General features: G+C 40.6%; 5 protein-coding genes and 1 long non-coding RNA gene across 7 annotated transcripts; 2 read left to right on the forward strand and 4 right to left on the reverse strand.

Moving 5' to 3' along the window:
• Positions 1 to 16,938: 16,938 nt before the first annotated feature.
• On the forward strand, positions 16,939 to 19,469 carry LOC133741790 (uncharacterized). The gene is made up of 3 exons (XM_062169511.1): positions 16,939 to 18,420; positions 18,514 to 18,667; positions 18,742 to 19,469. The coding sequence occupies exons 1-3, from the start codon at positions 17,854 to 17,856 to the stop codon at positions 19,398 to 19,400; spliced, it is 1,380 nt and encodes a 459-aa protein (XP_062025495.1). The 5' UTR covers positions 16,939 to 17,853; the 3' UTR covers positions 19,401 to 19,469.
• Positions 19,470 to 31,000: 11,531 nt separating this feature from the next.
• LOC133743644 (uncharacterized) lies at positions 31,001 to 33,286 on the forward strand. The gene is made up of 2 exons (XR_009863164.1): positions 31,001 to 31,361; positions 33,042 to 33,286. It is a non-coding gene; the product is annotated as an uncharacterized LOC133743644 (long non-coding RNA).
• A 1,998-nt stretch (positions 33,287 to 35,284) lies between these two features.
• LOC133743643 (uncharacterized) lies at positions 35,285 to 36,506 on the reverse strand. Its single transcript, XM_062171637.1, has 3 exons — positions 36,309 to 36,506; positions 36,018 to 36,201; positions 35,285 to 35,504 (listed from the first exon to the last, which is right to left on the reverse strand). Exons 1-3 carry the CDS (start codon positions 36,458 to 36,460, stop codon positions 35,415 to 35,417), a joined length of 426 nt encoding a protein of 141 aa, XP_062027621.1. The 5' UTR covers positions 36,461 to 36,506; the 3' UTR covers positions 35,285 to 35,414.
• Positions 36,507 to 36,802: 296 nt separating this feature from the next.
• Positions 36,803 to 43,111, reverse strand: LOC133743641 (uncharacterized). 2 transcript variants are annotated; one of them, XM_062171636.1, is made up of 4 exons: positions 42,791 to 43,111; positions 38,168 to 42,664; positions 37,267 to 37,941; positions 36,803 to 37,084 (listed from the first exon to the last, which is right to left on the reverse strand). In XM_062171636.1, the coding sequence occupies exons 1-2, from the start codon at positions 43,017 to 43,019 to the stop codon at positions 38,427 to 38,429; spliced, it is 4,467 nt and encodes a 1,488-aa protein (XP_062027620.1). In that variant the 5' UTR covers positions 43,020 to 43,111; the 3' UTR covers positions 36,803 to 37,084; positions 37,267 to 37,941; positions 38,168 to 38,426. The 2 variants fall into 2 exon arrangements, with proteins under 2 accessions (XP_062027620.1, XP_062027619.1); XM_062171635.1 differs by having other exon boundaries at positions 38,168 to 43,111.
• A 2,422-nt stretch (positions 43,112 to 45,533) lies between these two features.
• On the reverse strand, positions 45,534 to 47,572 carry LOC133744000 (mitochondrial uncoupling protein 3-like). Its single transcript, XM_062172100.1, has 2 exons — positions 47,122 to 47,572; positions 45,534 to 46,458 (listed from the first exon to the last, which is right to left on the reverse strand). Exons 1-2 carry the CDS (start codon positions 47,497 to 47,499, stop codon positions 45,916 to 45,918), a joined length of 921 nt encoding a protein of 306 aa, XP_062028084.1. The 5' UTR covers positions 47,500 to 47,572; the 3' UTR covers positions 45,534 to 45,915.
• Positions 47,573 to 48,973: 1,401 nt separating this feature from the next.
• On the reverse strand, positions 48,974 to 52,480 carry LOC133744136 (lysine-specific demethylase JMJ26-like). The gene has a single exon (XM_062172278.1). It carries the CDS (start codon positions 52,118 to 52,120, stop codon positions 49,211 to 49,213), a length of 2,910 nt encoding a protein of 969 aa, XP_062028262.1. The 5' UTR covers positions 52,121 to 52,480; the 3' UTR covers positions 48,974 to 49,210.
• Between the last annotated feature and the right edge of the window lie 19,440 nt (positions 52,481 to 71,920).

The raw sequence follows: 71,920 nt of genomic DNA on the forward strand, positions 1-71,920 counted from the left end.
GCCTTGCTCGACGGTAGATTTGTAGGTCGGGATCAAACCCTAACTTCGCTGCCATACTCGACATAAAATTTGCAGATCGGGAGCAATCTCTAGCTTCACCGCCTTACTCAACGGTAGATTTGTAGGTTTGACAAACCCTAACTTCGCTGCCTTACTTGACGGAAAATTTACGGATCGAGAGCAATTTCTAGTTTCGCCGCCTTGCACAACGATGGATTTGTATGCCGGGACCAAACCCTAGCTTCGCTACTTTGCTTCAATGCTAACTTCGCCTTCTTGCTTTGCTGCCTAGTTTCGCCGAAATGGAAGAGAGGCTTTTGATTTGGGAGAAATAGATTTGACGAGTTTGATTTCGGGAGAAATTTGAAGTGAAGGTTGTGGCAATTGTTGTAATTAATTAGAACTTGAAGAGCCCTTTCATTTTTTGCAAACCGGCCGTTACTCTTAAAGTTGACTGCATGGGCTGCAAGTTATGAATCTTGCGCATGTGAAGAAACATTAGCCCATTGTAGCTAGTGGTAATTTCCTCAAAATTTTATAGGGTTTTTCTAAATGTACCCAACAAATATCTATTTAGACCCAACATATTATTTACACCCAGCAAAACATATATTTCTAGTTGCACCCAGCAACTTTTCCAATACCCTTACTTTTAATTAAACTCGGCAAAACTCACACACAGCAAAACCCCGATTATCTCCCTTGGTTGAGTGCATCCAGAATCCCAGATTCCAAGCGTTCTTCTGGAGAGTGGCTTGAAGGTCAAGGAATACAAATTGCTCTGAAAGAACTTCAGTGATACTGGTTGGTTTGGCTTTGGTATCCAGGAGCACATCGATCTGGGAATCAAGTACGAGGCCTTCTACTGGTGTTTATAGAATGGATTTCTATGTTGTTTGGAGTGCCTGGGTTATCGTGTGGGTCGTCGTTGTGATTCAAGTCTTGTGTTGTGATCCAACACAAGGTAATGAAGGAGGATATAATCCTTAACAAGTCCTATTAAATTTCTTAAGACTATTAGGAATATTGCATAATAGTATGATTAGTCTTCATGTGACTTGAGTTCCTCAATTTTTTACAGTCCCGTCAAAGCTTGAATCAATGTGTGGTGAACCATAGTCTCTTAATTTGTGTCGGCATGTACTTCTTTAAGGTTTTCATAGTTACTATGTATGATTGGTTTACTGTTCTGGAATTTTGATTTGCTTGGTACATGTAATTTGTTTGGGTGGGTATTTCTGGAATATTTACTGGGTTCAATTAAATATTTTGAGTATAAATAAATTGCTGGGTATACATAGAAATTTGCTAGGTACATTTAGAAAGACTCATTTTATACCATGTGAGGCTTCTAACTAGAGACTTACTGTTTGACTCTGTAACCTCTAGTTGCCTTAGGGAGATAAGGACTTCCATATTCAATTTAAGTCTTTAGAAAATTACACATAAGTGTTATTTTGAAACATTAATTAGCTATAAGGTCACCTGCTTTTTCTTATACACATAAGGCCACTTGCATCTATAAATTATTTCATCCTGACAATTTTGCCCTTTTACCTAACAAAACCAAAACCTTACATCACAAATCACAGATCACAGATCTCTCTCTTGCGACCTCCTTGCTCTTCTCCGGCGGTGAAGACCGGTAACGCCGATTTGGACGAGGCGGTAGGCTAGGCTTCTCTCTCTCTCCTCCCCAATTCTCTACTGCTCCAATTAGAGCACCACCGCCTTCATGTCTTGGTCTCCGCCTCTGATTCTGGCTACCACCAGCACGGTGCTATCAGACCTTGCACTGTCGTCGGTCACCTTTAATTTTCAATTCAGCTTCTATTTTCACCGAAGCCCTCTCTAATTTCAATGAGAAAGCTCCATCGATGTTGGAGTCTCTGATGGGAGCCAATACCTTCGATAACGGCGCCGCTTCTCCACCATCATAATCAATGCTGGAGCTAGGTCGCCACTCAATTTCGAACCCAGGTAACATGATGCTTGCTTCTGCAAACGAAATCATATTAGAATTTAGGGATCTACATTATCGGATTTGTTTGCTTTGTTATTTTGGGAAATCGTGAATAACATGTTCATGCATTATTGCATGAGATTTGGTGTGTTTACTCGAGTGGTAGTGATATTTTGTGTGCGGCATTACTTCGAACACTTGGTGTGCAGTTTAATACAACTTGTTTGTAAGCAAATTTCTGTAAATTCTCTGTTCTATTTTTTGTTGTTATAAATCAAGTTCACAGTAGAAATAAGCCATAATTGATTAGACTACAAATATGTACAGTGAACATTCAAACTTGCTTGAACCAAAATCATGATAATGCATTTTGCTCTTTTGAAAAAAAAAAATCTCGCGCAATTATTACTGTGGGTCATGTTATATTACGTTTTTGGAACTGACAATGAGACTGATATGGATACTGGTTTCGATCCTAATAATCTAGATTTTGTTGTTGACCCTCGTGTTTTGGGTTCATCTGATTGTAGCAAGTAGACCATCCTAGATATGGCATGGCACATCTAGTGGAAGAGATGCAATGGCCTCTTGTGCATTTTAATGCAGGCTGTGACTCGTGAGGCGATGTTTAATCGTCTGACAGATTCTAGCTTTAAAGTTGATGTAATTATTCTCTATAGGGTCTTTTCCCGTATACCCAAAAAGCTCCTGTATTTTTCCCAACTGCCCAAAACTTTTGTATTTCACTATTGCTGATAGAAAAAGACTAATAAGATGGTTTCTTTTGAAAAAATGTCTTCTGTATCCTATGTTGACCCGTGATTTTAACAATATTGTTCGACCCAAAAAAAACTTTGCCCTAGACGACAAAAATTCAAACAAAACTAGCCTTCAACATGCCCAAGTTTTTCACCTAACGACTACTTTAACAGGCGGAATCACTGCTGCTTGGTCTAATTTTTGGTTCTAAGACTGATTTTTTTCCAGATGAACAATACTATTAAGACTTTGGATTTCTATAGGATGCATGCATTTAGAAACATGATTGACAACGATGATTATGACAACAACATCTATAATTATGAAAATATAATGCTGACTTATATTAGTTGAAAAAGTGGGTGAGCAACCATCTGAATTCATTTATTCAAATATACATACATGCTGAACATTCAGAGCCTCATTCTCAGGTAAACAGCAAAAGGCTGTTTAGCTATCCATAAGAATGGGAACAAGTACTTACTTGTACTGAGAGCACACTACTTCACACTTAGACAAGAAGGGAAGCACACTGCTACACTATTATTTGAGAGAAGACTTCTTCTGCTCAAGTTCCTAATTCTGTTTTTTTGAATTTAGAACTGATATGGAAATTTTCGAATATCGGACTGATGTCTTCCGTTTCGAATGCCTTACAAATGAAATTAAAGCTCTTTATATAGAGAGCGGAACTCAAACTAGAATTCAAAACATAACAATGTACAGAACAACTCCGTGACTTTTCAGCTTTCTGAGTGCTCCTGATGATGGAGGTCGGATGGAGAAAGCAGAAAAGGATTGGGTGAAGTGTCTCTTTCTTCTTTTGAAAAAGCAAAAGTAGCTTTAGAAAAAGTCTAAAGTTCTACAGTTGCAAATTTGGAGCTTTATTCTTCTCCTGTAGCCTCACATGTTCTCGTCTGTTTCAGAATTGTGGCCAAAGACAAAGGAGTTGTTGTCTGTCTGGGCCAAGCGAGTGGTTGTGGCATTGTCTTCGACATCTGTATCAACGTACATCTTGTAGTGGTTGTCATTTTCAAGCTTTTCCACCCACTGCATGCATGCCATTGTCGAGTCTATCTCTTTTCTGGTGAGCGATAGAAATAGATCACTGCTGACTACTTCAGGATGATCATAGGCAGTAATAATAGTTTTTTCTCCTGCTGCCAGGAAGGTATTGCTGATGTCTTCAGAGATGATCTTTTTAATGTACTCTAGGGCCATGGCCTTCATCCATGGGATGCTTGAGTTTGGCTGACCATTGTACCCCACGCAGGCAGGTTGTAGATATTTTCTTTGAATGATTCTCACATAATGATATGGAGAAATATATTCAACCTCACCGTTTGCCTTTCGGATCCATTCTGGGGGAGTGGATCTAAACTTTAGTCGAAGTGTGCTGTCAGCAGTTCTGACATTCTTGACAGTATTGACGATGATGGGCGGCAAACCTTTTAGATCATCATTTGTTTTAGTCCACAGATTATGGACAAAACCATTTTCAACAAGCCAAAGCTTGTGTTCTTGGGGATGTTCACTCCGAACATTTACCAGGTATCTCCCAACATATGGTCCAGCTATGATGAAGAGGGTTGGAGGAACTAGGTCTTCTGAATTATGTCTTCCTATCAGATTGTGGAAGTCATGCCAATCTGTTTCAGTGAGTGCCATGATAGGGATCCTAGCACTTTCTGGATTTTCAAGGAAGTTAATTTTTTCTTTCTTGACAGCACTCTGCTGTAGTTCTTCGAACTGTGGCCTGCCATTTTCATAGAGTTCTTCAGCTAAAGCGAAAAGAGCTGGGAACATTAGACCACTGCTTCTTTCTTGGAAGGCAAATAGAAGATTGTCCAGAATTGCCTTCTGGTGGTAGGAGAGTCTCCTGCCAGTTCTAAACACAGGAGTATCAAAAGTTCGAAGTTCATAATTAAAAACATTAATTACTCCAGTTGGAGTAGGTTTGCTTTTTGGCAAAGCAACAGCCGTCAACGGTCTTGATGAGCCTTTACCGTCTGCCGTTTGAGACGGGCTAGCCAATCCTTTACCCTGGGATTGATCAGTTATGGCTGGTCTTTTTGGACCTAGCAGGAATTTTTTGAGGACTTCTTCTCTGGGATCCTCGATATCTTCATGTTCTTTTCCAAGTCTTCTGCTTCTGGGATTGCGACCTTTGTCGTCATCTCTTTTGTTGAACATGGCTAATTCTCTTGTCAAGACGTCTGGAAGATAGTTCTTGTTTCCTGGAATTAATTCAACAACATAATCGTATTGGTTAAGAAATAATTGCCAATTAGCTAATCTTCCTCTATCAGCAGCTTTATCAAGTTTGAAATTTTTGAAATTCTTTACTCTGGCACAATCGGTGCGAACAGTAAAGGGTTTTCCAAGAAAAGCTGGAGAATTTAAAATCGTTTTCTTTACAGCCAAAATTTCTTTTTCCCCTGTGGGATAATTCAGTTCTGCAGGGCTGAACTTGCCACTACAAAATTTACAGATTTTTTCAATGTTAGTTCCAGGCGTTTTTGCCAGGACAACACCGGACCAGTAATTATCACTCGCATCTGTTTGGAGGATAATTTCATCATTCTCTTCTGGTTGTTGAAGAGGAGGGAGGTTTTTGCAGAGATTCTTTATCTGCTTCACAGTTTTTTCATCATCTTCTGTGAAGTTCCATTTTCTTTTGGAACTTGTCTTTGGGGATAACATTGCTGTTAACCCTGAGATCTTGGGGATGAAATCTCTCCCATAATTTATGACACCAAGGAATCTCTCTAGACTCTTAGCATCAGGAATTCTATCTGGGAACTTCCAGATTTTCTCAAGGATATGAGGTTGGAGTTTTATCACTCCATTTTTGATATTTATACCTAGGAAATCGACTTCATCAAGGATAAAGAAGATTTTCTTTTCACCTAGGATAATTCCATGCTGAACTATCAGCTTTACAACCTCATGGAGGTGTTTCATATGTTCTTCTCTGTTTTTGGAGAAGACCAGAATGTCATCTATGTAGACGACGCAAAACTCCGCAACGTGCTTGAAGATATTATCCATTTTTCTCTGGAATATTGAGGGAGCTTGCTTTAAACCAAAAGGCATTACTAACCATTCGTAATGTCCTTGTGGTGTTCCAAATGCAGTGAGAGGTACACTCTCAGGATGCATTTTGACTTGCCAAAATCCTGACTTTGCATCAAATTTTGAAAAGACTTTAGCTCCTCTGATCTGGTTGATCAATACTCTTACTTGAGCAATTTGATAGCCGTCTTTGACAGTCTTCTTATTGACATCTCGATAGTCAATAACCATTCTAGCTTTTCCTCGAAGGGTTTCTGCATGATTTCTCACGTAGAATGCTGGAGCATGATGAGGGCTAGTGGAAGGTTGAATTAATCTCTTGTTCAGGAGATCTTCAATATCTTTTCTGAATTCTTTTTGGTCTTCCTCTTTGTACTGAGGAATGGCTTTGACATGACAGATAACATTCATGTCATGTAATCTTAATTCACAGACCACTGGGTCTTTTTCCCAAAACTTCTGAGGATCTACATCGATGTTTTGTTCTAGTAGCTTCTTGATTTTTTCAAGTGTGGGAATTTTTTGAGACTCAAGCTTATTCTGAAAGTGTTTGAGGTTATGCTCATGGATGAAACTAGCTTCTTCTTCTTCACTAGTTTCTGCTTCTTCTTCTTCTTCAGAAGATTCTTCAACAAGTAATTCTTCTTGTTGTTTGATTTGGAGTATGGGTTCAAATTTGGGTTTGTAGGGGGTAAGATCACCACTATTCTGTTGCGATCTCTGATATTGGGTAGTAAAGTTTGGACCTACAATACTTTTGGCTTGAAGAAGCCTATCAGCCCAGAACACCCGTTCTCCTTTTCTGAAGCCTATTGCTTCTTCATCCTGAATAAATCTCTGTTGGAGAATGAAATCATTACCCAACAAGAAATCTGCGCCTTGACCTTCAGATTGCCAGACGTTATGGATGGTGAATGTTCCTCCACCAATGGTGATGTGAACATTTTTTGCTACTTTATTCATGGTGAGATGGCTTCCGTCAAAAGTAACACCAGTAGCTGTTTTCTTTTCTTCTTTCCAGAGTTTTTCTGGAATTGTGAATCTCTTTGCAACTGTAAATCCTGATCCATTATCTACAAAGGCATGTAGATGATATTTTTTATGATCAGGGAATTTTAGTCCAATCTCTATGTAGTTGCTGTATCTACTCGTAGAGACGACTTTTGATTGCTGAAGCTCATTTTCTTGAGCTGCTTGTTCCTTTGGAATGAAAGGTTTACATTCTTCTGGAATAATTTCTGGTGGTTTAACCAGTTCTTCATTTTCTGGTATTTCAACCAGTTCAAAGTTGTCATCGATTTTTTCTTCGATGATGTCTTCCTTTTTCGAGGAAGATGGTTCCATGGTTTCCTGGAACAAAGTTTCTACTTCTTTCTCTTTTTGTTCAGAGAAATATTCTTCATATTCTGGTTCAACCAGTTGGCTGACAAGACCATTCTTGGTTTTTCTTCTTGCTTCAGCTATGAAGCATTCTCTGTGATAAGTCTTTTTTGACTCTTCACAAAACATAGGGAGACCATTCTTTTCGTGACATAAGCAGTAGTCACAAACGAATGTACCAGGGTTCACCTGATAAGAAGACATTAACGATTCTGTCTTACTTTCTTCCCAGTTTTTGATTTTCAAAACATTCATTTGTCTGGATTCGAAGTACTCTACTTCAGAATCTGTCTCAGACTCAGATGAATCTTCTTCTTCGGACCAGGCAGAGTAAACTGACCTGTCGTCTTCTTCATCATCAGAATAGGCTATTTCGTAGCCTTTCATATTTGCTGATTCTACTATATGCTCATATTCTTCAAAGAGAGCCTTAGTAGAAGATCTTTTACCCTTTTCCGGGCATTCATTGGTATAGTGCCCTTCAGCTTTACATAACCAACATCTGCAAGCTTTCTTGCTTGGTTGTTTATGTTGATGAGTATTCTTCTTTTTCTTGAAGAATTTCTTTTTTGGATCTTCATCCTGTTGTTTCTTGTAATTGGAACTTTTCTTGAATTTCCAATTCTTTCTTTGATTACTCTTTTTGAATTTTTTAGAGTAATATTTTCCTTTCTTCTTTCTGTGGAACTTGGCTTCATGGCATCCCCAGTTGGTTGGCATATCCAGTATTCCGTAACAGAAATTTTCAACTCCTTTGAGTTGTTTCTTGGCCATCTTAGCTCTAAGATTGGCTTTGCATTGTTCTTTCAATAGTTGCCGGATTCTGTTGGCAATTCCTCCAACTGAAAATCTTTCAATTGGTTTTTCTGCTATGCTTTCTCGCACAGCTGTTCTCCATGGTTCAGGGAGTTTCCTGTGCAACAGGTTGACTAGATCAGTATTTTCTAGTTCACCAATTGTACAGTAATATTCTTGAAATTCATTCAAGTATTCTTCAAAATATCTCATGTCACAAATTTTGAGAGCATAGATATTTGATTTGGCCGTTTCTCTAGCCTTTTCACTCATATTTGCAAGATCTCCACAGAACTGATCATACAGTGGTGCTGCAAAATCATACGGAGATTTTGAAGTTTTGATCTCTTCCAGCCATTCTTTTCCTCTGGCTGTTTCTTTGAAAGAATAGTAGTACTTCTTGGCTACTCCTGTGAGGGTAGTTTCAAAGTACATCTGAAGATCAGGAGCTTCAAATTTTCCAAGAGTTAGAGCAGATGCCATCATCAGGCTGTCTACCCATTGATCAAGAGTTTTTCTCTTGTCTAGAGCTTTATCTAAATCGAGCCAGGTACCATAGTTGGAAATAGGTACTCTGGGTATCTTGTCCTCTGGGACAAATCTTTGAGAATTTCTTTCTCCATTTCTGCCCGTAGGGGCCTTCTGTATAGGGAGTTTCACTTTTCCCTTTTCTCTAGTGATGAAAGTTTTGGAGCTATCTCCGTCTTCCATTTCAACATCTTGGTAGGGAAGGAGTTTTCTTTCCTTTCCTGGATTGAAGTTTTTCATTTCTTCGATTAGTTTTTCTAATCTTTCAGGATTTTCTCAAAATTCTGCTTCTTCATAGAGATCATAGAGCTTTTGTGCTCTAAACATATTAACTGGTCTGCTTAGATCAGCTTCCAATTCTTCTTCAGTGATGGAGATGGACTCTGATGGTTCTTCAGAGCTTTTTGTGCCACTGACACTAGCTTCTCTAGTGCTGTAACTTCTTCTGAGAAGATTTTTGTTTATCCTGATATTCTCAGGACAGACATCACTTTTTCTGTGATTGTCAAAATTTAGACTGATTTCTCCAGTCTTTCTACTTTCGTAAATTTTAGCTTTTGCACTTTCTGCTGGTAGCTTCGGACCAGATAACTTCCATTCAATAGGAAAAGTTACTTCATTCCAAGTAACCTTGTGGATCTGCTGTGAATGGTTCTTCTGACTGGTGAGGAATCCAGTAGTAAGACCAGGGATGTTTGATATCCTTGTCTTTGGTTCTACTATAGTACTCATCAGTTTATAGTATATTCTGTATACTATTGCCAATTCTTGCATATCATTTTTCATGGATATGCCATCTGTCTTGACTCTCAGTCTTAGACAGTGAGCTGCATCTTTCAAGCTGGTTGAGAAGTTGGGGAAGCAGTTGAAATATGCCACTTGGTTGCACAAAGATGCTTCAAGGGTTCCCAACAGACTGGCTTGAAAATCTGTTAGTCTGTTGTCTTGTAAGACACACAGGACTGAACAGTTTATGCCTTCACGAGCTAGAAGCTTTATGCCTACTTGGACTGCTCCAATATGCATAAATTGATAATTTTTTGATCTGGCTCTGGCGACTTCAGCTGGAGTGATCATCAGTAGATCTGTTTCTCCTGTTGTAGAGGGGGTTGTAAATTCCAGTAATTTGAAATGATGGCTATCCATCAGGTCAAATGTTCCCCTTTTGTATATTTGCTTGAAATCTAGCTTTGGAATTGAGGCGTTTTTTACCTCATGCTTGATTTCATTGTATTCAAATTCTTCAGCATTTAGGAGTTGTACTCCTTTCTTTTTTCCGAAGATGCTCATCATATTGACATCTCGAGTTTCTTTCGGCTTTTCATACCGAATACTAGTAGAACTAGTTGAGGGATCCAGAAAAATCATGTTTGGAACAGGATTCTTTTCTGGTCTTTCTAATGGTTTAAATCCATTAGCCTTCTTTGGTTTTACTGTAGGCACTTTCTTGTCCTTCAGTATATTTTTCATAGAATCCAGCGTTTTTTGCTGTTCATTGATTTTTCTGCTAACACTTGTTAGCTTTTCTTCTTCCGTTTTTGGAAGATCTTTGATATAATCCAGTTTGTTTTCCAATTTTTCCAATTGGTGGATTATAACAGGAATTTTTTCTAGATGTTCTTGATATCTAGAAATCTCTTTCTGCAGGATCTGATATTTTTCATCAGAAGATTTTAATAGAGAATTCAGTCTCTCTATTATTAAATCAGACATTGTCCCCATAGGGGATTCCCCTGCTGAGCTATTTTACAAGCTCTGATACCAGTGATTTGCGGATCTAACCAATGCTCAAATAATCAAGAGGTTTTTGTTCCTCTTCTAGAACATATAAAAGATTATCAATATCTTGTTCTAGTTTATAAATTCTTGTCTGAAGTCTATAGAGGATATCCCAATAATTGGGAGTTTCCCTAGGAAGACGTTCTCTATAGTCTTTCAATTTTCTCAGTTTTTCTCTCTCCTGATTCAATTCCTTGCTAGTGTTTTTGCAGATAGCATTTAACTCAAGTCTGTCAACTATCGAAATTCTGGATAATAAAGTGCACTGTTTACCTTTGAAATAGAGGATGATTGCAACATCTGTATATATATTTAAACGAATAAAACTCTGATGGGCCCACCACGTTTCAAAACAAAATTAAATATGCAGACTCTAAGGCAGACAAACAACAACTGAAAAGGAAAGCAACAAGGGGTACTGATGGTAGAGAAATTGACAAGACGGGTAGGTAGGAATAGAAAGGGGAAAGACTTGTGTAGAGAGGAAGAAAAATCATACAGTGGGGTGTATGAGAAGTATTCTCAGGATTATGGGGTGTATAAGCATTAACCCTTCTCTATACTCCCTATACTTATAGGCTTTCATCGTTTCAGTCCCTGACCTTCGAATTTCATCTAAAAAGTCCCTGAACTCTCAGTTTCCTCCCAATTGGTCCCTACCGTCAAAATTTTCTGTTAAAGTTGCCGAAAATGTCTATTATGCCCTCACTTACTTTTTTTTTTTAATTTATTTTTTCTCTGTTTTATTTCTTTTTTTTCATTTCATCTCTTGAACGTCTGTGGATTGGAACAATCTTGATGAGGAGATGAACAGAATGAGGCGAAAGAGCCGGAAGAAAAAGAGGTAAAAAGAAAAAAAAATAAAAAAATAAAAAAAGAGAGGAAGAGAAATATATATATATTTTAAAGTAAATAAGGGTATACTAGACTTTTTAGGGAAAGATAACGGAGTTTTTGACGGATGTTTGACGGTAGGGACCAATTGGGAGGAAATTGGGAGTTCAGAGACTTTTTAGGTGAAATTCAAAGGTCAGGGACTGAAACGATGAAACCCTATAAGTATAGGGAGTAAGCAGTATTTAAACCCTATTCTCTATTTTGATTTTCTTCTATAGATAATTCTTTCATATCTTTTTTGTTTTTGATAAAGTCTGTACTTACATGAGCATTTGCCTAAGCATAATTAGCTACAATGAGCCACGCTCATACTGCCGCCAGCGCCACCAACAACTATCAAGGGTGTGACCTACGGAAACACCGCCAAATAGGCTATCACCTGAGCTCCGGCTCAGCCCGAGATCACCACTGACGCGCCGCGCCAAGATTATCTCGCTGAAGCATAAGAAGTTGGGAATTGAAGCACATCAGTCCCACATCAAAAACAAGGAAGAGATCAGTCTCTCCCTCACCTATAAAAGGTCCACTTCTCTCTCCTCATTAACTACACATTTATTATTTACCGAACGTTATTTTGTCAACACAAATATATTGACTGACTTAGGCATCAGAGTATAGAAGACCGCCAACCGCGGTCTCCCTATGACGCCCTTTGTATTTTATTTGACAGGTAGCGATAGTGCTACAACCTCCTCAGTAGCGGTCCAGGCTTGTACCAGCGTTAACAAGATTTGGCTACCACTGAATCTCAGACATTAACATTGGAACTGTCTGTGGGAATCCTTGAGCAAAAAGTCATCCCACCATAATCCACCATGAGTAACGGTAGCGGGGAAGTCGCCGATTAGCAAGCAGACCAGTCCGCCAACCCCCAACCCACTAACCCGCGGTTGCCGTCAACCGCGCACTTCAATACTCCGTTCAACCCCGACATTGAACCCCAAAACACCCCTCTAGTTCCACAGACCCAGTCAGCGGTGGAAAATCTGCCTGGCAGTAGCTGCCAGCCGCCAGGACAAGACCTTGCCGCTAAACTAGAATTGGCAATGGAGGATCTTCACAAGGCAAACAGAGAGCGAGAGCAAGAGAGAAGGGAAAAGGTGGAAGCCCAGAAGCAAGTGGTCACACTGATATCCAAATTTGACGACCTGAAAAAGGAGCTGGAGTTAAACGCTAACCCAGCACAGAGCGAGAACTCGCAGAGCGCGAGACTTAGCCTAAACACTGGGATAAGGATAAGGTCGACGCCAATAGTACAACTGGGCGTTCCCCTAAATTCGTCCGAGCTAGCAGGATTGGGTCCTCCACCACGACCAATGCTGGAGTAGGAGGCAGAATCACAGCCACGCGCCAACCTTGGCGCGGAGAGAGCAAGCATGGTGGGAAGTCCTCCAGCCCCCGGCAACACCTAAACCAGATCCCTTGAAATACATAAGCAAGGCCCACCGCCTATGACCTTGATACTGCAAAAAGTACAGCAGTTGGAAGAAAAACTACTCCGGGTGGAGGCAGGCGCCCTAGCGCCAATTCAGAACCCGCTTTTTGCAACAAGGCCCGATCCATTCACAGCTGGAATCTTACAGGCCGTTAGACCAGCATATGCAAAAACACCAAAAATCACTTAGTACAGTGGTCTAACGGACCCCTTCATTCACATGGACACATTCAAGAAGGTAACCAATAACAAAGGCTTCAATGACGCCACCTTGTGCCACCTATTCAGCGAAACGCTAGATAGTGAGGTAATGAGTTGGTTCTTCGAATTGCCCACCCCTAATTCATTCGCTGCGTAGTCAAACGATTTCTTGTCACAATTTATCCTCTTAGCGGCAGGATACCACAATACCAGCCAGCTGTTCACCATCAAGTAAGGCGCTGAGGAATCACTAAAGACATTCGTCACGAGATGGAGGCCCTCTGCATCTAGATGCCGCGACATCGACAAGACAATGGCACTGGCTTCCTTCACGCAAGGACTCTTAAAGGGACCATTCCTTTACCATCTTAACTACAATTGCCCAAACGTGGCATATTACCCTATTATGGGCGAGGGAGTCCTTTACGCACAGGCAGAATACATCACATATGGTGAGGCTTCACCGCCATCACCCGCCAAAACTACCCAGTTTTCCTCCTCGCAACAGGAACCCGCTAACAAATCCTCCGCTACTCCCCTGAATGATAAGAAAAGAGAGTGGCAACAAGGCAACAACTACCAAGATAAGCAGCATAAGGACCAACAATACCACAACAAGGATAACTGTTTCTTCCAAAATGATAACGACAACAACAAACAGACAATGTCCTCTCAGCGGTATGCGGTATTCTTTGTCCTTACAACCTCCTATGAGGAAATTTATGATCAGTGCAAGGAGCAAATTCCACTGCCACCACCAAGAAAATACCCCAGAGTGGGAAAATTGAGAAACACAGGCAAATGGTGCAAGTACCATGAGGATAGAAGTCACAACACCAACAATTGTAACACCCTCAAGACGGCAATAGAGACGCTCTATCACGATGGCAAGTTAGAACAATTCAAGGTATGCTAACCAACACCAGTAGTCGCCAACATTAAGCCAATGTGTCGTATCAACATAATCGATGGCAGCGCCCCCATCAGCAACATGTCACACGGGGTGAGAAAGCACTATGCACGCGCCAACCACCTAAAAGAAGTCATCAATATCCGCTACGAGAGATCCACCAAGATGTCCAAGTCTGGTTGGGAGCCCATAACCTTCTGTGAAGAGGAAGAACGAGGTGTTCACCTCCCCCACGACGATCCATTCTTGATCGACACAATACTTGATAAATGGTCAATGAGAAAGGTATTAGTGGATAGCGGATTCGTCGTTAACGTCATCTTTAACGGATGCTACAACCAACTGGAGTGCAACAGAAATCTCCTCCAAGATCATGAACCTTTGCTCATCTTTTCTGGCGATGTCACACAACCGCTAGGCTCAGACTACATGCGTCTGTCAATTGGGACCAGCCCTTGCACAACGGAGATACACACTGAATTCATAGTTGTTGACTCCTTTAGCTCTTATAACGCCATCATCGGGCACCCAGCCCTCAATAAACTGAAGTGCATCATCGCCGGATACATGTTGCTCATGAAGTTAATTTTCATAATATCGCAATTTGAATAAAAATAACAAATTAACCACATTTACTTCAAACATGAGAGAATCACTAAGTTAATATAAAATCCAATATCGCCTTCTAAAATACCAAAGAAATCATTTCAAGAATATTTATTTCCGAAAAATTAGAATGACATGTATTTTAATTCAAAATAAATGTCCACTCACAGTTTATTGCTAAAACCACCAAGTGTGGAGATTCTCGTCGAGTGATGGGTCGATACCTCGTTCTGTACAAAATTATAACTCGTAAACAACGATTTGAAAATTAAATACGATCCTAAAACGAAACCTGAAAAACCTTCGTAAACCAACATCTCCATTTCTTCTCGGATTCATCCCAAGCTTCACCACTAAGATCGATTCGTCAATTTAAGTATTCTATAATAGAAACGAGGGATATCCAACGGTCGGATTCATGTAAATCGACAACCGAAACACCGAACTTCAGAAATTCTCAATTGATACCAAACTTTCTTTGATTTCCACAAAAGTCATCCCTACAGATTCTACACGCTACAACCAACTCAACAATTAGGAGGCCAGAGTCGGCCTCCACGCACCCCCATGCATTGGAATAGACTATCTTTACTGTTAAAAATATCAGCAATCAGAATCACAGAAGAAACTTACAGTGCATTTAATATGGGTAGACATATACGAAAATTCTAACATGCTCCGAGCATGGGTTGCTCTGGCACATCAGCATCTCCACTCCAAACTCGGAGCATGGAAGACGTTCTCAAGGTGCTTTGTTTTTGCCCATTTCTTCATTATTAATTGAGATAGCTGTGGTGCTGCGCTGACTTTGCGTACTTTTTTGTTTACTGACAGGGCTTGCTACTTCTGCTGGGACCTTGAATGGAGACGAGTCGTTGGTAGTGTTCTTTATATACATGCCGTGCCTTGACCTTCATTTAATCATCCATGCCTCCATCTTCCATCTTCCATCTTCCATCTTCTGACATGATATACGCATGTGCAGCACTACAGGCCATAGAAAAAAAAAATTATTATTATTATTATTTTATTTTTTTGGAATAACAATCAAAAGCATGATTCCTCCATTTTTTAAATCATTCTTGTCGCATGAACCCCACGCCCTGACAATATGGACACATTGAAGATTTTTTTTTTTTTGGTCAGTCTGAGTGCAAAACATGAATTGATTTATCATGTTGCCCCCACATTCTTCTTTTCGCATGATGCTGCTGCCTTTTCTTCTTACTTTTTTTTTTCTTCGCACCGTACATGCATATATATTGCCAGAATCATAATATCATGATTCCACGTTTCCTTCTAATCATCACATGCCATGACATAATTGTCTTCTATATATATATATATATATATATATATATTTTATACCGCACAGTATATGTGTACCCTTGACAATTGCTTTAAATATTATTTTTTCCTTTGTTCAGAATTGAGGTGACAATTGGAGAACCCCAGTTCTGATTTCTTTATTTGCTTGCTACTAGCCTACTACTACTCATTTCCTGCCTTGGACTCTGCAAATCATCAAGCTAAGGTATGACTTTCTGTCCCCTTTTTCTTAAACTATTGTAACAAAGCTTAGTTCAATCATCCATCTTCTGACAATGGATATGCATGCACGTGCAACTAAAGCATGATTGAAATTTTTTTTTTGGTCTGAGTTCAAACGTTAAAGCATGATTATTTTCTTCTTAATCACATTCTGTCGTGTGCTCCCCCACACTTCTTTTTTTTCATGATGTCACTTTTTTTTTTAACGTCGCACAGTTTTATATATATTTCAATATATATATATATATATATATATATTTTTTTTTTCTTTTTCAGGGTTTGAAAAACGCAGACGACCTAAGTGCTTGGATTTTTCCACCTCTTGATTGTGGGAAAATCTACTCAAAGCAGTTAGGCTTTGCGTGTTTGTCGACACCAAGGAGAAGAACATGAACGTCCTAAACGCTTGGATTCCTCCACCTTAGCTCGTGGTAGGGTCCACCAAAAGCGGTTAGGCTTTACGTATTTGGTGGCTCACAAAAAGAAGAACGCGGACGTCCTAAGCGCTTAGATTCCTCCACTTTTGTGAGTGGTAGGGTCCACTAAAAGCGGTTAGGCTTTGTGTACATCGTCAGGCACTTGCGATCGCGCTTCCCGTCCTTTTGTAGCCATGGCTTTCTTCAAGTGCTTCAAGAAATTGACAGTCACCATCCTCGAGGATCTAGAGGACACTCAAAGTGACGGCACTACTCTGCAGGTGTATCCATCGTTGACTGGGCCTCAAGCAATCGATGTCCCTCCTTATGACCCTTCAGCTCACATCCTCCAGTGGACGCATGTGGTACCTCGCCAACTAGCTATGTTTCGACAACTGAGATCTGGCAGAGACCAACAAAACTCGCATGTACTGTTGCTGAAGTCTTCGCATCATGATCAGAACACTCCTCAGACCCCATTCACGCTTCTCAGCGATCGTATGTGCAATGGTTCAGTGCAGTGGAGCAATGCATTTCGAGCAAATGGCGGGTTTTCTTACACGGAGTTCTACTGGGAATGGGTAGAAGATATTTTAAGCAGGAACGACACGCTTATCCGGGAGACTGGCCTCTATCGAGCTATATTCGCCTCACTATTCAGCTATGACCGTGTTGCAGCTGTCATACGGGCCTTCTGCGCGTACTGGTGCCCTGCGACGAATACTCTCCACACATCTAGAGGAGATGTCCATCTCCCTCTGGGATTTAGACCAACTCAGAGGTTTTCCCATTGCTGGACGGTTTTATGATGAGGTGGTTCCAGCTGCTGAAGAGCTTTCTGCAACAAGCAAAGGGAGTCAACAGAGCTGCCACTATTTGTTTCTCGCCTACCATAAGCTTTGCAAGGAAGGTCAAGGGCAGAAAGTGAAGATAACCTCATGGATACGATATTGGTATAGAGGAGCTTTGCGCTATAAGAGGCCTCCGAACAAAAGCCACAGGAACAAAAGAGATCCGCCCCCGGATGCATTTAATCCATCTGGCAAGATCCACGAGATTCGACAACGAACTTCTGCAGATCGCGTAGCATTTGATGACTTAGGCATGGAGGGTGAAGATATAGAGCCCACCTATTTGGCTGCCTTTCTTGCTTGTTGGTTGTGCCTGTTTGTTTTACCCAGAGACGACACTGGTTTGATTCGTCCGGGAGTATTCAAAGTTGCCAGAAAAATGTCACAGGGTGTACAGGTTTGCCTAGCGGTACCAGTACTAGCCAGCATCTATCAAGGTTTGAACGAGATTTCTGTTTCCAGCGATCCAGGTAATTGCTCGGCTGCTCTTCCTTTTCATTATATTTATGCATGGCTAGCAGAGTACTTCGGCACCCACTTTCAATCTCCACTTCCCAACGACCTAAGGCCCCGTATGGTCCGCTTACAGTCCACACCGGTTCAGTCGACAGTTTGGTTATGTCCAAGACATTCCTGGCAGCCTTAAGAATGACATTCCCACTAGCGTATTGGCTTTGATTTATAAGCATTGGGATTCTTGCACCAGAATGAACACCAAGTGCGTGGTAACGTTGCCAATCCAGAGTGCTATCACGGAGTACATGGTTACCCGAAACTATGTCGATTGGTGGTCTAAAGTGTACCATTCTACACCAGTGAAGGCAACGAAAGAAGCGCCTACTAGTAGACCACTGCATAAGACTCTGAAAGCAAAAGAAGATAAGAACGTCACCCGTGCAACACCGCCTCATCACAAAAATGTGATTCCTTGTGAAGTTGAATGTAGCACCAACGTCCCTGTGCCTCCTAATAGGACTTTGCTTCCTAGCAGTGATTGTCAGACTCATCCGCTCAACATTCTAGAAGATGATGGGGATTCTTTAGATTCTCACATTGCTTTGGCTCATCCACCTAAGTTGAAAAGACCTGCCATCAAAGAAAGAAGGCGTAGTGGAAGCAGCGGTAGCAATAATAGTGAAGTGCACTTTAAGCGTCGGAAAACTGACACCAGTCTTGGCCCTATTTACTGTGATCCCAATGCTGAGTTCACTCTGAATACTGACTTTCTTGGTGACATTTCAACTTCTTCACAACCGATGCTGCAACGAAATGAGGTAACTCTTTTTTGGACTTGCGTCAGAAATTTTTTTTCTTTCTTTTTGTGGTCTTTTTTTGGAACTTGAATTGTTCTTTTCCCATCTTTTCAGGGTGCAGAGATTGATGGTCATTCACTTTGGGGGAACGATGACGCCTCTTCAGATCCTATACGTGTTCCTTCTGCAGCGGAACTTGAGGCTTACGCTTTACCCACGAAAGGAAAATCCAATGCAAAGAATGACTCACAGCAAATTGACCCTACAGGTACAATTCTTAACTCTTGTGTATTTTCATTGCACTTTAAGCCCCTTATTTTTTTACTAATGATACATGTACAGGTCCACTCACCAAGGTGCATCCTCCCAAGCCTCTGAACACCATAGCCTTTTCTGAGGCCTCTGTTGGTGGAGCTGTTATTATAGATGCTAGTCAAAGACTTCGTGATATTCGTCAACAAGCTGCTACCGCAGTTTGTGAACAAATTGAAGATATGATAATGAAGCACTCCTCAAAGACCATTCTTTCCAGCAAGGGGGAACTTGACAAGCTGATAGCTGAGCTTAGCCATTATGGGATTGATCCTTCATCCGTAAGGGGAAAAGTTGAGGGATTGTTGACTAGTGCTGACCAATACAACCTGGCACGTCTTTCTTGTTCACGTAAGGCTACTCCAGGCACACGTAATCAACGTCTGGCTGACACAGAGTCAGAAATTGCAAATGTCACTTCAATTCGTCAAGCTGACTCTGATCATCGTCAATCTGCACTCAAGTCTTTGGAGAAACTAAAGGAGGAGCAACGAAAATTGGAGCAAACAGTGACTTTACTAGACGAGAGACTTCTACTACAGGAGAAGAAGCTTGTCGACCTAGAAAAAGAGAAGACTCAAATCCAAGAAACCCCCGAGGTGACCACTGCAGAGCTTGAGACTACAAAATCATTGCGAGATACTTTTGAGAGCCACCGCAATAGTTTCAAGGGTTTGACTTGGGTGTGAAGAGTTGCTCTCCACTTCTTAGTCTATGATGATTTTTTCACTTTTCTTTATTACTTGTAATAAGTCAAACTTTGACGGTCATAACTTATTATAAAAATAAAGTATCCTTCTATTTGTTTACTTTATGAATGGTAAACAAACCTTTTGTTTTTTATTTGATTTGACTGAACTTGAGATTGTTATTCCCAAGGTAAACAAACCTTTTGTTTTTTATTTGATTTGACTGAACTTGAGATTGTTATTCCCAAGCTGCCTACGTATCCTTCTAATGAAGGAATCAAGTCATCACGTAGTTCAAGGGTTTATGGATGAAGTGAATTTTTTTATTTTTTGGGTCCTTTTTTTGCTTGAGCCGCCCTTTCGGGTTTTCAACTCAACGGACTCCTTTTTTTTTTTTGTGCCATGTGCAGTTTAGGCTCGTGCTGGCTAGGAGCGTCTTCTTACTTTCTTCAAGCATAGTACCTCTTCAGGAACTTTCCATTTATGGGGCCAATTCTCAGGCCATCTTCAGCCATTATTTTGTAGGCTCCATTGGTGTAGACTTCGCTGACGACATAAGGACTATCCCACTTTGACTTGAACATAGGACCAGTCTTGTGTGTCATGATGATAGGTCTGCGCACAGCAAGCACTAGGTCCCCAACTTGAAAGGATCGGGGTCGAACCCCTTTGTTGAAAGCTCGTGACATTCGAGCTTGATAGCATTCCAAGTGCTGTTGCGCGTCAAGTCTCTTTTCATCTAAGGCTTCCAACTCTTGAAGCTGTAACTTGGCATTCTCCTCATCAGTCAATCCCTCTTGCAAAGCAATCCTCAGAGATGGAATTTGTTTCTCCAAGGGTAAGACAGCTTCAACACCATATATAACGGAGTAAGGTGTAGCTTTCGTGGGAGTTCTATATGTCGTTCTATAGGCCCAGAGCGCCTCGCCCATTCTTTCATGCCAATCCCTTTTTGTTTTGCTGACAACCTTCTTCAAAATATTACACAATGTCTTGTTGAATGCCTCAGCCAATCCGTTAGCAGGGGCATTGTACATAGAAGAAAAATGCAGCTTGAAGTGATATTTCTCACAGAGTTTCTCCATGGCACTATTGGAAAAGTACTTGGCGTTGTCTGTGATGATGCAGCGCGGAACACCATATCGTTGAATGATATTCCCTTTGATGAAGTCTACAACATTTTCTTTATTTATTTCCTTAAGTGGCACCGCCTCTGCCCACTTTGAAAAGGAATCCGTAGCCGCTAGAATGTATGAGTGATCGGCGGAGGATTTTGGAGTTATGGGCCCTACAGCATCAAGTCCCCACACATCGAAGGGGTAGGAAGCAATCGTTGGATGCAATCTGGTGGTTGATAGATGAAGTTTGCATGAAACTGACAAGCTTGACACCTTTGTGCATACTCCATGCAATATTTAACCATGGTGGGCCAATAGTAACCCATCCTTTTCACTTGAAAATGGAGCATAGGACCTGACTGGTGAGCTCCGCATACTCCTGAATGAGCTTCCTCCATAGCCTTAGCAGCTTCCTCTTTCCCCAGACATCTAAGGAGCAATCCATCGAATTATCGTCGATAAAGAGTCTCCTTGTAGTAGAAGAAACGTGGTACTCTTCGTCTTATGTCCAAGCATTGCTTTGGGTCATCAGAAAGCTTATTTCGCTCGAGGTAATCAATCAACGGGTATCTCCAGTCATCAACATCAATCACATAAACATAGACAACATTGGAGTCTTCATGCCAAAGCTCAGAGACTGCCGGTACGACCCACCGTTGGCAGATTGGAAGGTGTATGATTTCATCCTTTGATAATGCCAAAGTTGCTGCTAAGTTGGCCAAAGCGTCTGCCGTTTGATTTTCTTTTCTTGGCACATGCGTTAGTGTGACAGCATCAAAACCCTTTAAGAGTTGTGTGGCGAGTTGAAAATAAGGAACTAAATCCTCTTTCTTCACTTCATAGATAGTTAGTAATTGATCGACTACTAACTTCGAGTCTCCATACACCTCTAGATTTGAGATTTTCATTTCAGCTGCGGTTTGTAGTCCCATAATTAGCGCTCGGTACTCAGCAACATTATTGGAACATAGTTCACCAAGAGTGAAGGCATAAGGCATAATTGACCACACCAGTTCCTGCCCCATCTGCCCGTGAAGACCCATCGAAGAACATTTGCCAAGCAGGGAGGACCTCTGTATTAAAGACTTCTTCATCTGGCAAGTCATCTGAAATCTCCCAATCCACAGGGATAGGATGATCCGCTAGGAAATCAGCCACTGCTTGTCCTTTAACCGCTTTGGCCGGTATGTAGATGATTTCATACTGATTGAGGAGTAGTGCCCATTTTGCCATTCTCCCTGTTAAGACTGGTTGCGACATAACAAACTTGACTGGGTCAGCTCGTGCCACTAGATCCACTGTGTAAGCTTGCATGTAATGTCTTAACTTTTGGATGGCGAAGACGAGTACGAGACAGATTTTCTCTATCGGTGGATAGTTCAATTCCGGTCCTGTGAGAGTTGACTCAAATAATACAACGCCTTCTCCTTCTTTTCTTCATTTTCTTGGGCCAGGAGTGCTCCGAGTGATCGCTCTTGAGCAGCGATGTAAAGGATAAGCGGCTTCCCAAGGATGGGTGCACCTAACACTGGAGGATTTGCCAAGTACTTCTTTATGCTTTCAAAGGCATTATGGCAAGCTTCATCCCATACGAAAGGCACATCCTTCTTCAGAAGTCGACTAAAAGGCTGACAACAGCCCGCGAGGTTCGATATGAATCGTCTAATAAAGGCGAGTCGTCCTTGGAGACTTTTTAACTCGCGTAGATTTCTTGGCTCAGGCATGTCTTGAATGGCCCTAATCTCTGGTCCACTTCAATGCCACAATTTTTCACAATGAATCCAAGGAACTTGCCTGAACTGACGCCAAAAGCACATTTGAGAGGATTCATCTTGAGCTGGTACTTGCGTAGTCTATCGAACACCCTTCTTAGGTCTTGCAAGTGATCCGTCCTCTTTTTTGACTTGACCACTAAATCATCAACATAACATTCCACGTACTTGTGAAGCATGTCTCCGAAGATTTTCTGCATAGCCCGTTGATATGTTGCACCAGCATTTTTTAACCCGAATGGCATGACTTTGTAGCAATAAATGCCTTTGGGAGTGCGGAAGGCAGTAAGCTCTTCATCTTCTAAGGCCATCCTTATTTGATTGTATCCAGAAGACCCATCCATGAAGGATAAAGCTTCATGCCCTGTTGTTGCATCCACCATGAGTTCAATGATGGGCAAAGGGAAGTCATCTTTCGAACACGCGTCATTTAAGTCACGGAAGTCCACACATACACGGAGTTGTCCGTTCTTCTTCTTGACAGGAACAATGTTTGACAGGAAGGAGTTCTGTCCGCAACCGTCTTTGTGTTTGCTTGATCGGTCGAGCCTCAGGTTTAACTGCGAGACGATGAACCGCTACCTTTGGGTCAAGGCCATGCATTCCTTTGTACGTCCATGCAAAGACGTCTTTATATTCAAGCAGCAGATCATAGTATTCCTTTTCTTCTTCGGGACTCAGCGAAGCGCTCACGAAGACAGGTCTTGGATCTTCCTCAGTTCCCAAATTGAGCTCTTTAAGCTCGTCGACAGTAGCTTGCCCCCCGTCTTCAAGTTCTAGAGGAGCTTCATCTACCTCATCCTCGGAATGATCATGGTCATCTTCTTCAAAAGCCTCTGCTTCTGCTACCGTGATATGATAGGCAGACTGAACAATCTCATCTTCGCCATTGCCATCAACATTACTCATTCCAACTTGGCCAGTGAGTATGATGGTGTGTTCCTTCACTTTGAGTTGTTAACTTGAGCTCACCTCTAACACAGAGCGTCGCTTCATGCGTGACGGGATGAGACTTCGGATCTCTTTGTCATTTCCTTGGTCGTCGATCCTCTTTCTCTTTTGCTTTTGTTGCTCTTTGGGTGCTTGTATCCTCTCAAGTGTCGACTTTTGAGGGACTGACTCAGATTTCTTATTTCCTTCATCGGAAGATGACAACCTATTGAACACGGAAGCTCGAGTGGTCGTTTGGGTGATGCGATTGAAAACTGAGATTCGGCTTGTTGATGTGTCGACACGCTCAAATATAGAAACTCGAGGCGCCAATTCATCAACTTGTTCGGGCACCGCAGCTTGAGAATTAGGATGAATGCGATCAAATGCCGAAACGCGAGTGGCAGATTCAGATTCTTGAGTCTCTTCTTCTATTACCTCAACACTAATGTGTTGCGTGCTTGCCTTTGCAACTTTTCTTCTTCCTGAAATTTTGATTGGCTTGCCTGGCACAAAACCAAGACCTGCTTTAGTAGGGTCAAATGTGCACCCTTGCTCTCTCAACCTCCTTTGAGATTCATTAAGCTCATGCACCTTTTTACCAGGGATGACTTGGTTACCTTCCTTGCTTGACGAACCGAAGTCATATCCAGCCTTTGCTAGCAGCTTATAAGCGTTAGGGTCAAATCATTCCTTTGTCCTTTTGTCAGGAAGTGTCTCGTGCTCTGTCTTGCCTTGAATCGGTTTGACAAACCCCTTTAGCGGCTGCTTGGTGGGAGTTGCGTTGCTCAACTTCGTCAACGGTATGGTTGATTTTTCTTTTAGCAATTCTACGTCCTTCTCATCTAGCTTTCGCGGACGTTCTTGCTCATTTGCCTCTACAAAAGGAGATTCCCCTTCTTTTCGCCTAGACCTTGGCACGTAACGAAGAACTGGAGCAGAGGAGCTGATTTTGTTCTTTGAAGCTGCCATTTTAATTTCAGACGAAACTTTATGTGGTTCCTCATTGCAATTTCTTGCCATGCTGGATTCCACCTCCTTATTACGCACTTCTGCAGTTTTCCCTATAGAGGATACTCCAACTGGGAGAACTTCATTTACTGTTTCATCATCCATGTAGAACTTGGAATCCGCAAAGTAAGATTCAGCTTCAGTGAATGGCTTAGTATCACCCGTTACCGTTTTTACTCCGCCATCGTAGAACTTGAAGCATTGATGAAGAGTGGAGGGGACGACACCATTTTCGTGAACCCACGGTCGTCCCAACAACAAATTGTAGGAGGTCTTCGCATCGATCACGTGGAACAAAGTGTTCGACTTCATCTCTCCAATCGTCATATCTATTCTGATCATGCCTATGGCTCTTTGCCCCCCTTGGTTGAAGCCTTGAATCATGAGACGGCTTCGAGACAACTCTTCCACATTGATGCCAAGCTGCTTCATAGTCGACCTAGGCATAATGTTTACAGCAGACCTCCATCTACAAGCATGCGGTTTAGCTTTTGATCTCGCACGTACCCTGTCACAAAGAGAGGTCTATTGTGCGGCTTAAAGCCTAACTGAAGGTCTTCATTCGTAAAGTGGATGGCATCACAATCTGCAACACATGTGACGCATTCCTTCAGTTTCACCTTGTTAATCTCTGTGGAGTACTTGCCTATGTCGACCAGCACCTGTACCAAAGCACATCTTGTCGATTTTGGCAATTGTAGTAGATCAGAAATGCTGAAGTGCAATGGTAGGTCTTCTAGCTGCTTCAACACCTCATTCTCCTCTGACGTTTGGTTCGTATTGACCGTGCTTGACTCAGCTTTAGCAGAATCCTTTGAACCAATTTCGTAGCTTATTGTCATGCGGGCAGCTCTCACCTTTTCTTGTTCGTTGCCTCTCTTGGGAAAGGCTCTTGTTGACGAAGTCACACCATGTGGTCTTCGAATGAAAGGATTGCCCTTCTCTTTGAAAAATCTTGTCCCACATTTCTCGAGACACTGACGACTTTCTTGTGGTTGCTTGCGTTTTGCTTGAGTGATAGGTAAACATGGTGACGAGCTGTTGCATGCCTTCCTTCGAGTGACAAGTATCCATCCCTCATCATCGACAACTGAATCAATTTTAGGGGTTGCAACAAGTGCGAGGCTCGCTTGCTGGATTGGCTTGACTTCCTCCAACTTTGACTTTATGCATGGCTTCCTCGAAAGCTGATATGGTGCTTTCATTGGAACAGGAGGCAACGGGGCAGCCTCGAATGAACCAAACACGATGGTAGTGCAGTTTACCTCAACAACATCGTCGACATCCAGCTCAATCCTTCCTTGCTTGGCGAGATTCATTATTAAATCTTTCAGAACAAAACATTTCTCCACTGGGTGACTGACGAGCCGGTGGTACTTGCAGTATTTCGGATCCTTAACATGATGCATTTCCTCAGGCCGCTTGCATTCTGGGAGTTCTATCACCTTCTTCTCAAGTAGATCTTCCAACATGCCTGCCACGTCGGAATCTGGGAAGGGATATGTCTTTTGTTGCCATTCCTTCAACGAACGCTTTGTTCTGTCGTAGGTGCGAATCGGCTCTACTTTCTTAACCTCCTTATCTCGTGTAGAGATTTTGACTGGGGCAATGTTGACGACCATCGATTCTTTTGTAGACTTCTTTGGTGCCTTGTCAAACTTGCTTCTGAAGCTCTTGTCTTTCCTTTGGTCAACAATTGACTCCTTCTTCCCTTTGTGGCTAGCTATACTCAACTCCATGTCGTGTGCTCGCGTAGCCAGCTCTTCAAACGTACGGGGCTTGATTCCCTGTAGGATGTATAGCAAATCAAAGTGCATGCCTTGGATGCACATTTCCACAGCAGATACTTCTGACAGTCGATCTTTGCAATCGAGACTTAACGAACGCCACCTGTTGATGTAATCAACTGTGCGTTCGTCCTTCCATTGCTTGGCGCTAGTGAGTTCCATCATGCTCACTGTGCGTCTCGTGCTATAGAAGCGATTCAGGTACTCACGCTCCATCTGATCTCAACTGTCGATTGACTCAGGTTCCAGACCAGTGTACCATTCGAAGGCGTTGCCTTTCAATGAACGTATAAATTGCTTAACAAGATGATCTCCCTCCGTTCCAGCATTGTTGCAAGTCTCGACGAAATGAGCAATATGTTGTTTTGGATTGCCCTTCCCCTCGAATTGCTGAAACTTGGGCGGTTGGTACCCCAGGCATCCTCAGGCTATCCACTCTTTTTGTGTATGGCTTGGAATATGTGAGAGAATCACGAGAGGGACCTCCATACTGAGCTCTAATGGAGTTGTTGATCATGTCTTGCAGCTGTTGGACGGACAAATAACCAAGTTGGCCTTCACTGTCCTTGTCATTTTCCTTTGAAGTTTCTTCTTGTTTGTCTTTGTCATCCTTGTATGGAATCCTAGCAGAATCCTCATCATTTTATTTCTCAAGCCTACTCCAAAGTTGAGCAATCTGCATATCCTATTCTTCGACGGTATTGATGAGCTTTTGAACCGCCTCCATCAGATTAGCTACCTGCTCTTCGAGCGTGGTTGCCCTAGTCATCATGACTTGCATTGCTAAGGGATGAGACGCACCGTCTGACTGCATCCCAGAATTGTTCTTTTCTTCAGCATTAGGACTTCCATGGTATGATCCGGTGCTTGAGTGATCATCTGAGGCAGGTGAGAATGACTGTTCCCTTGGTTTTGTGTTTGGAGCTTGTCTCTCTTCACTTCGAGGGACATGCTTCCCTGCCCCTAAACTTTCCAGGGTGATGATTGGTTGGCGAGGCTTAGAAGGTAAAGCCACAAATGTTGTTGGCTGACCCTTTTCCATGCTTCGAGTGACGTGACCAAATGAGTTGCTGCTCGATTTTGAGGTCGTTGTCTTGGACTTGTTCTTTGGGATGACTTGAGTGTTCTTGGAAGCCATTGCTCGAACGGATTTGTTTGGAATCGTCTTACGGAGAAGGAGATGAGAGGCAAAGAGGTCCCACTGGGCGTGACAATTTGTAAACACGAGAATCTGAAAATAAATAGAATGCAGACACGTGTACAAAAATAATAATTTTATTAATTTAAGTGCGGGTTACAATCTTTGAAAATCCTCTGATTCTATCTCCGACGATGAATTTCACTCAAGGGCTTGACGCTTGATCTTGAGTGGTACGATGATCACGAGAGTTGACACGTGACGAATGTTTTTGACTTGAGGTTGGTGAGGAACCGGCTATTTGGCAGCTTGAGGGTTCTTCACACGAGCTTGGGAGACTTCAGAAATTTTGAGAGTATTTTCTTCTCTTTTTTGGCTGAAGTCCTTCTCTTGATTTGAGAAGGGGTATTTATAGTGTCGGCGTCTCTCTCAATTTGGAATGCCTTGATGACACGTAATTAATTGTATTTTCCTCAATAACATAATCAAATCAATCAGCCCTAATTAACTGATTTAATCACGATTATTAAGGAATTAGCCAATTAACTTGATGGCTGATTTCAATTGTATTTCATTAATAGCATAATCAAATCAATCAGCTTTAATTAACTGATTTAATCACGACTATTAAGGAATTAGCCAATTAACTTGATGACTGATTTTCATCTTGATTATCAATTTAAATAAATTGACATCTAATCAGCAGACGAAATTTAATACTTGATTTGACTCGGAATCAATTGATTTAATTTGATTGATCCGCTTTAATATCAGCTGATTAAGTCGGAACAAATTTATTTATTGCCGTTGGACTTTTTGTATGCCGCCACGTGTCATTCCCTGAGGCCGCCTGGTTTTGCTTACTCATAAGTCACGTGCACATTTTGTGGGACCCACATGCCGACTAAATTTGTTCGGTCATAATTTCAAGTGTTGACCGAATTATTTAATGAATTTTATTTTCATTAAATTTTTAGTGTCTACACAAGGATAGAAGTGTTTAGGCAGACAATGTGCTACAAATTGAAAAGAAAATCAAAGATAGCCTCAAGCATGAGGAAATCCTGCTGGAGAAACTTCTTCACCATGAGAAGAGGTGAAATTTAAAGCAACTTGTATGTGAAAGCAGTAAAGCCAGAGATAAATGATATAGTGTTCAAGTTTCATATTATAATATGTATAAATAGTTTTTGGGAGTACTATATAAATGAGTTGTTTCTCAGAAAAACAGAGATGGAATGTAGAAATATGATTTCTCGATCTGTTTCTTTGTATATTTCACAACTTGAAAAAATACTTTTTTTTGTACTGTGATTAAGTAGATTTTAACCAGAGGAATATGTTCAAGTTTAATGACACATTTGGAAAATCCTAAATAGGTTCTTCAAGTCCATGTATGTATAAAATGTCACAGAATACTCATTCATGAATAACTTGTACTCAAAAGGAAACAATAGCATCAAAAGATAATTATTCATAATGCTACTAACATTCAGCAGTGCTAATACACATTATCCAAATCACAAGGGCAGTTTCGTAATTTAATTGTTAACAGAAATCATTCAAAAATAGAAGGAATCTGACCGCAAGGGATTAGACCTTGCACATGGGCCTTGTGCATTACCGCACAGGAATTCAAGAAAGCAAGCCTGCTGATGGTAAATTATGGGCTAAAAGTATAGGCAGTGGTAATTTGCTATAAAATTAGTCCACAACCGACCATTTATATAGTTATGCCTTTGGTTTGCAATTGTATCTGCTACAAAATTTGGTCATCCTACTTTGATTAATATACCTTGTCTTCCCAAAAAAAAAAAAAAAAAAAAAAAAAATTCCTACACAAGAAAATATATGTATGACTGGAGACAAAAAAAACATACCCTGGTAGCCCCGAGTACAGAAACAAAATGAAGTCTTTGGGAGTTTTGGCGAAGCTCAAAGGATCACAGCAACCAATTTTAGTTGTGACTTGTGAAGTTGAGAGGATACACAGAATTGAAGACTTTTTTTTTTTTCATCTTTATTAAAGAGGATCAAAGGATTTCACTCCTACCCCCATGGTGACTCGAACCCATGAATTCGTACATAGGTAGTGGTTGCTCTAACCACTGAGCTAACACCACTTGATCTGTCTGAAAATGATGCGCAAAACGTCTTCTTCTTGCTTTTCTTGTTTTAGTAGCACAAGAGATATCCCATTTCTTCACTCTACCACTCTTCTTGTTTTCATCAAAAATTACATGAGCAGAAGAAGAAGAGACCCAGCAAAATCAAGAGAAACCCATCGAGGGAAGCTCTGTGCCCTAAGTCAGAAGCCTTGAAAGGTGTTGGATGAAATGTTTCAAAGGCGTCCTCTGTCAGCCTGTCAAATTGAAACACTATTCTGCAGTCATGGCTTTGAATAATAGACGAATGTGTCTGATCGAAATCGCTTCTAATGTTTATACTCTTATCAATTATCATTAGTTCTTCTGCCATTTAAATCAAATGGGATTTAGCTTTTCAGTCTTGGGACAATTCTTCAAATTAGGTCTTCAACCAGGACCGCCTACACTATAATCAGTGGGTTTGTTCTCCACAATAGAGTAGGTGAAGCAGCAGGGATTTTCAGCAAAATGTTGCATGGAGATCATTGTGTGCTCGATGTGGTTACTTTCAGCACAGTTATAAAGGGACTATGCATGAAGGGTGACAACAGTGCAGCTATTCAATTGCTCAGGAAGATGGAAGAAAGAGGTTGTAAGCCCGACATAGTCGACTATAGCACGATCATTGCAAGTCTTTGCAAGAATACACCAGTTATTCACCTTCAGTGTCTTGATTGAAATGTTGATCGTGGAAGGAGGGGATGGTCGGGGAAGCCAAAAGTGTGGTTGAAATGATGATACAAAGAGATATTGAGCCTAATGGATGGTTATTGTTTGCGAGGAGAAATGGATAAGGCAAGAAAAGTCTTTGATCTAATGCTTAGCAAGGGCTGCATGGTTGATTTTCGTAGTTGTAAGTTGTAGCACATTAACCAACTGGGTTTTTCAAAAAATGCTTTGCAGGGAACTTGTTCTTGATACCATTACTTACAGTACTCTTATTGACGATTTTTGTAAAGCGGGGAGAATACAGGTAGCAGAAAAGTTGTTCTCTCAGATGCAAGGTTATGGCCGACAACCTGCTTCCAGATCTTCAAACTTACGCCATTTTACTTGATGGGCGATGTAGAAACAACCCACTTTCAACGGAAATGGAACTGCTTAGAGAGATGGAAGAGTACAACAAAAGTTGGAAATAGATATTATAATTTACACCATCATCATTGTAGGCTTTCTGAGGTAAGGATATCCTTACCTAAGCTTATGGAACAGATTTCCAGTTTTTGGTCACTTTTTGATCACATATTCACATCTTAACCGTTCAGTTTTTTAGTCCTAATGTATAGATCACTTATACAAAATTTCATCCAAATTGATGATCGTTAAGGCATCGAAAATTGCAATTTAAACGAACGAACCGAATCTGTCGAACCTGAACCGTTCGTGTACATTGTTGTAAATTGGAGTTTTGAATGCTTTAACGATCATCAATTTGGCTGAAATTTTGTACAGATAATCTATACATTAGGACTTAAAAACTGAACGGTTAAGATATGAATATGTGATCGAAAAGTGGGTAAAAACTGGAAATCCATACCTAAGCTTAGGTAAGGACATCCTTAGCCAAGAAGAACTGATCATCATTGAAGGTTTGTGCAAAGCTGGAAAACTAAAATCTGCAACAGATGTTTTCTCTAGTTTGTCATCAGAAGGAGTTCAACCTAATGTGAAGACATATACTCTGATGATTAATGGACTCTGTAATGGAGGCTAATTGGTTGAAGCAGAAAAGTTGCTTAGGGCCCGTTTGGATAGGGTGATTTGGACTTGAGGATTTGGATTTCGGAGGCCCACATACAAATAAGCCCGTTTGGCACAAATTTTTCATTAGAGATTTGGATTTGATGAAATCAGCCCAGTCATTTGATTAACAAAATATGCAGATTCTATATAACTAGGGTACCCTACTAGGGTACCCTAGTTATTTGAAATCTCTTCCTCTCTCGCTTCCAAGACACTAGAGCTCGATTTCAAAGCACGCGGAGCTCGCTCTCTCTCCACTCATGTTCTCTACAAATCGCAGAGGTTGGGCTCGACTTCGTGTGAGATTTGGTGAAGGTAGTCTCTCTTTCTTCTCTTAATTTGATCGCTCATCTCTTAACTTGATCGTTCATAGTGATAGTGAAGGTTGGGCTACACAATATGCAGCTTGATTTCGTAGTATATGTAAAATTTAACCAAAGAATATTTGAGTTTGATTTGTAATTTGCTTGATTGAGTTTGATCCGAAGCTTTTTGCTCAAATATCTTTAGTCTAATAACTTTCAGCAACTCGATTTGGTACTTTCAGCAACTCGATTTGGTGTTTACTTGTACATATTTGTGATTTATGATTCATAATCCATGATACATATATTAGCTTTTGGGAAATTTCTGATTACTTCTCGTATATATTGATCAAATGGGTGTTAGTTGGAAATTTTGAACTGTTTATAGCTTCTTAAATTTATATGACAGTATTAGTTTGATCTTTTAGGTCCAGAAGTTGTGGGTAGCATAGAATACATTGGAAGGAGAATGGTTCTTGTTAGTTCAAGTTACGGGACATGATGGTTGTTCTCAGAGTCTAGAAACATGACATTTAGAGCGAGAGTAGGATGACTAGATTTGTATCTACACAATGTATGGTTTATTTGAATATCACATGGTAATTGAAATTAGATTATGAGAAATGTTCTTTTTTTGTTGCCATGAGTACATCTTCAATAACAAGGGACAGGTTCTGTTTTATAAAGTTTGATTTAGGGCTGATTGTTTGGTTTATGAGTTATTATCTGTACCCTTGCTTATTTCTGTTAAGTCTATCTTATAGTCCAGTGATTCAGATCTTGCTTATTTCTGTTGTCTTTCATATGTTAGCCTTTTTGTATTCTTTTGGGCTTTAAGTGCTCACTGCCCAGCAAGTTCTTGCAGGTCTTCATTTATTGGTTTTCTGTGCTCATAATGTATTAGTTATGTAACTCGATAATGTAATTTTATGATTGTATGAGTCTTGCCGTTGTTGAATGGTTTATTAGTACCATTTGCATACCTTTTTCAAATATTGTGCAGCAAACTCTTGATCTTGGGTCTTCAATAGTATTCTTGGTTGGCCTTTTTCCAAGGCAAACACCATTCTCCATCATAGCTTCTTCTCTGTCAGTTCAAGAAGCTCCATATAGAACAAGAAATTGACTTTGGAAATTGTTTAGGGAATACACAGCCAACCAAGTGTGCCTCCAATAGACTGGAGACTTGTCATTTCCGGCTAAGTTTTAAATAGACAGAGTTAAAGTTCTATGCTTCAAGCTAGTGATTCACTAATTAGAGTTATGGGGCAGTTGTTCTGTGTTCTGGGATTTTGGTTGGCTCATTCTCTAAGAATGTAAAATGGGTGGTACTCAAAACTGTCAAATGTTGTGTATTCTTTTTGGTAGAATGACACAGATCAACAAATGGCTGAAAAGAAATGCCATATTCTTCAAGCATGGGGATGTACTTACTTTTCTGCTTCTTTCTTTAGTTCAAGCATGGGGATGTATAAACTAATACAAGTACTTGTCTGGATGTGCAAACTCCCTTTCAAGTTGCTATATGCTAAGTCCTGATTTGTCATTGTAATTTCTATTGGATTAGATGATAGAGAACACACAGGTCAGAGGATTAGATGATAGAGAACACACAGATCAAAGCATCCTTAGCTTCTAATATTAGTTACAGAGAACACGTATTAGATTTAATGTATTATCATAATTGCAGGACACAAAGCTGATGGAGACTGGAAACCGCAAGCTTATCAAGCAGTAGTGGAAAAGTTGAATTATGGAGAGTGAGCATGAGATGGAATTATGGAGATGAAACACCTATTAATATTATAATTGTTATGTTTTTGTTTTTTTTTTAGAATATTAGATGAAACACTTCGGATTTGTATAATCGAGGATGTGTATTATTATTATTATTATTATTTTTTTGAGAATATGAGATGAAACACTTCGGATTTATATTGCGTTTGGAATTATGGAGCATGACAATTACCACCATAGAAATTAATTGCTAAAGAAAATGTTCCCATAAGTAGCTTTCTTATTTAGTTTTGAATTCTTAAATTCAAATCCTCATGATTCAATTGTTATCCAAACAGATGAATTTGAAATCTTAGGATTTCAATTACTCAAATTTGAAATACTTAAGATTTGAAATCAAAATCAAAATCAAAATCTCATTTCCAAACGGGGCCTTAGAGAAATGGGAAAGAAAGGCTGTTTTCCAAATGATTGGACATATAACACCATCATCCGAGGGTTTATCAATAACAATGAGACATCAAGGGCTGTGGGATTTATTCAAGAAATGGTGGAGATGGGGTTCTCTGCAGCTGCGTCAACTACGGAATTGATAATTGATTTGTTGTCTAAAGATAAAGTAGATCCAGCTTTGTTATCATTGATAACAAACGTTCATTATGAAGATAAATTGAAATATTGAAATGGGCTCGGCTCGGAAATGGGCCTATACCGAGACCGATACCGACTTTATAATCGGCTCGGGTCGGTTCGGGATGCCGGAATTTTATCAGGGATACCGATTGGTCCCGAAACCGATCGGTTCGGTATAGTTTCGGTACCAATCGGTTTCAACAGTTCGCCGGTGGAAAACCAACTGTCTTTCATGCAACTGGTTGTGCCTTTTGGGTCTTTCACTCTTTCAGATAACCCAACATCACAGACCCCCCTCTGAAAACCACCTCCCCACTCTGATCAAAGTCAAGGAAGCGGGGCCCACTCTTTCTCATATGCCCATCTTTGGCTTTGGCCCTCTGTTCTTTCTCTTCCCTCTCTTAACATAGCATTGTCTCTTTCCTGCTTACCCGTATCCAGATCCACCACTCCCTGCCTCGACTTCAACCTTGCCCTTTCCGTTGCCGGCAACTTATTCCACCCGGGCTTCCACGCGCACGACACCACCACCCCCGCCGTCTCCGTCAACCTGTACCCATGGCTCACCACGAATCCTAGCGACTCAATCCGAGACATAACCTCCACGGGCAACGGAGCTCCGGAGGTCATGATTTGGTTTCGGCTCGGGTCGGACAATTCGGTATGTATTTGACCCATACCGGTGCCGACCCGTTTACATAGTTTTCGGTACGGTTCGGGTCGGGATGTCGGAGAGCTGTCTTTTCATACCGAGCCGATTCGTTTCGGTTCGGATCGAACAGGATCGGTATCGGTTTCTCGGCTTTGAATTCCCAGGCCTAGGATATATTGGTACTATATTTACTAATCTATCATTAGAAAATACAAAAAAAAAAAAAAATTATAATAATAATAATAAACATGACTCTGGTGATTAGGGCTGCCAATGAGTCGCATCATGTTGAAATTGGGCCGTGTCAATAACCAACGGCAATAAGGAATCTGATTTCATTGCAGTACCAATGAGTTCGATTCTCACTGTCATATATAAGGGTGGGTTGGCCTAAGGATTTTTTTTTTTTTTTTTGTCGATGAGCTGTGGCGTGTTTGGTAAGTTAAAATTCCAACATTGTAAATGTCATGGGTTCAATTCTCATTGTCATATGTAAGAGTGGGTTGGCCGAAGGATTCTTTTTTAGTTTTTTTGTCGGTGAGCTGTGGCGTGTGTTGGTAAGTTAAAATTCTAACATTATAAAGGTCATGAGTTCGATTCTCACTAACATATGTAAGGTGGGCTAAGGGATTTGAAAAAAAAAAAAACTATTATGCAAGGAAAGGCAATAGTCGCCAGTTGTTTAATCCAGGGTTATATTGGCAGTTGGATTATTGGTTTGGTTGCTAAACCAGGTAAAGGCTGAAAATGTGCTAGCAAATTCCATGGTCTCAAGTTAGAACGGGAGAAAGGTATCAAGAAGCTCATGGTGGATATGGATTTCAGCAAACCCTGGCATTAGTATTTCAAGCATCTCCAGCCCCTCGAGCACCAATATGTTTTATTCATAAAAGAACATCAAGACCAAAAGAAAAGAGAACAAAACTTATAACTACTACCTGATTCCATTAATATTAGGATCCAACTGAAATTCAACCACATTCAAAGAGGTGAATATCTTAAACATGAGGTCAAAACTGAAATCATTTCACATAACAACGATTACAAATCTGGTGTAACAAGTGCAGTCGTGTCTTTTAGAATCTTGTGTGCGTGCCAATGTACGGCAGAAGCTGTTTCTGATGTTCCCATCTGTAAAAGTAGTGGAATTACATCAGCTACTAAATTACATGATAAAAACAAACGTGATGATGAACAATGGTAGCAGCAAGAATTTTTCTTGTAGCTGAGGATTTTTTCAATTACATAGTTTGGGCAGCAAGTTGTCACGAAAAGAAAAAAGACTAGAAAAGAGATAAATCAGATAATGAACATGTACTCTTGTTATGAAAGCAGCAAAATGAAAATGGTGATATTGAAGAAAGTAGTACAAAATGGTAAGACCGCTACTAAACAAAGTAGAACAGAATCGTAATGGTAAGAACAAAGTTGCCCAACAGTGAGAGTGGTATCAGAATGAAAGTAGCACAAGTTTTATCCACAATACATCTGCTTAATCAATGATAACTACCAGGCAACTGAAAATAGAAAAGATAGATTTTTTTTTTTTTTAAGAAACAAATTTATTGAAAATATATGATTGTTATTGAAAATGGAAATTGTAGTTCTCCTTATAGTAGATGCTTGTAAACTGCTAGAGCTTACCTTGGTCTCCATCAAATAGTAATCTCGCCATAAGCTCAAATCTTGGTCATAAGTTTTAAGTGCAGATTCATATAATTTCCTGGCATTGACGAGGCTATCTTTGTCACTAATGGATGCAAGGTTTGATTCCAATTCAATGCAGGCTCTATATAGTGCAAGTCCAGGGTGTGGTAAAGCGATGAAGCTGCAATTGAAACATGACACAAGCTCAGAAACTTCTCAGTGACAACTGCATAAGCTAATAATCAAAAACCATACACCAAACAATTCTGGTTGAACTATAATTTTAACCTTCTTATGTATCCCCTGGGGTTAAGAATATCTAGCTCATTATGAAATGACCTACAGTTTATACATCTCTCTAGCATGTAGTACTCCATCCTTTTGAAGAACAAAATGCACAATAGCAGCAGAGAGGGAAAATCCTTGTTCATTGCCGCCATCTTTTGTCAATGATCTAACAGAAATCTCAACTAACTTGTCAAAGTAATGTTTTTGATTTGCAAAGAATTTAAGGGCCTGTAATATTAAAAGAAAATGTTAAAATTGTCCTCCACAAAATAGTCATAATCAGAGTACAGAAGAGAGGGAAAAGTTGAAAGGTATAGACACCATACCAATAACCACAGGTTCTCAGCTTCTGATATGGACACTCTTGTCAAAACATCTTTAAGAAGTTCAAAGATGGACAGTAGGTCAGCTTTACTCGGTGAAATGGAATCCCTTGTAAAGTGTCTAATACCTACAGAGACTCTTAATAGCCATAACTTCATTGAATTTGAAAATATTCCACAACAAAGATTTTCTGCCAGTTTCTGGGCTTCCTCCAGTCTTCAAAGTTGCAGAAGAAATGAAATATGCTGACAAGCAAGAACCTCATCAATATACCCCATTGTTTTAACCTTTTCGTAAGCCCTCAAAAGAAGAGGAATATAACCAGCAGATGGACTAGCTAACCCAGAAGGCTTGTTTTCTAGTTTTAGAAGATTGACAACACCATTCAAAAATTTCCCATACTGGTGGAGCATTATGGCCGTAGGTAAAATTTCTATAGCCTCCTCGTAAACCTAATGCAAGGATTTCATGAAACAATTACAGGCACATAAGTCAAATACAATCAGAAAATGCATGAGTTTATGTTAGATACATGTCAGCATAGATACTGAACTATTAGTCAAATGAACACCACATAAATGAAGTTGCTAGTTTAGGATGTAAGCAGTTTTAAGCAGTTTAAATGCATCTATACCTGAACTGCATTTTCTATCTGAGAAAGTGTGACATCTTCACCAATATCTTCCCTACTTGCAGGATATATTCAAGTCTTGCAAGCCAATCCCAATACTCTGGTTTCTGTTGAGAAGGCTCTCTTCATATCACTCAGTATTTCCTTACATATTGCTTCCGAATTAACCAAGTCAGTTGCTTCCAGGATCTCCAAAAAACGTTTTCTCAGACTAAAACTAGAGGGAAGAGCTTCTACTGCTCCAGCATATTAAGAGCCATATATGCTAAAACCTTGCTCTTGAAACTTACTAATTTTCTTTATTGACTTTTCATTTTCATCATCTGACCTTTCATTATTTTCTCCTTCGTCATTAAGGGACATGAGTAAGTCTTTGTTCTCATCTCTCCACTGTTTCTTATCCAAACTTTTCTGATCACGGGCAAAAGTGCCCTCATCCTCTCCAAGAGCAACCTTCCGAGCCTTTAATTTATTGAGGAATGTGAGTTCCATGCGAAGATACTCTATCCAGAAAATATACTCTATCCAGAGGTCTTCTGAAGTTGCGCAAACTCTTAACCCATTTTGCATGATAGCACGGGCAGCTTCAACGTTCAAATTATGGTCAAATTCCCAAGCTGCAGCATAGATCCAGATACCAGGGACCTTTGGGTGAAATTTGATTGCATCAGCCAGGACCTGCAGAAAGACATTCCTCTTTCAGCAATTTCAGACTTTAATGCAACAGGTAAAAAATATATATATCTGAAAACACAATTATATGTAAATGATCATAGATTGTAATAGGAGAGTGCAATTAGCACCAAATGCACTTCAGTTGTTCTTACAATGCAGTAATGAAGTCTAGAAATAAATTAACACCATAAATAAGAAACAGGAACCATTCTAGGGGTGTGAGTATTACCTTCTTCATTCTACCATTCCTTCGCTGTCGACAGAACTCAAGGTACCGAAACCAGAGCTCAATATCTCCCTTAAACCTCATGAGTCATGACTGCTAGCCTATAAATATCAACAATCCCCATGATACCAGCAAAGTCTGAAACTGACTTCTTCATCTTCTTCATGATCTTAAGGCCCTGCTTTTGCAGCTCATGATCCAACATAAGAACGATTAGACGATCCAACGATCACATCCCTAATAATTCCCATGCTGCATACCATTACATTTTGTAAGACTTGAGCCTTACACCTTGCCTTAATTCCCTTGCGCCTCCCCTAGGCTTCACAACCTCAGTCATCACATTCTCAGCAGAAATCTCCTTCACAGCTTCACAAACAGCATGCACAATCATTTTCTTCACCTCTAGCTTGTCCTCACTGGCTCTGTGGTTTGTCGGAAGTGTGCGAAACTCTTCCGTCAAACGAAAGCACTCACCCACATTCTCAGGGGAAACAAAGTCCAGTGCAACTTTGATACAAGACTTCAAGTTCCTCACCTGATGAGGACAACCTGCAGGAATGAAAACAGCATCTCCAAGTTTTTGGACAAATGTCCACGGCTCGATACCGAATTCCTCCTTGAGCTTCCTCTTGTGCTCCACAGTGAGATAAACAGTCTGATCATGTATAGCATGAGTAACACGCTGCAAAGGATTACAGAGCACATGCATAAATTCATTGACGTGCTTGTGGATGTATTTCTCCAGCAGCGGAACATCCTGAATCCGGAAAATGTCCCATAAGGCACCTCCATCCTCACATACTTCAGCTGATTCTTGCTGAGGCCCACTTTCATTTCCAGCAATTGTGTGACAATTCCCAAATATCTCTCTTTCGTCTTGCTCCCTGTGCTTTTTCTTCAACTTCTCTATAGTTGCCAGTTGTTCAGTTGTAAGGGCCACTTCAGCTGTATGTGTCAGAATATTAACCGCATCAGACATATTGCAGTGAAGCTTGGTTACAGAATCTCCCCGTCCAAGCTCCTGTGCAAAACCATAGGCAATATATGTTTTTGGACCCATGTCCGGCTTTACTGAGGTAGGTGGCAAGTAGATAGCAAGGTTCAGATTTCCCTTGTTGGGGTGAGTATACTCCTTGAAAGGCAGACAACATAAAAATTCCTTAACATGCCGGGGAAGCCGATTGTGAAACTCGGTAGATGATGGGAAGTCATTGAGCTTGAGATTCTGAGGCCATCCTGTCTTATAATACCGTCCGTTGGAATATCCACTAAAGAAATGGAGGATGTTGATTTCTATAAAACACCAATCCCAGCAATCAATGGCGTGGACTGTCAATTCACTATCATGCTTGATCTTCTTTATCTTTCTAAATGCCCGCCACATGACAGATGGTTCCCAGCTTAAACCTGATCCATTTTCAAGTGCATTGCTAACGATCACAGGCTCACCCCTCATCCAATGCCACTGAAAATGCCCAAAATCCTTATCTTGGATTTGTCCAACCCTTGGACAGAACAAGTAGTTATCATCAGAACCATCTCTAGAAGCTGCTTTCCTTAACTTAGAGCAGCTGCTACTTGAGCTAACGGCATCATCCACAGGTTTAACACATGAACACTTGTGTGCAGGTGTTTCACTACTAGCACGCAAATGACTGTAACTTTCATCTATTTTTCCTGCTTTCTCTACCAATTCTATGACATGATTCTGAGAAAATTTGCATTTCAATTCTAATTTATGCTTACCACAGCATTTCATATGTGTCCAGAGAATGCTTCCATCTTCACTTGCTCTCCACTCAAATGTGGACACTTGAGCTTTCTCCTCCATCCCTCTCTTCTTCCACCTGCCATCTCGAATCTCCCGGCAGCAACTGAGGCACAGATCATACTCACACTCAGGACAACTCCTATGAAAATCAAAAATCGAAGTGCTGCAGTTGTTGCAGTACATACGCTCATCTTCACCGCAATTAGCCTTCTCCACCTTGAGCTCCGAAACATCACGTAATCCCTGCCTCTTAGCCTCGATCAGCATCTCAATCACCTGCTCATCCCTAATCCTCTTCAAATAGGGAAGCAGCTGATGAACCAAGTACTTACAGTGCTCCAGCTTGGTACCCTTGTCGATTTTCAGGTCTAGATTCTGCAAACGCCTGACAGGCACATCCAATCGAAGGCAGGCTGTGCAGTTGCAGTTGCCGCGGCACACAGGACAAGCCTTAGCAATGGCTTCCTCTGATGTGTTGGGATACCATCTCTGTATGCAAGGAATACAATACCTCTTCCTCGCACACCTTGTGCACCACACCACTCTTCCCTTAACATTTCTCTGACACTGATGGCAAATTGTCGACACGTCCAAGGGAGCCCCTGCCCTCTTTGCCTTCAGAGCCCTTGCCCTCTTGGCCTTCACATCCCTTGCCCTCTTTGCCTTCACATCCCTTGCCCTCTTTACCTTCACATTCTCACCAGAAATCTCCTTAATAGCTTCACAAACAGCATGCACAATCATTTTCTTCACCTCCAGCTTGTCCTCACTGGCGCTGTGGTTTGTCGGAAGTGTGCGAAACTCTTCCGTCAAATGAAAGCACTCACCCACATTCTCAGGGGAAACAAAGTCCAGTGCAACTTTGATACAAGACTTCAAGTTCCTCACCTGATGAGGACAACCTGCAGGAATGAAAACAGCATCTCCAAGTTTTTGGACAAATGTCCACGGCTCGATACCGAATTCCTCCTTGAGCTTCCTCTTGTGTTCCACAGTGAGATAGACAGTCTGATCATGTATAGCATGAGTAACATGCTGCAAAGGATTACCAAGTACATGCATAAATTCATTGACGTGGTTGTGGATGTATTTCTCCAGCTGCGGAACATCCTGGATCCGGAAAATGTCCCATAAGGCACCTCCATCCTCACATACTTCAGCTGACTCTTCCTGAGGCCCACTTCCATTTCCAGCACTTGTGTGACAATTCCCAAATATCTCTCTTTCGTTTTGCTCCCTATACTTTCTCTTCAACTTCTCTATAGCTGACTCTTGCTGAGGCCCACTTCCATTTCCAGCACTTGTGTGACAATCCCCAAATATCTCTCTTTCGTTTTGCTCCCTGTGCTTTTTCTTCAACTTCTCTATAGTTGCAAGTTGTTCAGTTGTAAGGGCCACTTCAGCTGTATGTGTCAGAATATTAACCGCATCAGACATATTGCAGTGAAGCTTGGTTACGGAATCTCCCTGTCCAAGCTCCTGTGCAAAACCATAGGCAATATATGTTTTTGGACCCATGTCCGGCTTTACTGAGGTAGGTGGCAAGTAGGTAGCAAGGTTCAAAGTTCCCTTGTTGGGGTGAGTATACTCCTTGAGAGGCAGACAACATAAAAATTCCTTACAATGCCGGGGAAGACGTTTGTAAAACTCAGCAGATGATGGGAAGTCAATGAGCTTGAGATTCTGAGGCCATCCTGTCTTATAAGACCGTCCGTTGGAATATCCACTAAAGAAATGGAGGATGTTGATTTCTATAAAACACCAATCCCAGCAATCAATGGCGTGGAATGTCAATTCACTATCATTCTTGACTTTCTCTATCTGTCTAAATGCCCGCCACATGACAGATGGTTCCCAGCTTAAACCTGATCCATTTTCAAGTGCATTGCTAACGATCACAGGCTCGCCCCTCTTCCAATGCCACTGAAAATGCCCAAAATCCTTATCTTGGATTTGTCCAACCCTTGGACAGAACAAGTAGTCACTATCAGAAGCAACTCTAGAAGCTGCTTTCCTTAACTTACAGCTGCTGCTACTTGAGCTAACGGCATCATCCACAGGTTTAACACATGAACACTTATATGCACATGTTTCACTACGATCAGGTAAAAAATTGTAACTTGCATCTATTTCTCCTGCTTTCTCTACCAATTCCATAACATGATTCTGAGAAAAAATGCATCTCAATTCTAAATTATGCTTACCACAACCTTTCATGTGTGTTGGGGGGCAGAGAATGCTTCCATCTTCACTTGCTCTCCATTTCCACTCAAATGTGGACGCTTGAGCTCTCTTGTTCCACTTGCCATCTCGAATCTCCCGGCAGCAACCGAGGCACAGATCATACTCACATCCGGGACAAGTCCTATGAAAATCAAAAATCGAAGTGCTGCAGCTGTTGCAGTACATACGCACTCCGTCACCGCAATTAGCCTTGTCCACCTTGAGCTCCGAAAGGTCACGTAACCCCTGCCTCTTGGCTTCCACCACCATCTCACTCACCTGCTCATCCCTAATCATCTTCAAATACGGAAGCAGCTGATGAACCAAATACTTAGAGTGCTCCAGCTTGGTCTCCTCATCGATTTTCGGGTCTCGATTCTCGAAACGCACATCCAATCGAAGGCAGGCTGTGCAGTTGCAGTTGCCGCGGCACACAGGACATGCCTCAGCTATGGCTTCCTGTGAGGTGTTGGGATACCATCTCCGTATGCAAGGGAGACAATACCTATTTCGCTTACCTCTTTCGGGACACCTTGTGCACCGCACCGCTCTTCGCTTACAATTTCGCTTACATTGATGGCAACATTTCCCCACGTCCAAGGGAGCCCTTGTGCACCAATTTGCCGCCCTTGCCTCTCCTTCATTTTGATTTCCCAAAATACCCTCGCATCCTGTCCTCCGCCGCTTCCTCCCCCAGGGAACAAGCTTTGGCGCTGCTGGCTCCACGTCTTCCCCAATTGTTCCGTCGTCGTTCTGAATTCCCAAAATACCCTCGGCCTGCTTCTCCACCACACCACCGCCGTTCGGCCGCTTTGTGCCTCGGGGCCTCAATCTCGCCGCCGTGGCCTGGAATTCCATTCAATCTGATTCACTGCTGCCGGAAGCAACACTCGAATTGGCAATCTACTTCTTTCTCTCTCTTTAACATTATTGTCTTTCGACTAATTTTAAAATTTATATTATTTTTTTTATAAATAAAACATAATTTAAATCTATACTAGAACTCACCCTGGTGTGAATTTACGTAAATATTTTTATATTATAAGTTAATTCAATATATAAGAAATGTTACGATAAATAGCAACAGTACGAAAAAAAAGAATAATATATTCAAAAATGAAAATATCAACCCTCCTGGAATATATTTAGCTACATCATCTTTTGATGTAAATTCCTCACTCTTAAATTAGTTTGTATGGAGTAGGGTTTTTCTGTAATGCTGTTATTTTGTTTTTCTGGGCAGCAGGTATTCAATGTATAGGGAAAGGTGAGTTTTTTTTTTATATATATAATTAAGTTACTTTTATACGAATTTTAATGTTTTAAGTATAGTAAAACTGTAGAAAGAAGGTAATGTGCTTAACTCACGAAGAAATACGATGGTCAAGCGAGACAAAAGCAAATACTGAGCAAACTTACAGTTCTCCGAAATTTTTACTAGCTAGGATTTACTCCAAGGCAGCCATCTTTGACAAAATTTCAACATCATCACTACCCTAGTTAGTAATTTTTCGTATTATATGCGAATAAAACATGTACTTACGTTTTTTTAAAAAATACTTTCATATTTCGTATTTTTAAAAAGAACTCGTTAAATTTCCCGTACTTTTGAAGCCAAAAATATTATACACGTACTATACACGATTTTTAGGTTTTTTTTCCCGTATTTTACACATATTATTGAACAAAAATGAATATAAATTAATATTTTTAATTAAAATTTTTAATTATTTAATTAATTAAAAATATTTTGCAGAACTTTTCAACGAACTATAGGATAAAATGTCCGAATAATACACGTACGTATTTTTCTCGTACTATACACGCCCCGTTTTTTACTAACTATGGCCACTAGTGGTGAACCTACAACTAGGAGGGCACGGTTTTGTTCCTTTCTCTCCGCTGGTTGGCTTAAGGGCGGTGGCAGCGGAGGCGGAGTTTTTCTCCACCTTGTTTCCCTACTTCTTGACTTCTGGATTCTACTCGTTTTTGTGAGTTTTGTGGCCGCGGGACAGGTGAAACAAACTGTGTGACATGTAGTGATGCAGCTCTCCATATTTTGGAACACATAACAGAAACAATGCTTTCCACTTGTAGGGATATCCTCATTACTGAGAAGCATTAACAATTTTGAAAGAACATGTTGTTTGTCCACAGTTCAGTTTAAGTTCACTCCCGTACAAGCACAGCCCAACTCTTTCTAGCGTTTGGCTCTATATAATGCCAGTGTATAATGCTAGTAGGGAATCATTACCCTACCAAGCAACCAGAATGTAAATGGCTCTGGATTGGACAAATCTTGAGATAGAATAAGCATTTCATTTGGGAATCAGCATTCCTATTCCAATTCCAAGTTAGATGGAAGGCTTAACTTAACTAACCCATCTCAGACTATTGAAAGATCAAGGTAGAAAGATAGTTAACATCTACTGACCAACTACATTGCTCATGTCAACAGCAGCATGTTTACCAAAAATGAAAAGTGGTTCAACAGTTCATGCAGCCAGTGCCAATATGTTGCCACTCCAAGCTTTCCTAACAGCTGATAAAATATAGACAGAAACCATTCTCCATGCATAGATGAAATCAGATCAATCACCTCCCACCTGCCTCTTCCATGAGTCTTCCATAATCAATTCATCTACTCCCCAATCTTCGTAGCTGCATATTTTAGAGTTGAGACCCAATGAAAAATTGTCTAAAACACTTGCATTACAAGTTACAAAGACTTGTGTGAGTGTGTACGCGCACGCGCGCTTACTCATCATGTCTAATTCACAAAGCTGTAAACTGGTACCTAACCCAAGACCTAAGATACACAAAGGCGAAAGGCAAAGCTTCATATAAAATCAGACACTCACCTTCCATCAGGCAGGTAGCGGCGTATGGTGAAGGGTATCTTCTTCAGACGAACCCAATGAAAAATTGTCTAAACACTTGCATTACAAGTTACAAAGACTTGTGTGTGAGTGTGTACGCGCACGCGCGCTTACTCATCATGTCTAATTCACAAAGCTATAAACTGGTACCTAACCCAAGACCTAAGATACACAAAGGCGAAAGGCAAAGCTTCATATAATATCAGACACTCACCTTCCATCAGGCAGGTAGCGGCGTATGGTGAAGGGTATCTTCTTCAGACGAAGCTCCTTCATAGCAATCTAAGCAGTTCAAAATTGAAATGATTAAATTTGCTTAGCAAAAACCAAGAATGATTTCTGTATCCATTGGTGTGCAAACAATCAGAACTCTCGCAAGTCAGATCATATGCCATATTCCCTTTACATTTTGCAACTTAAAGAAATTACTAATCAAGTTCCCAAAAAAAGAAGAAATTAGTCAAATTATTCTCTATCTTGCAGCACAACAGTATGGATGAAAGTATAAGTGAATGTCACCACATTCTTAAACACAAAGGAGGGTCAACAGAGGAATCTTCTCTGGAGACAGAAAAGGCCATTAAAAGTAGAAGGCCAAACAATCATTTAAAAGCTCCCAAGGCACAGAACACTAATAATTTAAAATTACATCCCTAATATCCTAAGATTACATCCCTAAAAATTCCCATGCTGCATACCATTACATTTTGTTAGACTTGGGCATTACACCTCGCCTTTGTTCCCCTTGCGCCTCCCCTTAGGCTTCACATCCTCAGGCTTCGGATTCTCACCAGAAATCTCCTTCACAGAATCATGTGCCACGGCAAACAATCAATGACAATCTGTAACGTGAGAGTCAATCTAAAGGTTCATCATCAGAAGGAAGAAAACCCTGCAATTTGTCGAAACTTCTCGTACGAGACCCAGAAAACAAATTGCCAAGGCCCAAGCCGTGCCCATGTAGGAAAGAACCCTTTCCACAGAGCTCTCAGACCTTCAACTTTGACTGTCTTCACAAGACAATCATAAGAACTGCTGTACATAATCTTCCCTTCCTTAATTTCTGACTGATTCATCATTCTCGTCTTTACCACGTCTGCTGGACAGCTCAAAGCAGTTGCCGAAAGGCCCGACATGATTGATGCTAATGTGTGGGCATATATATTATCCTCAGAAATCTGATTATTGATAACAAAAAGTTTTGCATGATCGTAACAAGCTAATTCTCCCATGTTTACTAAGAAAGCTCTTTGAACGTTAGGGAAAACCCCTTTCCAAAGTCCTCCAACACCTTCTGCTCGGGCGATCTTGTTTAAAGCATCGAAACACCCCGAGTACCTAGGTTGAAAGCCTTGGCTCACAAAACGACCATCTGCTTGCATCCTCACCTTTACAAGATCTGCCGGGCTTGCCACCAACTGTACTACTAGCAGTAAACAGAAGGATAATATTACTTTCGAAGCAAATACTCCATTTAAAGAAAACTAAAGCAGCTGGCCTAATCAATCATTGAGACATTGCCAAAGAAGTGCACAGCACGTCAACATAATCATGTGGTAAAGTCACCAGCAGAAGTATGACACTCAGACATATTCACTGTGAACTACATAACAAGTTAACCACATTACTTATGAATTACACTCCAAGAAAAAGTAGGTAAAACGTAAAGAGAAATTTGAAAAAATAAATACTCGGAGCACAGTACTTGCTTCCTATACTAAACAAGGCTAATCTTCACGACAGTTGCGTTTGATCAAGGCAAGGAAGCCAACAACAACAATGTCCGATCAATCACACAGCTTGAGACATTACGCAATAAACACAACACTATTGAACTATCATATAGTTTCTTGTATCATAAAAAGCTCATAAAACCAACCAGACTGTTGATCACTCCAGCACAAGGAACCACAAAACACACATAGCTCAAGCATTCATCTTTTCCATTCCCATTCCCAATTCGAAAAAGCTCGCATTTTTCAATGGCAACAGTAAAAAGCTTACATCTTTAATTAGTACTTTCTCCATCAGAAAATTCCAAAACATATTCAAATCTCAAGACAATAAGAAAGCCAAGTTACCTGAGCAATGACGCCGGAGAGTCCGCCGTAGAGGGCTTTAGCCCCGAGAGAGAGGGACCCACCATCGGTTTTCAAAGAGTTTCTGAGGTGCTCGTAGCCGACGATACGAACAGGCGTGTAAAAAAGGTGCCTGAGAATCGCCGGAGACAAACCCTTGTACAGTCCCAGAGGGCCTTCCCGGCGCACGATTTCCGAGGCCACCCGGAACGCGTTGGTGGGCCGGGTCGAGCCCAGAGACCGGGACTCGCCGTGGAGTTGGAGCCTCGTCTTCGTGAGGTCGATTGGAAACGTCGTCGTTTCGGCCACCATTGCTGAGATCGAGGTCAGTAAGATCTTTGTGGGGGCGTGTTGACGCCCGTGCTCTTGGCTCGGTTTCATCGCCGGCGAGACGTCCTGAGCTTTTTATGTAGCGACTTAACCAGTAACTGGTTCTTTTCATTTTTAGCAATTTATTGACAACAATTTTGTACAACGTAACTTTTAACTTGTAGAATATTAAAATATTAATAAACGGATTTTCTGATGAATTTTTTTACATTTTGATTTTGAAAAAAAAAATTTATATAATAAAAAAATGTTAGAAATTTTAGTATTTCGTCAATTCAAACACACTTTAAACATCATGTTGATCACTAGTGAGATTAAGAAATAATGACAATTTGAATAATAAATGAGGTTTCCATGATTCGATACATAAGGTATCAATGGAGCACCCGTAAAATATGATGAAATGTCAAAATATAAATCCTATTAAAATATTAATAATATTTTATTTTGAAATTTTGCCGTACCATAATTTAACTATTCATAGAGCATGATTTTTACAATGTGTTTCAATTAATAGAACAACAAAACTTTACAAGTATCCCCTCATATATATACCCCCTAATTGAGGAATACACCCTTCAGTAACAGATTTATTAAAAAAAAAAATTACTTTGTGAGTTGTGAGTTCTATCAATTCAAAAAGTGTTTAAAAAATCATTATTTGAGAGTGAAATACCCTGATGAGTCTAATTGAAAAAATCTGACTATATATAGGAGAGGATTCATAAAATGTGACTATATTTTAAGATATACCTTGCATGTGTGGCTACCTACATTTCACAGCAAAAAAACATGGTTTGTTCCATGATTTCCATCTCCTTTTGAAGTCTGTATAGAGCAAGCCTGTAAAGAACAAGAATAGGGAATAAGGGAAAGGAAAGCAGTCCTTAATTAGAAGAAATCGAAAGCTGGTTTCCTTTGTTTACTGCTAGACTACCTACCTCTTCTGTTTGCCACAACAATAAGAATGATTCGACTGAGAGCAAGACCTCTTCTTCCATCCTAGTAAAGTTGTGTTCATAAGGTTTCAGCCCTGTACCCAATTGTCCATGCCAGTATGACTTCTAGAGCAAGACCTACACGAAAAGGGAATCTAAAATTGCAGGAGTAGATTTTGGTGAGCTGCAAAGATATTAGAGAAATCCAGAGGCCTAGGCTGTGAAAGTAGGAGCATATTATAGAAACCCAAAGGCCTCTGGCTAAACCAAATATGAAAAACGAATCATAACAATGAGAATGATTAGACTTCTTCTCAAAGCCTCTTCTTCCATCTTTATAAAGTTTGTCTTGATAGAGTCTGTCCAAGCCAATAACACTCATAGAGCAAAACCTACAAGAAAAGGGGATCTAGAATTGCAGCACTAGATTTTGGTGAGCTGCAAAGATATTATAGAAATCCGGAGGCCTAGGCTGTGAAAGTAGGAACATAGTAGTTAGGCTAAACCAAATATTGAAGTGTCAAGTTATCACATTTCTCATACACACAAAAGTATTAATACAAAATTAAATAATATAAAAAGAATCATTGCGAAACAAAATTGAATTTTAATATCATATGAAATCTAGAGCTACAAGAATCAAATGAGAACATGGAGCAGAAACCATCAGTTAAGACCTAAAATATGTTACAAAATCCCAAAAACGCTCCTATGGCACAGAACACTAATAATTCTAAGATTACATCCCTAATATTCTAAGACTACATCCCTAATAATTCCCAGGCTGCATAGTGCATGCCATTACATTTTGTTAGACTCGGGTCTTACACCTCTCCTTTGTTCCCCTTGCGCCTCCTCTTAGGCCCCTTGCACCTCTCCTTAGGCTTCACATCCTCAGGCTTCGCATTCTCACCAGAAATCTCCTTCACAGCTTCACAAACAGCATGCACAATCATTTTCTTCACCTCCAGCTTGTCCTCGCTGGCCCTGTGGTTTGGCGGAAGTGTGCGAAACTCTTCCGTCAAACGAAAGCACTCACCCACATTCTCAGGGGAAACAAAGTCCAGTGCAACTTTGATACAAGACTTCAAGTTCCTCACCTGATGAGGACAACCTGCAGGAATGAAAACAGCATCTCCAAGTTTTTGGACAAATGTCCACGGCTCGATACCGAATTCCTCCTTGAGCTTCCTCTTGTGCTCCACAGTGAGATAAACAGTCTGATCATGTATAGCATGAGTAACACGCTGCAAAGGATTACAGTGCACATGCCTAAATTCATTGATGTGCTTGTCGATGTATTTCTCTAGCTGCGGAACATCCTGGATCCGGAAAATGTCCCATAAGGCACCACCATCCTCACATACTTCAGCTGATTCTTCCTGAGGCCCACTACCATTTCCAGCACTCGTGTGACAATTCCCAAATATCTCTCTTTCGTCTTGCTTCCTGTGCTTTTTTTTCAACTTATCTATAGTTGCAAGTTGTTCAGTTGTAAGGGCCACTTCAGCTGTATGTGTCAGAATATTAACCGCATCAGACATATCGCAGTGAAGCTTGGTCACAGAATCTCCCCGTCCAAGCTCCTGTGCAAAACCATAGGCAATATATGTTTTTGGACCCATGTCCGGCTTTACTGAGGTAGGTGGCAAGTGGATGGCAAGGTTCAGGGTTCCCTTGTTGGGGTGAGTATACTCTTTGAAAGGCAGACAACAGACAAATTCCTTACCATGCCGGGGGAGACGATTGTCAAACTCAGTAGATGGTGGGAAGTCTTTGAGCTTGAGAATCTCAGGCCATCCTTTCTCATCAGGCCGGCCTTCGGAATATCCAGTAAAGAAATGGAGGTTATTAGTTTCTTTGAAACTCCAATCCAAGCATTCAATGGTATGGACTGCCAATTCTCTATCATGCTTGAGATTCTTTATCTGCCTAAATGCACGCCACATGACTAATGGTTCCCAGCTCAAACCTGATCCATTTTCAAGTGCATTGCTAACGATCACAGGCTCACCCCTCATCCAATGCCACTGAAAATGCCCAAAATCCTCATCTTGGATTTCTCCGACCCTTGGACAGAACAAGTAGTTATCATCAGAACCGTCTCTAGAAGCTGCTTTTCTTAACTTACAGCTGCTGCTACTTGAGTTGACAGCATCATTCACAGGTTTAACACATGAACACTTTTGTGCGCATGTTTCACTACTAGCATGCATAGGATTGTAACTTTCATCTATTTTTCCTGCTTTCTCTACCAAGTCTATGACATGATTCTGAGAAAAATTGCACCTCAATTCTAAATTATGCTTACCACAACCTTTCATGTGTGTTGGGGGGCAGAGAATGCTTCCATCTTCACTTGCTCTCCACTCAAATGTGGACTCTTCAGCAGATTCGGACTCGTCCTGCTTCACTCCCACATCATCATTCCTCTTCAGCTCTCCCTCTCCATCCAAACACTTCCCCGCATTAACAAATTCCTCACTTACTTCATCCTCTCTGCCTCTCTTTTTCTGCTTCCCATCTTGAATATTTCCATCTTCACTTGCTATCGTGGACTCTTGAGCAGATTCTGACGAGTCCAGCTTCACTCCCACATCAACATTCTCCTTCAACTCTTCTTCTCTTTTCTTCTTTAGCAAGCTCTTCAACTCCTTTTCTATCTTTTTTTTTAGCAAGCTCTTCAACTCTCCCTTTCCATGCAAATACTCACGCCCCAAATCAACATACTTCTGACTCTCTTCCTCCTCCATACCTCTCTTCTTCCACTTGCCATCTCGAATCTCCCGGCAGCAAATGAGGCACAGATCATACTCACACTCAGGACAACTCCTATGAAAATCAAAAATCGAAGTGCTGCAGTTATTGCAGTACATACGCTCATCGTCAGCGCAATTAGCCTTCTCCACCTTGAGCTCCGAAACATCACCTAATCCCTGCCTCTTGGCTTCCACCACCATCTCACTCACCTGCTCATCCCTAATCCTCTTCAAATACGGAAGCAGCTGATGAACCAAATACTTACAGTGCTCCAGCTTGGTCTCCTCGTCGATTTTCGGGTCTAGATTCTTCAAACACCTATTAGGCACATCCAGTCTAAGGCAGGCTTTGCAGTTGCAGTTGCCGCGGCACACAGGACAAGCCTCAGCAATGGCTTCCTCTGACGTGTTGGGATACCACCTCTGTATGCAAGGGATACAATACCTCTTCCTCATTCCCTTACCCCTTTTCGGACAACTCGTGCACCGAACCACTCTCCCTTTATCATTCCTCTGACACTGATGGCACATTGTTGAAACGTCCTTCACTGCCTCATCTTCATCCTCCACCGCCGCCGCCGCTGCTTTTCTCTTCTTCATCTTCCGAATCTCCGGCTCCTCCTCCTCCTCCTCCTCCTCCACCACCGCCTTTACAGCCCTTGCCGCCCTCTGTGGACAACGCCTCTTTACCTCCACACCATATTCAGCAACCTCTTCCTCGTTTTGATTTTGATTTCCCAAAACACCCTCACCACCACCGCCTTCTTCTTGTTTCTTCCTCCGCCGCTTCCTGCCTCTGCCCTCCACCAAAGGAGCCGACTCTGGCTTCGGCTCCACAGCTTCTTCTTTTACTTCCCCATTAACTCCCTCGTTCTGAATTCCCAAAATACCCTCGGCCTTCATCTCCTCCAGACCAGCGCCGTTCTCTTCTTGCCTCGGCCGGCCTCTGCCTTTGGTTTTCTTTCTCGCCGCCATTGCCAAGATTCAAAACTAACCGCAGAGTTGCTTTTCTCGATTTAGGGTTTGCGTAAAGGGTATTTTATATTGGGTGAGTGGGTAATGTCCGCTGGTTTTTGGGATATGGATGATTTCAAAACTAGGGTCGAGGAACAGTGGGTGCCCAATCCAATGGTTTTTGAAATTCAAAACTGGCGCCACTAATTTCGCTTGGAATCAATTTCAAATTCAATCTGGTTTTGGGATTTGGGATTTGGGAACAGGAGGATGATGATGATGAAGAAGAAGAAGAAGAACCCTAAGACCTGATTGATTGATCCGTTTAATATATAGAAACATAAAGTACACGCGTTATGGATTCCTTAATCTTCTGGGGGAAGGAACAGTCCAACTAGCTTGAACTACTTCTCACTTTAAACTTTAAAGTCAAAGCATGCAATCTTTTTGAGTTTGAGGTCAACTAGTCAACACAATAATTACAATACTACTCTGTGTCGGTATATTTATGATAATATCATCTTAAATCTCTGAGTTTAAGTTTTTGAAAATTTGGTAATTCTCCCATGTTCCCTTAAAAGTTCGTAAAAGTTCGGTATTTTTAATTTCCATACGTTAAATAATATTCAATCAGTGGCGGATACTGAATCCAAATATGGAGTAGGCTACATATTTGGATCTTTTTTTTTGCCGAATTCTAAATTTCTTTTTTTTTGGTAGAACCATGCAGAAGTCTAAGACTGGAACTGAAACAGGTGTAATTGAAAGAGGTTGAAAATCTTATTATAGCCGAAACAGGTGTAATTGAATCCTTTAATGTTGATCATATGCCCATCGATGGAGACAGCAATATGAAAGTAAGTAAATAAGACTGTACGTACCTTTTGACTCGTGAACAAATTAAAGAAGCGATTTTGGGTTATTCAATCTATCTCTTCCAAATTCAGACCAAAAAAAAAAACATCTATCTCTTCCGAATGATCGAGTCAATTTGATCGAGGAGGACAAAACATGTAGAAAATGCGGGAAGATCCCACTAACTAGTGGTAAGAAGAAGATGCAATTTTGTAATGGTATTTAATTACACGATATTGTTACTTAACAAAAGTGATGAGAAAAAAAAAAACAGAATTATAAACAATTAAATCCACCTCTCAGACTAATGGTGACTTCCAAAGCACACCAACAAAAAATCATATGTGAGTCATGGACCTATTAATGTCAACAAACATAAGTCTTGAAAATAATTGTGGGGTGCTGCCATAATATTACTGCAAAAGTGGGTAAAAGAATAATATCATTAGACCAGATTTGTGGTAGTGATGTCAAAGCTCCTACCAAAAGCTTCTCCTTCATGGGAGCAAAACCAAGGTTGAAACTATCAACTACTAAAATTCATCAAAGTAGCAGAATCCAAGGAAAAAGATCGAAGAAAAATTAACGGTTCAGCGGTTCTTACAGCCAAAGCAATACTGCTTTGTACCAGTCCCCGCTTCAAAACAATTGGCAGATAGTCGGGATTGAAGTTCAAATATTGACTGGAGAAAGGATTTAGTCCTTTCTTCAAGTAACCCCTGAGAAGTAGATGTTGGAACTTGTGGGACTAGTCCCACATGGAAGAAGTTTTAAAGGCTAATGGCCTTTATAACTTCTTCCATGTATAGAAGCTGTAAAGAAGTAAATGGATGACATGTATAGAAGTGGGTTTTGTGGGCTTTTCTAGTGGGTTTCTCATTGGATTATACAAATATATATAAGTCAAAGATGGGTCTTGGGGGCTCTTGGGCTCGGTTTGACTAAATCTAATTTTATTTTTGCTTAACTGTTCAATTTTCGGATAAAATCTAACAGTTGCAATGGATGGAATCAAACAACGTCAAACAACTGCCGATGCAACCGACGCAACTGTTCATCTTGGCTTTTATATAAGGACGACCTTCGGTCGTCATTATCCATCGATCGATCTTCTTCTTCCTCCTCCAAAAGTTATTATATATTCAATTTGTGTTCTATATTTAGATTATATATATATATATATATACAGTTACTGTTCGTATATACTGATTGGTTCTAACAGTAGAAACTCTATGTCAAGTTTGTTGTTCTCGATCTATAAAGACCAGTTAGGTCTAGACTTAGCTAATTTGCACACAACACGAACACGAGTGAAATTATGAGGATTTGATTTGAGGTTTATAGGTTTGGTTCCATGTAGGTCACAACGAGAAGAATACAAATTTTAATGGTTTGGTTTAGTTAATCCGTTAACACGATAAGAACAATTAACATAATAAAGGTATTCTTGTAATTAAATTTGAGGTTTTCTAGTCTAATGTAAATTAAAAATCCTAATGCATCTAAGTAATTCATCGTAGTTCATTTCTCAATTTTCATGACAACAACCTCAATTCTCTACTTTCAACAAGAAAAATGTACCTCAACTGTATAAGATCGATTTACGTGTGATTCTTATGTTACTCTAAGTTTATAAGATTTTATAAGTTAAGATTTAGTTATTTTCTTAGCGGGTCTTAATGGATTTTTACGATTAACATGTTAGCTTAACGGTTTATTATTGTGTTCCACGATAAATATACAAAATCATCTTAATACGACATGAACACGACACGACACGCTGCTTTGCTAGGTCTAGTTAGGTCATCATTGAATATTTATACGTTAGTATCCAACTATCCAAGAAAACAGTTGCCCCTTCAACAAGGGTATAAAGCTTGAAAACTTAGAACAAAACCCCATTTGTTTGCATCAACTTTTCAAGGGGCTCATTCAAGACGTTGTAGAAGGCCAAACCATGTCTCTAACTCTTGTAAATACTCTCATGGTGTTTTGTCCTTTGAAATAGATAATTGGTCGCATACACAGGGAAGAGAAAACATGAGTTATGTTATTAATTGTTGCTTATGGTCATTGTGGCCAACAAGTTTGAGAGATCTTTGGGTTGGTGCACCTGCGGCGGTGATTAGCCTGACTTTGCTAAAATAACTACATGGATCTCGATCCATATTGACTGGATAGATATGTATTAAATTGCTCACGTAACTGAAATAACTTACTATCTCACCTCAATTTTTTCGGACACAAGGGGTCGAATTACAGTAGTCTCTAACTAGTGCGGGCTAAAATTCAATTCAAAATCCCAAAATGGGGTCACTTCTTCTAAATAACCAAAATTTAGCTAGGTATACATGTAAAAGTAAAACAATGATGCAAATTTCTATAATCCAAGATCAAAACGCTAACATTTTGAAATGCTACTAATTAGTTAGATCCCTTTTATCTTGATGTCCAATTGAATACAGTGTACATGTCACGCCCCGAATTTTGAATGATAAATTCAAATCCGAAACATGAATTAAACCACTTAATCAAATAAACGTTCTGAATTTTTTTCTCAATATAACCTCACCACACGGTACACAAACTCCAAATCTCGACACCTCGAGTTCATTATTACAATTCACTCTCACAAGCAATATTGTAAAGCTCTAAATGAGCATAACACACCTCACAACTTACAATTGCTGTAAAACTCTAACAATTGCTCTATCCGCACGATCACCGTCCTGGTTCTCCTGTCCTGTAGGATTACCCGCTACACAATTTGAATAGTGTACCGGGAGTTGCAACAACACAAAACCCGGTAAGCTTTTGACAGCTAGTATGAGTAAACAAGAAAGAACTGTTGATTTATTAAATTACAAGACCACCACAAACCCACGTTACTTTCTCACTCTCATATATATATATATAGACACTTATGAGTTACTCTCAATTTAGCTCATAAGATTTCCCAACATTTAACAGACAGACTCATATATATATATAGACACTTATGAGTTACTCTCAATTTCCCTCATAAGGTTACCACATATATATAGACACTTATGAGTTACTCTCAAATTCACTCATAAGGTCACTCCACATTTGGCAGACAGACTAGAGCTCTAACTGAACGTAACCACTCGTCCGGCCACAGACGTGATTACGATTTAATACTATTAATAACCACCAGCCCGGTACGAGAGCGTGATTCACTAATAGATGCCATGGTCACCTCGTGACCTAGTGATCTCCACAGATCACAACAATTTATTGTTCCTCAACAATAAAACTCAACACCTCTCACAATATATTGTTTCTCAACAATAAACTCAATACCTCTCACAATATATTGTTTCTCAACAATAACTCAACACAACTCCAACAATACATATTATTTCACGTAATAATATATATACAGACATTCACACAGGAATGTCTAGTAACACCAACAATAGTTCATAGGATTGCAACAAAATAAAGCAATTAATTGTATTGGGTTCGTAATATGAACCACGTGAGGTTTACTCACCTCGATAATCCCGCTGCGTCTTCAATTCAGCTCAAAATACGATCCACAATCGTCCACCAACTCAAACCGTCAATCACCTAGTCAGATACGATCTTAACTTAGCAATCATTCATAAACCACACATATACTGAAATCCAACGGTCGGATTCTAATTATATGATGATCCGACGGTCAGATCGAATTTATATGATGATCCAACGGTCGGATCCTCACGGATCGCCCTTAGGATCATCCTCCAAAATTATCACGAAGATCCAACGGTCAGATCTTCTTGAATCACTCTAACAACCATCTCCTCAAAATTATACGAAAATCCGACGGTCAGATTCTCTCGAATCGCTTTCCGAAACACTATTTCATAATTATACGAAGATCCAACGGTCGGATCTTCGTCCGTGACCTCTCAAAGTCATCAGAACAGTCATACGATCAACATATCAAAACTACAAGTCAATCGGACTGTCCGATCTTCAAGAAACATTAATCGAACGATCGAAATTAATCGAAATCATAAAATTCATAACTAAATCATACGATATCCAAAAATTGCGTATAATATATCGAAATGATCGTATCGACATGTAGAACACAAAAATGGACAGAAACTGTCCTTGGGGTGGCCGGAGGTCGCCGGAAACCACCATCACAGTGGCGGCACCGCCACCCGTTCAAAGTCAAAATTAGCCAAAACTTCCAACATGAAAGTTCTTTATTTTTACATGCTGGTCAATATTCATAACTAGCACAAGATCAGAAAATAACGGGAAGAGGTTGAAAAATACCAAAACAGTCGAGTTGGCCGGAAAATCTGCAGAAACCGGCGAGCTCCAGTTTGACGTAAAAAGGTCCTCCAATGGCTTCTATCCCTTCTGGATATTTGTTCAGAAATTCAAGGTGAGCTCTCCAGTTCAAGAATCACTCAAAACGAACCTCCACAACTCGAGATATCGAGCTCCACAGTCCGGTTTCGATCTAGGTCGGGTTGAGCTTCCAGTCGCCACCACAAGCCACGCCGCCGTGCAAGGTTACTTCTGGGAGCTTCAGGAAGTTGAGGTGAGCTCGTGGGTGAAGTTTGATGAGCTTTGGTGGCTTGTAGCTCGAGATATCAAGCTTCGAACCAAAACTGGGCTGAATCGGACTCGTGCCTCCGCCGTCGTTTCCGGTTGTACCGCCGAGCAAGGCTGCCTCCAGCATCTGCGCAAGGTTGAGGCGAAACTAATGGCGGTGGTCCGACGCCGTTTGGTGGACTAAGGGAGGAGCTATTGATCGAAGAGCTGCTGCTCTGTTTTTTCTTCGTTTCGGATGCGAGGGAGATCGAGAGAGAGAAAGAAGAAAAAAAAGAGAAAAAGAAAAAGAAGGAAGGAGACCCGGAGGAAAGGAAAAGGAAAAGGAAAAGGAAGAAAAAGAAAAGAAAAGAAAAAGAGAATCCGAGGAAAAGAGATTATAAAAAAGAATCTCATATTTCCAAAATTCGTAACATAATCGTACGAACTCAAAAAATTTCGTTCGACATATGCACGCGATCATTTCGACGAGCTCTACAACTTTTATGAAGGAAGTTTTCCCAAATTCTGTACGTATAAAAAGTCAATTTCCACGAGCCCCTAAATAACGTTCGTTTTCGAAAATAAAATCGTTTGAACTAATTCCACAACTTCTCCAAGCTTCGTACTCGCTCCTACTATCGTGAAATCATTTCTAAAAATCCACGGAATTTAATTTGGATTTTCCGGGGTATTACAGTCTACCCTCCTTAAAGAAATTTCGTCCCGAAATTTAAGTGCAAGTTAATTGCTCTCGATTACGGTTAACCTAACCATCGAATCTCCATCTTTCCCAAAACTGTAGTAATCTACAAAGCCACAGCCCTTTGTATAAAAATACATTCCTATAGCCACTAAATCCTTTCATCACGATGTAAATTCACAAAACAACTGCTCAACATCACTCCACATCAATTACACAAAATCATCACGTGGATCATCACATAGATCATCACTTAGATCTTCACAGGGATTATCTCATAGATCATCACCCTGTACTGGCATACAAGCACAGTAAAGACTCCCACAAAGCGTTTCGCTACTCCATTAGCATCACGGTAAATCTCTATAATAAAACTTAAGCATGCACTATTCTACACAACAATAGAGATGCATCACTCAAAACAAATCATTCTCAAAAGCACTTCAACAAAACATGTCACCCAGTGATGATGACTTGGGCTTGCTCAATCCTTGGGCTAAGCATTAGGGCTGGCCAATTGGGCCGAAGAAACCGAACCATCCACATTCCGAACCGGCCCGAACCAATTTGGGTTTAACATTTGGGCCTACCATTCGGGCCGAACAATTGGGCTTACTATTTGGGCCTACAAATCGGGCCTAACATTTGGGCTTACTATTTGGGCCTACAAATCGGGCCTAACATTTGGGCTTACTATTTGGGCCTACCAATCGGCCCACCAACTTCCAGCTCGGCTACGGTATGAAATTGTACATACCGTATATACGTATGCATACCGTACAGACCGTATATACGTATGCACACCGTACATACCGTATATACGTCCGTATATCAAGCATATACGAGATCCAAAAATATTTGTAAGAGGTAAGGTTCGAACTCCCGACCTCGAACACGAAGGTTTTGCTCCCAGCCACTGAAGCAAGAGCTGCCTTCATTAATATATGCTCACGTGTTATATTTATTATGTCATATGCGACATAAATAAAATAACGGGGGAGGCAAGGTTCGAAACCTTAACCTGCTGCACAAGGGCTTTGCCCACCAACCACTGGAGCACAAGCTGTGCTTAATATAATGTGTACAAATGTTTTACTTATTATGTCATAAGCGAACATAATAAAAATAAACGAGAGGCAAGGTTCGAACCTCTGACCTCTTGTACATGAGCCTTGCTCTTCAACCACTAGAGCACCAGCTGCTCTCGTTACTATCCATGCAACTTCTTTTATTTATTCTATCATAAGCGATAGAATAACAACAAACTGTCGGTACACTCCACGTGCCACGACACGTCTCTTCCGTGATTTACGGAAAGCAAATCACTTTCGGCTAAAGCTGTCTGCCACAGCGTCTCGAGGTTCGGCCTGTCCCCTTACACGCTCAACACGCGCCAACAGCTTTTCCGGGTTTCGGGGCGACTTTAATCCAACGCGTGGATTCAAATTCTGAGATCGTTCATCCAACGGTGGAGATCTGCTCACCTTGTTCTATAAATAGGTGCATTCTGGAGAAAAACTGTTCACTCCAAAAGAAAAGAAATTTTTCTTCCGAGCTCAAGTCTTTCTCTCTCAACTCTTCAGCCTTTCTCTTCTCAAATCCTTCCTTCATCAATTTCAATCCTTCTCTTCTGATCTTCTCTCCCATCTAGTTGATTCAATCCCATCTTTCCTCTGAACTTTCAGATCTTCAATATTTTCCTCCAAATCTTCAATCCTTCTTTCTCAGATCTTTTCTTCCATTTGAAGATTCGATCTCATCTTTCCTCTGAGAATCTCAGATCTCCAATCACCAGTTCAACAACTCCAATCCTTCTAACAAAATCTCCCTCAAACACTAAACCATGTATTCCTCGATTTCCACATCCTCTCACCCCATGACCCAAGAGCCACGAACTCTGCAACTAATGGAGCTCCAAACCCCGCAACAAATGGAACCACAACAACAGCAACCAACAGAGGAGGGAGGAAACACCCAAGCAGCTGGAAGTAGTGCCAACATGGATTTCTGGCGAAGCCGTACCAGGTGGATTCCTACTCCAGAACAAATAAGAATCCTCAAGGATCTTTACTATGTCAAGGGATTTAAGTGCCCAACTACAGAGCAGATTCACGAGATCTGTCTCCAGCTGAACCAGTATGGGTATGTTGAGGGTAAGAACATTTACTTTTGGTTCCAGAACGTCAGGGCTCGAGAGAAGCAGATGAATAGGTGTAATCAGGCTGCTCCAGTGCCCATGAGAACTAGTTCTCTTGGTACTGGTAGATCCATTGATCTCAATTTTGGGTCCACTGGTTCTACTGGTGCTGGTGGATCCATCGACATCAATTTTGGGCCAGCTGGTGGATCCATTGACATCAATTTTGGGTCCACTAGTTCTACTGATGATGGTAGATCCATTGATCTCAACTTTGGTTCCACCTATTCTACTGGTAATGAAGGATTTCTTGATTTAAATTTTGTCTCATATTCTTCCTCACACTTCAACACTAATACCAGTCCAACTCTTTTGGCACAACAGGAGGACAAACATCCCTGCAACAACGAGGAGGAGATCACCAGGAGGTTCAAACTCTTCCTCTGTTCCCCGTGCACGGCGAGGACGTCTTTGGTAACCTGAAGGCTACTTCCGAGGAAGGTAGCGCTTTTGGTTACTATTCTGGTGGCTCAGGCGGTTACCACAGTGGCTCAAACGTTTCTCTTGAGCTCAGCCTCAATCCATCCGGAGCTGCTGACTAGGCTTAGTATAGCATAGTCCTCGTTTTCCTTTTTTTTTTTTTTTTTTTTTTTTTTTTTTTTTTTGTAATATAAACTCAATAAGATGGTGTGCATGTTTTCTTTTCTTTTTGTTTAACCAACAACAACACCAAGGATCGAACCTTGGTCACCCAATACTATTTTCAAAACCATAAACAACTCTACTGCACACATCTTTCATAATGATGCAATAAAAACAATCACTCAAAAAGAATCCAACAATCAAATAAGTCGCATCGAGGTCTAGCTAGTATCCTCTGAGTCAAACCAAACACAAACAATTTCGTCGTTAGAATTAGGGTTTAATAAAGCTAAACACATCCTGAGTTAGCTAGGAAAAACCCACATCCTTAGAGTTACCCATACAAATCTTATAAAATCTCAACCATTTCCTCTATTAATTGCTCCATTAAACTTACCACAATTCATACCCTATGAATTTACGATTTAGAAACCGAATCAAACTCCATATCACATAGTAATTCACTTGAACCACTATGGATATACCTAACAAAGTCACTAAAATCAATATCCGAAATTGCGTTTAACTATATCACCTAAGATCAATCACCAAAGGCACACACTCTCATCCAACATCCTTCACAAGAACTGATTCTAACTTTCCCAATTAATTACACCAAAATCAACTCCATTTCAAAACTTTAAGTGTCCCGCCTACTTAAACTTAAAACACAAACAACCTCAAATTCACTTCAGTCCAACTCCATACTACGATCCAAAACTTAAGAAAACTAGTTCACAAAATCAATTTCCTTCACTTAAATAAAACTATGTCCACAAGTCATAGTCAGGTCAACAGACCAAGGTGTCCAAATGGAGAATTTCCAATCCAGTTGTCTTTGTGAAACGCAAAATATCAATCAAAAATGATGCTCGCAACATCAACCACGTATATAAAACACGTTCCTCGAACTCGATTCAATTTTAGAATCACTAAAATTACTACTAGTCCCACTTCAATAACCCTTATGATTATAGGTACTTGTAGATAACTTAAATATATAGTCGTTCGTCTCAATCACTCAAACACAAGATCAAACTCCGTTCTCGCACCTCAAACTCTGCTCAACAACTTACAAACACATGGAAGAATTAACCACAATAATTCCTTCCCTAACCGCAACACTACTCACAACTCCACATGAGTCAAGAATCTATTCAAAAACATTAGTCTATCCAACTTAAAAAGGCAAAATTACTATCGATTAATACTCGTATCCACATTACAGACGAGCATAGGTCCACACCATGCCTTCAACCAAACACTTCAACAATCAAAAGAACCTCATTTCCATAAAACAATCCTCGTTGACTTAACAGAGTTGAATCAAGAGGTTTCTATTCCTCAAGGATTGTAACTCGCGGCCACTAAACTTATTCCAATACGAACCTACAAGACAACTGTAAGGTTCTAAGTACAACCCCTTCGAATCTCCATCACCTAAGGAGTATAGTATGCTTGGCTAATACATGTATAACACCTAAAACACAGTATAAGTCAAATACAAATTCATATTAACCAAGTCAATACTATAGGGAAGGTATTCACGTTCCTAAAACGACCTAGCGGCCTAAACAACTCCCAACACTCACGCATACCCAATGACTTAGCCAATACCGAAGAGCACACGATGGGGATCCGCTGCAGACGGGCCATCACTCGGAAGGTATTGACACATCACCAAATATGCACCTTACGCTCTGATACCAAACTGTCACGCCCCGAATTTTGAATGATAAATTCAAATCCGAAACATGAATTAAACCACTTAATCAAATAAACGTTCTGAATTTTTTTCTCAATATAACCTCACCACACGGTACACAAACTCCAAATCTCGACACCTCGAGTTCATTATTACAATTCACTCTCACAAGCAATATTGTAAAGCTCTAAATGAGCATAACACACCTCACAACTTACAATTGCTGTAAAACTCTAACAATTGCTCTATCCGCACGATCACCGTCCTGGTTCTCCTGTCCTGTAGGATTACCCGCTACACAATTTGAATAGTGTACCGGGAGTTGCAACAACACAAAACCCGGTAAGCTTTTGACAGCTAGTATGAGTAAACAAGAAAGAACTGTTGATTTATTAAATTACAAGACCACCACAAACCCACGTTACTTTCTCACTCTCATATATATATATATAGACACTTATGAGTTACTCTCAATTTAGCTCATAAGATTTCCCAACATTTAACAGACAGACTCATATATATATATAGACACTTATGAGTTACTCTCAATTTCCCTCATAAGGTTACCACATATATATAGACACTTATGAGTTACTCTCAAATTCACTCATAAGGTCACTCCACATTTGGCAGACAGACTAGAGCTCTAACTGAACGTAACCACTCGTCCGGCCACAGACGTGATTACGATTTAATACTATTAATAACCACCAGCCCGGTACGAGAGCGTGATTCACTAATAGATGCCATGGTCACCTCGTGACCTAGTGATCTCCACAGATCACAACAATTTATTGTTCCTCAACAATAAAACTCAACACCTCTCACAATATATTGTTTCTCAACAATAAACTCAATACCTCTCACAATATATTGTTTCTCAACAATAACTCAACACAACTCCAACAATACATATTATTTCACGTAATAATATATATACAGACATTCACACAGGAATGTCTAGTAACACCAACAATAGTTCATAGGATTGCAACAAAATAAAGCAATTAATTGTATTGGGTTCGTAATATGAACCACGTGAGGTTTACTCACCTCGATAATCCCGCTGCGTCTTCAATTCAGCTCAAAATACGATCCACAATCGTCCACCAACTCAAACCGTCAATCACCTAGTCAGATACGATCTTAACTTAGCAATCATTCATAAACCACACATATACTGAAATCCAACGGTCGGATTCTAATTATATGATGATCCGACGGTCAGATCGAATTTATATGATGATCCAACGGTCGGATCCTCACGGATCGCCCTTAGGATCATCCTCCAAAATTATCACGAAGATCCAACGGTCAGATCTTCTTGAATCACTCTAACAACCATCTCCTCAAAATTATACGAAAATCCGACGGTCAGATTCTCTCGAATCGCTTTCCGAAACACTATTTCATAATTATACGAAGATCCAACGGTCGGATCTTCGTCCGTGACCTCTCAAAGTCATCAGAACAGTCATACGATCAACATATCAAAACTACAAGTCAATCGGACTGTCCGATCTTCAAGAAACATTAATCGAACGATCGAAATTAATCGAAATCATAAAATTCATAACTAAATCATACGATATCCAAAAATTGCGTATAATATATCGAAATGATCGTATCGACATGTAGAACACAAAAATGGACAGAAACTGTCCTTGGGGTGGCCGGAGGTCGCCGGAAACCACCATCACAGTGGCGGCACCGCCACCCGTTCAAAGTCAAAATTAGCCAAAACTTCCAACATGAAAGTTCTTTATTTTTACATGCTGGTCAATATTCATAACTAGCACAAGATCAGAAAATAACGGGAAGAGGTTGAAAAATACCAAAACAGTCGAGTTGGCCGGAAAATCTGCAGAAACCGGCGAGCTCCAGTTTGACGTAAAAAGGTCCTCCAATGGCTTCTATCCCTTCTGGATATTTGTTCAGAAATTCAAGGTGAGCTCTCCAGTTCAAGAATCACTCAAAACGAACCTCCACAACTCGAGATATCGAGCTCCACAGTCCGGTTTCGATCTAGGTCGGGTTGAGCTTCCAGTCGCCACCACAAGCCACGCCGCCGTGCAAGGTTACTTCTGGGAGCTTCAGGAAGTTGAGGTGAGCTCGTGGGTGAAGTTTGATGAGCTTTGGTGGCTTGTAGCTCGAGATATCAAGCTTCGAACCAAAACTGGGCTGAATCGGACTCGTGCCTCCGCCGTCGTTTCCGGTTGTACCGCCGAGCAAGGCTGCCTCCAGCATCTGCGCAAGGTTGAGGCGAAACTAATGGCGGTGGTCCGACGCCGTTTGGTGGACTAAGGGAGGAGCTATTGATCGAAGAGCTGCTGCTCTGTTTTTTCTTCGTTTCGGATGCGAGGGAGATCGAGAGAGAGAAAGAAGAAAAAAAAGAGAAAAAGAAAAAGAAGGAAGGAGACCCGGAGGAAAGGAAAAGGAAAAGGAAAAGGAAGAAAAAGAAAAGAAAAGAAAAAGAGAATCCGAGGAAAAGAGATTATAAAAAAGAATCTCATATTTCCAAAATTCGTAACATAATCGTACGAACTCAAAAAATTTCGTTCGACATATGCACGCGATCATTTCGACGAGCTCTACAACTTTTATGAAGGAAGTTTTCCCAAATTCTGTACGTATAAAAAGTCAATTTCCACGAGCCCCTAAATAACGTTCGTTTTCGAAAATAAAATCGTTTGAACTAATTCCACAACTTCTCCAAGCTTCGTACTCGCTCCTACTATCGTGAAATCATTTCTAAAAATCCACGGAATTTAATTTGGATTTTCCGGGGTATTACAGTCTACCCTCCTTAAAGAAATTTCGTCCCGAAATTTAAGTGCAAGTTAATTGCTCTCGATTACGGTTAACCTAACCATCGAATCTCCATCTTTCCCAAAACTGTAGTAATCTACAAAGCCACAGCCCTTTGTATAAAAATACATTCCTATAGCCACTAAATCCTTTCATCACGATGTAAATTCACAAAACAACTGCTCAACATCACTCCACATCAATTACACAAAATCATCACGTGGATCATCACATAGATCATCACTTAGATCTTCACAGGGATTATCTCATAGATCATCACCCTGTACTGGCATACAAGCACAGTAAAGACTCCCACAAAGCGTTTCGCTACTCCATTAGCATCACGGTAAATCTCTATAATAAAACTTAAGCATGCACTATTCTACACAACAATAGAGATGCATCACTCAAAACAAATCATTCTCAAAAGCACTTCAACAAAACATGTCACCCAGTGATGATGACTTGGGCTTGCTCAATCCTTGGGCTAAGCATTAGGGCTGGCCAATTGGGCCGAAGAAACCGAACCATCCACATTCCGAACCGGCCCGAACCAATTTGGGTTTAACATTTGGGCCTACCATTCGGGCCGAACAATTGGGCTTACTATTTGGGCCTACAAATCGGGCCTAACATTTGGGCTTACTATTTGGGCCTACAAATCGGGCCTAACATTTGGGCTTACTATTTGGGCCTACCAATCGGCCCACCAACTTCCAGCTCGGCTACGGTATGAAATTGTACATACCGTATATACGTATGCATACCGTACAGACCGTATATACGTATGCACACCGTACATACCGTATATACGTCCGTATATCAAGCATATACGAGATCCAAAAATATTTGTAAGAGGTAAGGTTCGAACTCCCGACCTCGAACACGAAGGTTTTGCTCCCAGCCACTGAAGCAAGAGCTGCCTTCATTAATATATGCTCACGTGTTATATTTATTATGTCATATGCGACATAAATAAAATAACGGGGGAGGCAAGGTTCGAAACCTTAACCTGCTGCACAAGGGCTTTGCCCACCAACCACTGGAGCACAAGCTGTGCTTAATATAATGTGTACAAATGTTTTACTTATTATGTCATAAGCGAACATAATAAAAATAAACGAGAGGCAAGGTTCGAACCTCTGACCTCTTGTACATGAGCCTTGCTCTTCAACCACTAGAGCACCAGCTGCTCTCGTTACTATCCATGCAACTTCTTTTATTTATTCTATCATAAGCGATAGAATAACAACAAACTGTCGGTACACTCCACGTGCCACGACACGTCTCTTCCGTGATTTACGGAAAGCAAATCACTTTCGGCTAAAGCTGTCTGCCACAGCGTCTCGAGGTTCGGCCTGTCCCCTTACACGCTCAACACGCGCCAACAGCTTTTCCGGGTTTCGGGGCGACTTTAATCCAACGCGTGGATTCAAATTCTGAGATCGTTCATCCAACGGTGGAGATCTGCTCACCTTGTTCTATAAATAGGTGCATTCTGGAGAAAAACTGTTCACTCCAAAAGAAAAGAAATTTTTCTTCCGAGCTCAAGTCTTTCTCTCTCAACTCTTCAGCCTTTCTCTTCTCAAATCCTTCCTTCATCAATTTCAATCCTTCTCTTCTGATCTTCTCTCCCATCTAGTTGATTCAATCCCATCTTTCCTCTGAACTTTCAGATCTTCAATATTTTCCTCCAAATCTTCAATCCTTCTTTCTCAGATCTTTTCTTCCATTTGAAGATTCGATCTCATCTTTCCTCTGAGAATCTCAGATCTCCAATCACCAGTTCAACAACTCCAATCCTTCTAACAAAATCTCCCTCAAACACTAAACCATGTATTCCTCGATTTCCACATCCTCTCACCCCATGACCCAAGAGCCACGAACTCTGCAACTAATGGAGCTCCAAACCCCGCAACAAATGGAACCACAACAACAGCAACCAACAGAGGAGGGAGGAAACACCCAAGCAGCTGGAAGTAGTGCCAACATGGATTTCTGGCGAAGCCGTACCAGGTGGATTCCTACTCCAGAACAAATAAGAATCCTCAAGGATCTTTACTATGTCAAGGGATTTAAGTGCCCAACTACAGAGCAGATTCACGAGATCTGTCTCCAGCTGAACCAGTATGGGTATGTTGAGGGTAAGAACATTTACTTTTGGTTCCAGAACGTCAGGGCTCGAGAGAAGCAGATGAATAGGTGTAATCAGGCTGCTCCAGTGCCCATGAGAACTAGTTCTCTTGGTACTGGTAGATCCATTGATCTCAATTTTGGGTCCACTGGTTCTACTGGTGCTGGTGGATCCATCGACATCAATTTTGGGCCAGCTGGTGGATCCATTGACATCAATTTTGGGTCCACTAGTTCTACTGATGATGGTAGATCCATTGATCTCAACTTTGGTTCCACCTATTCTACTGGTAATGAAGGATTTCTTGATTTAAATTTTGTCTCATATTCTTCCTCACACTTCAACACTAATACCAGTCCAACTCTTTTGGCACAACAGGAGGACAAACATCCCTGCAACAACGAGGAGGAGATCACCAGGAGGTTCAAACTCTTCCTCTGTTCCCCGTGCACGGCGAGGACGTCTTTGGTAACCTGAAGGCTACTTCCGAGGAAGGTAGCGCTTTTGGTTACTATTCTGGTGGCTCAGGCGGTTACCACAGTGGCTCAAACGTTTCTCTTGAGCTCAGCCTCAATCCATCCGGAGCTGCTGACTAGGCTTAGTATAGCATAGTCCTCGTTTTCCTTTTTTTTTTTTTTTTTTTTTTTTTTTTTTTTTTTGTAATATAAACTCAATAAGATGGTGTGCATGTTTTCTTTTCTTTTTGTTTAACCAACAACAACACCAAGGATCGAACCTTGGTCACCCAATACTATTTTCAAAACCATAAACAACTCTACTGCACACATCTTTCATAATGATGCAATAAAAACAATCACTCAAAAAGAATCCAACAATCAAATAAGTCGCATCGAGGTCTAGCTAGTATCCTCTGAGTCAAACCAAACACAAACAATTTCGTCGTTAGAATTAGGGTTTAATAAAGCTAAACACATCCTGAGTTAGCTAGGAAAAACCCACATCCTTAGAGTTACCCATACAAATCTTATAAAATCTCAACCATTTCCTCTATTAATTGCTCCATTAAACTTACCACAATTCATACCCTATGAATTTACGATTTAGAAACCGAATCAAACTCCATATCACATAGTAATTCACTTGAACCACTATGGATATACCTAACAAAGTCACTAAAATCAATATCCGAAATTGCGTTTAACTATATCACCTAAGATCAATCACCAAAGGCACACACTCTCATCCAACATCCTTCACAAGAACTGATTCTAACTTTCCCAATTAATTACACCAAAATCAACTCCATTTCAAAACTTTAAGTGTCCCGCCTACTTAAACTTAAAACACAAACAACCTCAAATTCACTTCAGTCCAACTCCATACTACGATCCAAAACTTAAGAAAACTAGTTCACAAAATCAATTTCCTTCACTTAAATAAAACTATGTCCACAAGTCATAGTCAGGTCAACAGACCAAGGTGTCCAAATGGAGAATTTCCAATCCAGTTGTCTTTGTGAAACGCAAAATATCAATCAAAAATGATGCTCGCAACATCAACCACGTATATAAAACACGTTCCTCGAACTCGATTCAATTTTAGAATCACTAAAATTACTACTAGTCCCACTTCAATAACCCTTATGATTATAGGTACTTGTAGATAACTTAAATATATAGTCGTTCGTCTCAATCACTCAAACACAAGATCAAACTCCGTTCTCGCACCTCAAACTCTGCTCAACAACTTACAAACACATGGAAGAATTAACCACAATAATTCCTTCCCTAACCGCAACACTACTCACAACTCCACATGAGTCAAGAATCTATTCAAAAACATTAGTCTATCCAACTTAAAAAGGCAAAATTACTATCGATTAATACTCGTATCCACATTACAGACGAGCATAGGTCCACACCATGCCTTCAACCAAACACTTCAACAATCAAAAGAACCTCATTTCCATAAAACAATCCTCGTTGACTTAACAGAGTTGAATCAAGAGGTTTCTATTCCTCAAGGATTGTAACTCGCGGCCACTAAACTTATTCCAATACGAACCTACAAGACAACTGTAAGGTTCTAAGTACAACCCCTTCGAATCTCCATCACCTAAGGAGTATAGTATGCTTGGCTAATACATGTATAACACCTAAAACACAGTATAAGTCAAATACAAATTCATATTAACCAAGTCAATACTATAGGGAAGGTATTCACGTTCCTAAAACGACCTAGCGGCCTAAACAACTCCCAACACTCACGCATACCCAATGACTTAGCCAATACCGAAGAGCACACGATGGGGATCCGCTGCAGACGGGCCATCACTCGGAAGGTATTGACACATCACCAAATATGCACCTTACGCTCTGATACCAAACTGTCACGCCCCGAATTTTGAATGATAAATTCAAATCCGAAACATGAATTAAACCACTTAATCAAATAAACGTTCTGAATTTTTTTCTCAATATAACCTCACCACACGGTACACAAACTCCAAATCTCGACACCTCGAGTTCATTATTACAATTCACTCTCACAAGCAATATTGTAAAGCTCTAAATGAGCATAACACACCTCACAACTTACAATTGCTGTAAAACTCTAACAATTGCTCTATCCGCACGATCACCGTCCTGGTTCTCCTGTCCTGTAGGATTACCCGCTACACAATTTGAATAGTGTACCGGGAGTTGCAACAACACAAAACCCGGTAAGCTTTTGACAGCTAGTATGAGTAAACAAGAAAGAACTGTTGATTTATTAAATTACAAGACCACCACAAACCCACGTTACTTTCTCACTCTCATATATATATATATAGACACTTATGAGTTACTCTCAATTTAGCTCATAAGATTTCCCAACATTTAACAGACAGACTCATATATATATATAGACACTTATGAGTTACTCTCAATTTCCCTCATAAGGTTACCACATATATATAGACACTTATGAGTTACTCTCAAATTCACTCATAAGGTCACTCCACATTTGGCAGACAGACTAGAGCTCTAACTGAACGTAACCACTCGTCCGGCCACAGACGTGATTACGATTTAATACTATTAATAACCACCAGCCCGGTACGAGAGCGTGATTCACTAATAGATGCCATGGTCACCTCGTGACCTAGTGATCTCCACAGATCACAACAATTTATTGTTCCTCAACAATAAAACTCAACACCTCTCACAATATATTGTTTCTCAACAATAAACTCAATACCTCTCACAATATATTGTTTCTCAACAATAACTCAACACAACTCCAACAATACATATTATTTCACGTAATAATATATATACAGACATTCACACAGGAATGTCTAGTAACACCAACAATAGTTCATAGGATTGCAACAAAATAAAGCAATTAATTGTATTGGGTTCGTAATATGAACCACGTGAGGTTTACTCACCTCGATAATCCCGCTGCGTCTTCAATTCAGCTCAAAATACGATCCACAATCGTCCACCAACTCAAACCGTCAATCACCTAGTCAGATACGATCTTAACTTAGCAATCATTCATAAACCACACATATACTGAAATCCAACGGTCGGATTCTAATTATATGATGATCCGACGGTCAGATCGAATTTATATGATGATCCAACGGTCGGATCCTCACGGATCGCCCTTAGGATCATCCTCCAAAATTATCACGAAGATCCAACGGTCAGATCTTCTTGAATCACTCTAACAACCATCTCCTCAAAATTATACGAAAATCCGACGGTCAGATTCTCTCGAATCGCTTTCCGAAACACTATTTCATAATTATACGAAGATCCAACGGTCGGATCTTCGTCCGTGACCTCTCAAAGTCATCAGAACAGTCATACGATCAACATATCAAAACTACAAGTCAATCGGACTGTCCGATCTTCAAGAAACATTAATCGAACGATCGAAATTAATCGAAATCATAAAATTCATAACTAAATCATACGATATCCAAAAATTGCGTATAATATATCGAAATGATCGTATCGACATGTAGAACACAAAAATGGACAGAAACTGTCCTTGGGGTGGCCGGAGGTCGCCGGAAACCACCATCACAGTGGCGGCACCGCCACCCGTTCAAAGTCAAAATTAGCCAAAACTTCCAACATGAAAGTTCTTTATTTTTACATGCTGGTCAATATTCATAACTAGCACAAGATCAGAAAATAACGGGAAGAGGTTGAAAAATACCAAAACAGTCGAGTTGGCCGGAAAATCTGCAGAAACCGGCGAGCTCCAGTTTGACGTAAAAAGGTCCTCCAATGGCTTCTATCCCTTCTGGATATTTGTTC

The sequence above is a fragment of the Rosa rugosa genome, chromosome 4 (genome assembly GCF_958449725.1).
Source record: "Rosa rugosa chromosome 4, drRosRugo1.1, whole genome shotgun sequence".
In the NCBI taxonomy this organism is placed as follows: domain Eukaryota; kingdom Viridiplantae; phylum Streptophyta; class Magnoliopsida; order Rosales; family Rosaceae; genus Rosa; species Rosa rugosa.

Bases quoted from the DNA above. Each gene is read 5' to 3' on its own strand.
- LOC133741790 (XM_062169511.1), top strand. From the start codon at position 17,854: ATGAACACCAAGTGCGTGGTAACGTTGCCAATCCAGAGTGCTATCACG. The intron at 18,421-18,513 runs GTAACTCTTTTT...CCATCTTTTCAG, and splicing joins CGATGCTGCAACGAAATGAG to GGTGCAGAGATTGATGGTCA. The intron at 18,668-18,741 runs GTACAATTCTTA...ATACATGTACAG, and splicing joins ACAGCAAATTGACCCTACAG to GTCCACTCACCAAGGTGCAT.
- LOC133743643 (XM_062171637.1), bottom strand. From the start codon at position 36,460: ATGGCGGCAATGAACAAGGATTTTCCCTCTCTGCTGCTATTGTGCATT. The intron at 36,202-36,308 runs GTTAAAATTATA...TTTCAATTGCAG, and splicing joins CCCAGGGGATACATAAGAAG to CTTCATCGCTTTACCACACC. The intron at 35,505-36,017 runs GTAAGCTCTAGC...CTACTTTTACAG, and splicing joins ACTATTTGATGGAGACCAAG to ATGGGAACATCAGAAACAGC.
- LOC133743641 (XM_062171635.1), bottom strand. From the start codon at position 43,019: ATGGAATTCCAGGCCACGGCGGCGAGATTGAGGCCCCGAGGCACAAAG.
- LOC133744000 (XM_062172100.1), bottom strand. From the start codon at position 47,499: ATGAAACCGAGCCAAGAGCACGGGCGTCAACACGCCCCCACAAAGATC. The intron at 46,459-47,121 runs GTAACTTGGCTT...CTAGTAGTACAG, and splicing joins TCTCCGGCGTCATTGCTCAG to TTGGTGGCAAGCCCGGCAGA.
- LOC133744136 (XM_062172278.1), bottom strand. From the start codon at position 52,120: ATGGCGGCGAGAAAGAAAACCAAAGGCAGAGGCCGGCCGAGGCAAGAA.